The following is a 72,089-nucleotide window of genomic DNA, read 5'->3' on the forward strand; positions in this document are numbered from 1 at the left end:
TTTTGCACAACACATTTTTGGAACAAAATGCCTCAAAAACATTTGCCAAACATCTCACACAGTCCTATCCTCCTGGTGGAGACCTGTGCCCAGAAGGGCACTTTTTCTAGTTCTTTCTCTGTCTTCACTGTAATGGTCTTTATGGATCATATTTCCATATTGCCAAAGCAATAGATTAAGATAATAAACACCTACAGTATATGTATATACTTATTATCCATGTTGGAATAATTAGGTTAATTAAAACTATGAAGAAATTAGTAAAATAAGAGGAGAGTAGCCAATTAAATTGTATTGAGGTAAATGCACGTTACATTCACCCATTCACACACACATTCACACACACATTCACACACCGACGGCGGAGGAGACCATGCAAGGCATCAACCTGCATGGGAGCAGGTTGGGGTTCAGTATCTTGCTCAAGGACATTTCAAAGTAACAGTGGGAATGCGGCGGATAGCTCCGGGAACCTTCCAATTCCCAAGTGGCCAATATCTCCTGCACGCTTCCGCCCGCAAAATATAAAAATATAATACAGTGTATACAAACGTATCGGCAATTTTGCAGCCAAAGTGTCCAAATGTTAACCACTTTGAAAGGTTTTGAGAAATCAGCTATAGCCAAATCTACAATACTCCAAAAGAAATACCATGACATTTTGTTTTACATCAGATCAAGGTCCTCTGCCTGGCTGTGTTCTGCTCTCTCTCTCTCTATCTCTCTCTCTCTCATATATCACTGCCATGGTGTTTTGGTTCTCACCTAGGCTTATAGCGTCATCCTCCTCCAGCCATCCACCCACGGCTTCTCATGCAGCATCTGTACCATGTTGATGATGCTGTCAGGCTGCTGCTGCTGCTGCTGCTGCTGCTGCTGCTGCTGCTGCTGTGGTAACAGCACCATTCATTCATTCCTGGCAGATCACACAGCAAGCACAGCGGCACAAGGCAGGCTTCTGAATGTTTCCACATGGTGTGAGGTTTTGATTGATGTTGACATTTTCATTGACAATAAATGCATATCTGCACATGAACATACAGTATATACTTGTACATGTCAAAAGGATGAAACACACAACTAGAAAAGGGTGCTCCCTGGGGCACACAGGTCTCCGCCAGGCCTGGTTGCCTACCCAGGTTCAAGAGTTATTGGCCGAAATGTAAAAGATGTGGTGCCGTGAGTATATAGTTATACTCATATGTGAATTTAGATGCATGTATTGTAGCAAATTTGTAGCAAATTTGTTAAAGAAAACGTTTCAACTTAAATGATTGGCACTCAGCACAATGAAACATACAGTATAGCCTACACATAGTAAGTTTAGCCAAAAGCTTACATAAAGAAATGTCACAACCTAATAAAAGGTATAAAGAAATGCAGCGCACCGTGGCCCAAAATGCCTGAAAATCTATCTAAATGTTACCACGCCCCTTAAATTAAAATAAATGCACTAAAGTCAGAATTATTACAACATATGGTATGAAACATTTGTTCAAGTACCACAAAGTGTCACAGTATCTGTCATTTTACATCACCGAGCCTGTGGCCTTCGGGGTCAAATGTTGCTCTGTACAGTGAAGCTGCGAGTAAATCCAAACATCGTCTGGGATGTTGCTGTGGCGGTGGGACACACCGTGTATGCCTTTGGAGGTTATGATAGTGACCAGATGAATGTGTACGTCTTCAACACAGTGTCTCTGAGATGGACGACATTGCCACCAGTGACAACTACAAGAGGAGAGCACTGTAGTCACCATGGTCACACAGCTGTGCTCATTGAAGATATTGTCTACGTCTGGGAGGACACGTTTGAGCTTTTCAACAACATGCTTTATGCATTTGACATCGACAACCACAGATGGATAAATACTGAGGTTTCTGGGACTGTTCCAGAGGGGAGGTGGGGCCACTCAGCCTGTGTCTTGGGGAAGGTCATGTATGTCCATGGAGGAAGTGTTAGTGAGTATGTAGACACTAATGACATCTACAAGCTGGACACCAGCACAATGGTCTGGTCTCTAATTAACACCAGAGGCACCCTGCCTCCTGCTTCGTCAGGTCACTCTGCCACCATCATCGGGACAAAGATGTTTGTATATGGTGGAGACGGTGGATATGGTGGAGAACATCAGAACAGAGTGTTTGACACAGAGACTAACTACTGGCTGAGCACACCTTCTACACAGATTCTTCCAGAAAGACGCTGGTGGGATTCAGCCTTTGCCTACAATGGAGAGCTATACATATTTGGTGGTACGAAATGGAGTGAAGACATTGATAATAGTATTTGGAAATTCAGTCCAGAGACCTTCTCCTGGAAAGAGGTTAAGCCCAAGGTGAATGACTCATTTTGGATGAGTGAAGGCTGCTGTTGCATTTTGGGAGATCGTGTCATCATCTTTGGAGGATATAAAGGAGACACATGCAGTGATGACCTGTACATCTTAGACTTGAGTCCTAGTCTCAAGACACTATGCAAGCTAGCGGTTATTCAGTACAGTGTGGACATGTCTGAACTAGCACACAACATCAGGTGGGAACTAGCAGCCATGTCTGGTGGAGAATTGGAGGACTCAGCATAAAATACATATCTATTTTGTTCTATAGGTGAAGTATCTATAAAGCATTGGTCTTCAACAGGAAGTCCTCAGAGATACATACATCTACCAAAATATGTATTTTTTAATTTTGAAAATAGGCATTCATATTTTTGAGGGGCGCTAGCCCCTCCTATATACAGCTTTTCGTCCCGTCACGTCTCACATTTGCCATTGACAATGAAAGAAGAATTTACGTCATATGTGCCTGAAATTTGACGTAAATTTGTGGCAAGACAAACATTAAATGCCATTGACAATGAAAGGAAAATGTGCGTTATGTAGACGAGCAAATCGGCTAACCAATCACATGAAGTTGTCATCTTACTGTACATAATCATGGTGAAAAGATGAGTTTTTTTAAACATTGTATCATGGTTAAAAGACAATAACATAAGTTGACAAATTAATTCATGAAGAAGTATATTATTTTTTTATTGGCTGATGTACAACGGCAAGAGCATATAGAATATTTCACAATATTACGCCAGACTTCCCGGTCCTTCATTGCCATCCCCAGTTCCTGCTTACTGATGCCTGTATCAATCACAAGCTCATAACATTGTTCAGTTGTGATTCAATCAGAACAGTTTTGCTGATATTTGGTGCCATCTGTTGGCACAGATATGTAATGAGTTTGACTTGTGGAAGTCTCTACTCTCTAGACCTCAAATGTATGAAATGAATGAAGTAGATCATCTGATTATTAAAGAAACTCATATCTTGTGTAGAAAAGCGTCATCAATCTAGTCCAGTGGTTCTCAGAGTGGGGTCCGGGTTTCCAGGGGGTCCCCAATTAGATGATTGGTATGAGAGTGCACAAATGCAACAAAACAGGTCCATTTGGTTCTATTTGTACACTCTGTGGCCTAATTATGCATAGTAAACTAGGGATCCTTGAAATGAAAATAAAAAAATCACACCTGTGTGAAGTGAGGGGCGCTCTTATCATCGTACATCATCATGCATCATCTCATTCTGGCCAATCAGAATGCCTGTTGCCTGTTGCCACAAATTTACATCATATGAGACGTGTGGGGACAAGATGACGTACATTTTCCCTTTATTGTCAATGCCTTGTGTTGCGGACATTTTACGACATATTTGGCGGAAATTTGACCAAATTTCTCCTTTCATTGTCGATGGCAAATATGAGACGTGTGGGGACAAGATGACGTCAATTTTCCCTTCATTATCAATGGCATTTAATGTTTGTGCTGCGGACATTTTGTGGGGACAAAAGCTGTATATAGGAGGGACCCCTCAACAATTAAAAACAATTTTGAGAATCACTGACCCTCATCCTGTTCCCATGGATTGGATCCACCCATCTCCCCTGCACTCACTCAGTCTCTTTTTTTAAAGATTTGTTTTTTCTGCCTTTATTGATAGTTCAAGTGAAGATAGACAGGAAAGAGGGAGAGAGAAGGGGAGAGACATGCAGCAAAGGTCGTCATGAACGGGACTTGAACACACGATACTCTGTCAGGCCAGAGCCTATATGTGGCATACGCCTGGACCACTCGGCCAGCGGGCGCCTGGACCACTCGGCCAGCGGGCGCCCCACTGCGCCTGGACCACTCGGCCAGCGGGCGCCTGGACCACTCGGCCAGCGGGCGCCCCACTGCGCCTGGACCACTCGGCCAGCGGGCGCCCCACTCACTCAGTCTTGTGAATGAATAATCTCACCTGCCCTCACTCGGCCTGCTCTATATACCTGTATGTACTGCTGCCTGTCCAGGTCTGGTTTGGAGAAAACAGCAGTAATGGAGGACAGAGGGGGGAAATGAATGGGCGGCTAAAAACATGAAAGGGAGGAAAGAACAAAGGGAGCAGAGAAGCAAACAATTTGCATGGCATGATGCTTTTTATATCTTTATTATGGATAGCACAGGGCTGACAGGAAATGGGGAGAGAGAGATGGGGTGGGATGTCGCAGTTATGGGCAGTGCCAGTCCCCGATGCGCGGTACAGTTTTCTGCCCAGCTTTGGGGACTTTCACTTTCGCCCTATAGTTTTAGTCCACGTCCACGACGGACTGTGTCGAACAATGCGAATTTGGTTGAAGACTTTTTGGCCATTTTATTTTTGAAGTTTCAGTCTGAAACGGAAGCATGTGTGTTTCTGTACCAATCAGAGCGTCACATCTCTTCAGGCTATGGGACGTTAGCTCCGCTACATCCGTGCAGAATGTTTGTATATGTTTGCTACTATGTGGCTAATTTCTAACCTATAATGTTTTCAGATACATATTTTAGTGTGCTGAACTGCTGATTAACACAAAGACAGCCATTGCCATTAATCAACGTCAATTGATTGATTGAAAGGCAATTAATCAATGTTACACTTAACGCCTTTGGCGTAGTTCTACTGCAATTGGTCTTATATAGTGCTTTTGATTGATCAAGTCATAATGCTACTCACATTAGCGTCGGGTTGCTAGCTGGTGCTGTCAATAAGACAGGATCGCGCGATCATTATCATCGTGCACATAAACATCCACTCTATATGTTTCTTTCAATCGCCTGTATCTCCTATTCCTTGTCCCAGATGGCTTTTTTGGTCAAAACAAGGTTTATTCCACGGCCCAGAGCAGACTCTGTGTTGCATTCCATTAGACTCCATTAGACCCGACAGTAAACAAGGAAGAGATCTTGCATCGTCACACACCCTATCATAAGTTCATCACTTCCGGTCTGGAAATTTGGCTCTTCAAAATAAGAGCTGAACAGGGAAAAATGCTGGCGTGAATTATATCACAATTTAAATTTTATCAATAATATAAATTATAATTACATCAATAAATGCTAGTGGTGTTACGTTTAAAATGAGTAATACACTGTCTGGATGTCATCTTGAATGAGATTAAAAACAGAGTAGTCAAAATCAGCTGTGTTTGGACGGCCACATAGCATTGGGAATAAAACAGGTGAATGAAATCAACATTAACTTGTTACGTCATCACACAGCACGTTTTCGTTCAAAGGAAGTAATTCAAATTGGAGTTTTATGGAATTTTGATATAAAAAATCACAAAATAGGCTACAGATTTATTATCCACGGGCGGCAGTGGTTCAGGGGTAGAGTGGCCGGTAGATCAGCCGGATGGCAACAGTGAGGTTCCCTGCAGTTCGATCCTGGGCTCCCTCAGTGTCAAAGTGTCTTTGAGCAAGACGCTGAACTCCTAATTGCTCCCGATGTGCAGGTTGGTGCCTTGCATGGTTTCGTGCCATTTGTGTGTGAATGTAATGCACAATCTATGAAAAGCGCTATATAAATGCACCATTTTACCACTGTCGGGCGTCTGTGCAAACACAATTGTTTTCGAGGGAGGGTTCTATAGCATAATACAGTATACAACTAAAAAATATACATATCATTTTAAATAATAAAATAAAATAAATGGTAGGCTATCCTGACTAAAACTGTAAGAGAGATTAGGTGTGCATGGAAACAAAGTCATTTTTAAACACATGGCTCTTGTTTAATAATGACTTTTACTATATTGTATTGGAAATTCTGTGAAAGAGATTTACATGAATGACAATATACAGTATAGTCTCTCAATCCAGACAACTCTTCCACAATCTTCAAGTGCTACAGGGAGTCTGTAACTATATACACCTCGCAAAAGGTTGCATCGGGGAAACTGTTTGGTCGTCTGTTTGTCATTTCCGTTCAAGAAAACATATTTTAAAATATCTTTAAACTATATTTTCGAATTTCCATTTCTGCTAAGCTGCAGGCTAGATAGGCTTCGACTGCCTTGGTTTACTGTGGGATGTATTATTTACATGACTGCAAAGGCGTAGTATAAGTGGGGGAAGGTTGGACATCTGCTTTGGTTTCCACAGATGTTTTGTGCTTCCGTTCCACAGGCTGATACGGTAGGTGGAAGCATATCATTGCTGACGGGCAGAAATCTCTCATCTCCATATTTTAACTTTTTGTGTTTTTCTGTTTTCGTAAATTAACAGCCTACTTGATAACACTACACAAAAAAGCATACAAATATAGCATATCTACAGGCTCGAAACACAGCGAAACGCAGCGACAATCTGTTACTTTTGCTATTTTTTATCATTTGAATACTGAAAAGTAACAGTTTTGGAGATGTGTTTCCGACACGGCCGACAGAGACGATGTTATGGAAACAGTGTGAGAAAACAGCCTGTCTTGAGAGACTAATAACATAAAGAACAGTCCAGTACAGTGTCATTGCATCATTAATATGAGATGATATCAACAGATTTAGATGTGGAGGGTAATAATAGACCAATGGTTCTCAATTGGTAGGCGATCTCCGCCAGACCGGACGGTCGAAGGTCAGCAGATTATGTTTTCGCCCCGGTCCATCTGTCTTGTCTCTCCGTTTGTCTGTGAACAGCTAATCTCAGGCACCGCATTGCGTGGAACTTCTCACACACTCCCAGTAGGCTAAAGGCTCATACATACTCCAGTTTGGGGAGATAGGTTATCACCGTTTTAGGTGATGGCTTATCACCTAAAACGGTGATAACCTATCTCCCCAAACTGGAGTATGTATGAGCCTTAAGGAAGAACCTCTGCTCCAAAATGATCAAATCTGCATCCTTGTGGCTCTATAACAGGCCGCTTCATGTTTTGGCCTATAACTCTTTAGCCATACGTTGATTCCTTGGATCATGACATAACTCCACACCCCTTTGTGCCTTGCTGGCTACTCCAAAAACTCACACACATCAGTACGCATTATTTCAGTCATGTGATCAAGACGTATTGATATTGTCAGATTTTCCATATATTCCAATTGGCTATGATTTACTTCATTGAAAGTTTTCAGGCCCTATATGGTAGGTAGCCAACCCGACCTGGCAGAGATCTTTTCCAGTTTACTGTCAAATCATATCGATGTCATTTTAACTCAAAAAATGTGGACCCTTAAACATTGAGAAACAATAGTATATATTTACTCCCATATCGTGAACTTTGTTCAACATAACTCAGAGAGTTTTGATCGATGGTATTTGAAAAAACTATTTGTTTAATTTTGTTATTTAATGTTTTTTTATATATATAATATTTGCCTATTGGGTGGGGTTTTAAACACAGGACAATGTTTAGACAAGGACAGGACAATATTGAAATCCATTCATACAACAGTATTCATCAAATTCGTTCATATAACCTGGCACTCTGACGTAACCCCACCCACCTGGTGTTCCCAGCAAATTAAGACAAACATGAACAATGAATGTGAATACTAAGTGACTAATAGTAACCAATAGATCATATTATAAGAGGGTAATCATTAACAAATCATTAATAGATGAGATGAAGACGTTGAAATGCACAACTTCCAGTCAAACAAGTGAAGACAAAATGTGAGCAGTCAATGCTCACAGTCAGAGATCGAAGTTACTCCTCTCATCTCCTGCGGCCATAGCTGAATGGGTAGAGAGGCCGCCTGGGAATCACAAGGTCCAATGGTTCCATTCCTGGCCCGGTCTTTATGTCGAGGTGTCCACGAGCAAGACACTGTATCCCCGAGCGCTCATCAGAACCATCTGGAGCAGTCATCAGCGGGATGAAGCTGAAAATAGAATTTCTCCTGTCGGATGAACCAATCCTCTCCTCTCCTCTCCTCTCCTCTCCTCTCCTCTCCTCTCCTCTCCTCTCCTCTCCTCTCCTCTCCTCTCCTCTCCTCTCCTCTCCAACCCTCTCCAACCCTCTCCTCTCCTCTCCAACCCTCTCCTCCTATCTCCAACTCTCTCTTCTCCTCCCCTCTCCCCTCACTCTCTGACTATCAGCCCTACAGTCAGAAAGACTAAAACCAGTTGAAAAACGGTTGATCTCAAACTTGAAGCTGCATCAGACTTCATCATCACACTTATCCTCGTCATCTCCTTCTCTCTATTGGTCTCCATCTCTCTCTTCTTGTCGCTCTCTCCTGCCCTCTCTCCCTTTTTATTACTCGCTATTTGGTCTAATTCCTTCTCGGTGAGCTCCTGCTCCTCTCCTTCCGGTGCGGGGGGGTAGGGAGAGGTGGGGGGCTGTGTGCCAGGGGCACCAGGGTGAGGTGGAGGGGTGTTGGGAGAGGCCTCGGGGGATGACTCGGGCGTAGCGGGTGGGGGGGCCTCGGGGGATGACTCGGGCGTAGCGGGTGGGGGTGTCGCGGGCAGAGGAGTGACGCCCCCTTCATCGGTCACGGCATCGCCCTCATCGTCGTCGTCCTCGTCCTCGTCCTCTTCCACGCTGTCATCCACTGAAATGACATGAATTATGGAAGCAGTAATTTAGACAGAAAATCTTGATTTTGTTGTAGTCACAGTGTTTTGAATATAATTCCATTTAGTTTTAGTCATATTGTTGAAGCTCCTCAGTCTTGTGAGTATACTTTTTCTATTTTTACTGTAGTAATTTTTGGTCAACTGAAATGTTTTAGTTTACTAAATGGCCCACCATAAGATTTTTGTCAACTACTGTACTGTACTGTACAGTTGATCGACTATTTTAGAGACTAAAATGTATTTTACTCCACCAAAATGTATTTTCCTCGACTAAATTATGCCTGATTTATACTCAGATGTGTGCTGAAATATTGTCGGAGAGTGACACACCTGCAGTCCTGCACACAACTAAGCATAACATGACTTGTCTTAGTTCTACTGGATCTCTTCTATAGTCCCTCCCTAACATTTTAGATAGAGAGAGAGACAGAGACAAAGAAGAGAGAGAAAGTTCGAAAAAAAGGGTGTGCCTCAACAATGTGTCTTTGTGGAGTGCTAAAACCAAAACCCAGTTTGCACGTTTGTTTTATTGGCACACCACCGATAAATGTAACACTTTACGCGAGAGAGAGAGAGAGAGAGATAGAGTTAGTCATACCACAGAGATTGTTTTCACATTTCTGGAGGTTCTCAGGGCAGCTGGAACACCACTCCCCTTCTACATATGGCCTCTCATCATCAAAGTTCCCTCTGGACGGACGGACACACACACACACACGCACGCACGCACGCACGCACGCACGCACGCACGCACGCACGCACGCACGCACGCACGCACGCACGCACGCACGCACGCACGCACGCACGCACGCACGCACGCACGCACGCACACACACACACACACACACACACACACACACACACACACACACACACACATATTTATATTGGCCACATGACGTCTCACGTCATCATTTAGTGCCCTAAACAAAAGTCCATAGACTTGGCTGGCAAACATTTTTGTTAAAAGTGCTCTAAACAAACATTAATAGTCCATAGACTTGGTTGCCATATGACGTCATTTCAAAAGCCATGCATTAGAGCCCCTCAAAAAAGGAACAGACCTATAGAAGAGCCCTGAGGGACCCCAGTCAAATAGGGTTTAAGTTGTTCAATATGTCATGGTCACCTTTGACACGAGCTACAGTGAGAAATGATACATTTCTCCCACAAAGTGGGAGGAGAGAGAGGCCACGAGGGATTAAGATATTAGCTCTATAAATCTTTGAATCTGAAAAGAAGTCCTACCCAGTGCGGTACCCATTACCACAAATTACATCAGATATTACAATCAGTGGGTGCATTAATAAACGGGCGTGACCAACTCGGGAACGAGGCATGTTGGGAACAGAGTAATCTAGTAGGAAAGTGGCGACACTAGCGTTGACTCCCATTGTAGTAATGGAATGCGGAAGTGCTAATTCTATCTCAATGGGATAGTTCCAATGTTTGGAACTATAGCCCATAGCACCCCGCTTTGCGGCGAGATCAAAGCGTGTCGACACTCTCTTACTATATACTCTGGTCGAGAACAACGCACGTTGAGAATGCGTGCCACAACCATTTATGTGATACCCACATGTGACTAGCCTCGGTCCCAGCCTTACTCATCTGCGAAGAGAAAAGCCTGGTCACAACCTAAGGCAGAGACGCTATGGGCAGAAGTATCGGTCTGGAACATCCGTCGGATATATTTCCCCCGGATACGATATTTTTCCGACCGTTTCATTCACGGAGAATGTAAACTGATTTGTAAAGCATCAACGTCATTTCCTTGAGCGTTACTTCCGCCAACTTCCACCCCCAAAAAATGATAGCGCCTACAGCGTAGGTCTTTCCCAGTGTGACATGTCACTCTCTCATCTATATGACTCTGATGCTTCTAGGGCTCCTACTGGCTCTACTGAGTGAAGCCCCGCCCTTGCTGCCCTTCCAGCCAATAGCAATAGTTTCTGGTTGCTTTCCGGGCCAGAAGTTCCAAGATGGTAGATTTGAATTTGCCAAAAAAGTGGCTTTGAAATGGGTCAGTAAAACCCAATGGGTTCCCATAATATTTTTTTTTATTACAGTCTATGATTAATACTCACGCAGGATAGTAGTTGCAAACGAGGAAGTTTGCTCTCTCAAAGTCCAGGCCGTCCATTGTGTTACACAGATGCCAGGCACAGCCTACTCTGTGTGTGTCTGCCCACACCATCTGTAACACACACACACGCACATACACACGCATGCATGCACACACGCACTTGTACAATATGTATATAATTGTTGTCTGAATTTAAGATTGACTTATACTTAGTTGCATACCGGTGCTGCACAATGAAAATAGACAATCTACAAGTTCACAATGCATCAAGCTGCAATGCGTTGTGAACTTGTAGAACTTGCGTAAGTGTGTAAGTGTGTCTAACCTGTGTGTAGTGTCCACACATCTTGTCCTCTGGACAGCTGTTGTTGTTGTAATCATATACTAGATTCTCTGCAGGGTAAGACAGGAGATGACATCATTAATTCAAACCACAGATGACATCACAAGCCATGAGAAATATAAGTTTGATTAATCAAATCGTTAACACCCCAAATCCATATCTGATCTACAGATAGGGTAGCCATGTAAAGGTTACATAATATCTTGTGTTGTGTGCAGGGGACATCCCCATGCTGGCTTATGGTGGACATTTTTGTCAAAATATATATGCCTATAGTGTCATAGTAAACCAGTGTCACATTATAAATAAAGCATGGAAACTTGACATTCAGTAATTGGGTCTTATGATACAAAATCACACATGTGTGAACTGAGTGGTGCAACTCCCCTCTCCCCCTGCCTCTCTCTCTCTCTCTCTCTCTCTCTCTCTCTCTCTCTCTCTCTCTGTAATTAGCACTAGGCAACAGTGCAACACTATCTCTCTCTCTCTCTCTGTTTCTGGCACAACAGCGCCACTTTTGCCCCTACTGGTATTCATAGTCACATAGTCACACACATACATAGGTTAACACGGACATTGCCACATAGGTTAACACGGACAGTGCTGTTCCTTGGAGTGGTTGTACCACTCAAAAAAACAAACATATGGTGTGTAAAAAAGAATTTGCCACGGACAAGACCAAGTCTTTGCCATGGACAATGTGTACGGACATACTGTATTGATGAATCCTAGAGATCAGGTTTATTTATTGTTTTTTATATAACATTGCATTAGGTTATGTTATGTGTGGTAATGGTACATTAGCTTATGCAATGTATAGCTTAATGTTATCTTAGGTTAGTTAGTACTGTAGACTAGAATTAATTACGTCACGTTGCATTAGGTTACGTGGTTATTTGTTTCTCAGCTTGCACAACAGGCCTAAATCAGTTCTTCGTGACACTGGCCACGCCTATATCCTTGACCTTATTGAAAATATCATATCATTGTTCCCACCCCAGTATGGCCAATGTCAAGGTCATTTTATGTTGCCAATAAAGTCAAAGACAATGTGATTTAGGCCAATTTTAGGCCAAAACAATTTATTGGCTAAATCTGGAGCAGGTCAGTTACTCCAGAAATAATTTGCCCTAAGTCAGGTTTACACTTGCCTCAGTCGAAAATAAAAGCCTGTATTGTTACAAACATGTGGAAACGATGAAGAAATTAGTTTGTTTTGGTTCAGATTTTTCCTGTTAAATAATGACATGGGCCATTATTCTAAGAAGCTTAAGACAAGAGGTAGCAGTTGTACACACCGAAGAACCATTTCTCTAGAACCTCCCTGAGGTCCAGAGGACCGGTGTTGGCAAACAGGTTCTCTCCGGTCTCCTCCAGCTCTGGGTTGTGGTTCCAGACACACTTAGCAGCATAGCCCTCTGCTATCACCTTCAAACTGGGGTCCCATCTCTACACAGATGAGACAACCAACATATTAGACACATGGTTGAAATTAAAGTATTCACATTTCTAAGTAAAAGTATCAATACTGCAATGTAGAAATACTCTGTTAAAAGCAAAAATTCTGAATTCAAAATCTACTTGAGTAAAAGTAGAAATGTATTGGCATCAATATAATGATCTGGGGGTGATCAGGTGTGATCAATTGGCTAATTTGTGCCCTGTCCAGAGCCCGGGCAGAGGCTTTTGTGTCAGTGTGATGTCAGAACAGGCCAGCTCCATATGGAGACATAATTTGGGCCCTGTCCAGAGCCCGGGCAGAGGCTTTTGTGTCAGTGTGATGTCAGAACAGGCCAGCTCCATATGGAGACATCATTTGGGCCCTGTCCAGAGCCCGGGCAGAGGCTTTTGTGCTGGTTCTTTGTGCTGAACGGTGTATCCGGCGGACCCGACACCGAGAGCTGCACTCCCTGTGATGGTGTGGAACGCGTGTGTCAAATTTGAAGTCGGTGGGGCGAACGGTTCCCGAGTTACATGGATTACAGACGTACACACACGCACACGCACACGCACACGCGCACACACACACACACACACACACACACACACACACACACACACACACACACACACACACACACACACACACTTCTCACCCTATCTCTAAGGGTGATCACAGCTCATTTCGGCTGCTTGTTTCCACAACCTTATCGTTCGGTCATGACCCACACTTCATGACCATAGGTGAGAGTAGGAACGAAGATTGCTCAGTAGACAGAGAGCTTTACCTTCTGGCTCAACTCTGTTTTCGTCACAACAGTGCGGTACAGCGACTGCACCCCTGCCACTCCAATTCACCGGCTGATCTCCGTCCTCCCCTCACTTGTCAACAAGATACTTATAGGGCAATTTAACTAAATTGTTCAGGGGGCCACATTGTTAGAAACCCAAGGGCCTGAGGGCTGAGCTATTATTTTCATGTGTACACTTGACACAACGTGCTATATACCACATTTACACAACTTGTATTTAAGACGCTATCTTAAAATAGATGTAGACCTATTTGACAGTGTAGAATCATAACGCCTTCCTTATGCATTAACGATATTAGGCTTCTAGTCATCAGACAGGGGCTCTGAGCTCTGCTACACAGGTCTCCCACGCGGGAAGGGACACTAAAGCCAAACATCTTAACCACTAGCATAAAAGGGCTAGGCTATTGGCCTTCAAGCAGAGGCTGACACACTGAAACACAGCCTACTCTAGTACTCTGTACTCTCACGCACTTCAGTGTTGATGCTATAAAAGACATCATGAAATGGCTTTTTTTGCTAGCTGGCCAGCTAGCATATGTTATGCCTCAACCAACCACAATAGCAATATCATGATCATCCCGTCCCCTCGGGCTATGGGATCGATGAGACACGCACTAGCTCACCCAGCACAGCTGTTTTGTCTCTCATGAGAGACAGGGGCAGTGATGCTTGAGGCACAGTTATTGCCTGTTTTTCCACCTAAAACGTTTTCAGATACATATTTTAGTACACTGTTTATGTTTAAAACAAGCAATGCATGGTCCAGCCGTCATTGTGAATTAGATTTACAGACTAGCAGAACTCTATAATTGGAAACACCTGCGTTTGGAGGAACTATGGTGAATGGAATCATGACCCGGCCGTATTTATTCATAAGGGCTTTCTGATGTAATCACTGAGTGTGTTTGTGTTTGGCACTAAATGTGACCTTTATGGACTTTTGACATAAAAAAATACATAAACGTGGATTGGTGACTGATATACTCTAAAAGTGTGAAAAAACATATTTTATTTAATTTGGTTGTTAAGGTCAATGTTCGTTTACCTGTACCTGCACTCAACTTTGAATCATGGTTGCTATAGGATACAGCAAGTTCAGCAACACAAGCTATTGTGTAGCAAAACACCCTGACTCACTGCAGTGTGTGTGTGTGTGTGTGTGTGTGTGTGTGTGTGTGTGTGTGTGTGTGTGTGTGTGTGTGTGTGTGTGCGCGCACTACATGCGTGTGTTTATTAGTTTAGTCACTCGTGATTCTGCACAAACAATATTCTGGTGTCTCGTTCACATTCCTCTCTCTCTCTCTCTCTCTCTCTCTCTCTCTCTCTCTCTCTCTCTCTGTGTCTCTGTCTCTCTCTGTCTCTCTCTCAATGTGTTTCTTTCATTCCCTCTACTCTTGTTCCATCTCTCCTACCCAGTGTACTGTATTTAGTATTACTCTGTATGCTGTATGTACAGTATTACTCTGTATAGTGTAATATGTGTATTTTGTATTATTCTGTGTAAGTCCCCTCAGGCTGAGGTCTCCAAACATCTGGACAGCGTTACACCCTCAGACAATAGAAGGACCCTGAACCTGTCTGTGATCGCGCTCGCGAGTGCGTGCATGTGCTGTGCGTGCGACATATCCCCACTAAAATCCACAGCTCGTCCTGTCCTGTCCTGTCCTGTCCTGTCCTGTCCTGTCCTGTCCTGTCCTGTCCTGTCCTGTCCTGTCCTGTCCTGTCCTGTCCTGTCCTGTCCTGTCCTGTGTTATCTGCCCTGCCTAATTGTCAGGGTCATTTCAATTCTTTCATCAACCAATGACGATTGAACTATCACAACTATCACACAACTATGCATGAAATGTAATGGCTGCTGATTTGGGATATCCTACAGTTCGGCTTTTGACAATCGAGCCAGAAATAGGTACATCTGATTCATGATCAATGTGGAGGCCTTAAAAACACATTGTTTTCTCTTGTCCAGTTCCAGGCTTTGAGTAATGAAAGTTGCCTTCTTCCACACAGCGTATGTGGTGTGTTTTGCAATTTTCAACTGACGTGATTTTTTTGGCTGTGTACGATAGTTTCAAATATGATCACGATAATTTTACATTTCCTATCTGGCAACACGCCTGTGCCGTTTGTTCCCCTGCCTGGACCTAATTGGTCACTAATTGTTCATTAAAACCCCTTTTAAAAGCATTGACTCACCCTGCTTTTGGGTCCAAAACATCTTAAACCCACACATTTTCAAGACAGTAGTTTTCAAAGTGGGTTCCAGAGACCCTCAGGATTCCTTATGTTCCCTATTCTGGGGAGAAATTCCCCGGCAACAGGGTGTTTTGGTGTATAGGGCATAGCAGTGGGAAATTGGCCATTCCTTTTTTCCCATAGAGATTTACAAAATTATTTATATCAATTATTTTAAGCCTAGAATCAAGCCATCCAAGATCCTGGTGAATCATGGCCATAAAACATTTAATCCTGTGGAAAAAAATAGAATTTAATATTTAATTATATGATATACTACATTTAATAAATACCCTTAGTTTAACGATTTATTTTTCTTTTCTTCACAGAATCAAAGGTTTAATGGTCATGATTCAACAGGATCCTGGATGGCTTGATTCTGGGCTTAATATATATATTTTTCTGGAGATTTTGTAGGGATTTTCCAGTATTTCTCAACAGTGGACCGGCTGATCTCTTTGAGTGTGTCCAGGTCTGTTGGAGCAGAGTTATGAGATGTGATGTAACACCACCAGCCTCCATGTAACTCTATACTATATCATCACTGCATGCCGGGCGGAAACCTCCTATCTCCATATTCTAACTTTGTGGTGTTTTTGTCCGTAAATTAACGCCCTACTTGAAGTAGCGCAGCGTTTCGAGCTTGTAGATCTGCTACTTTTGTTATAATTTCTTATTTCTTTTTCAAATCCTGAAAAGTTACATATGTGGTTTCCACCCGAATTGTCACCAAAACCGTTACCTTTTTATAATTTTTTAACATAACATTTAAAAGTAGTGAAAATAGATGCAGCAACTCGTGTGTGTGTGTGTGTGTGTGTGTGTGTGTGTGTGTGTGTGTGTGTGTGTGTGTGTGTGTGTGTGTGTGTGTGTGTGTGTGTGTGTGTGTGTGTGTGTGCGCGTGCGCGCGTGTGCGCGACCCGAATGCGACCCCAATAGCTGACTGCTCAGTGCTCAACAGTGTGCGTCTGCGACCCGAATGCAACCCCATGGCATCTACAGGGGTCAATGGGTTGTAATCTCAACAGACAAAACAAAGAGACATAGAGACACACATCCCTTCATTGGAGAGGTGTGCACCGCTCAAAAATACCATAAAAAGATGACATCGGACATACAAGGTTTCTGCCTAACAGCTATGATATTCTACCCTCCTACCCCCCCAACAATCTGCCTCATTTCCTCTCTGTCATGCACACTTTGACCCCTCAATTCTCTCTCTCTCTCTCTCTCTCTCTCTCTCTCTCTCTCTCTCTCTCTCTCTCCACTTTCTCGCTCTCTCCCTCTGTCTCTCCCCTTCCCTTTCCAGCAGAGAGCAGAAAACAAACAGAACTGTGGAAATGTCCCAATGGGGCTGCTATACTGCTGAGACACACATACACACACACACACACGCGCGCACGCTTGCACGCACGCACGCACTACAAGTGCATTCATTCATCGCTTATCCTTGTCCTCTTCCACGCAGAACCAGATTTTGTTCACAAATCTATCTATCTATCTATCTATCTATCTATCTATCTATCTATCTATCTATCTATCTATCTATCTATCTATCTATTCTAGCTAGCTATCTATCTATATATCTATCTATTCTAGCTAGCTATCTAGCTAGATATCTGTGCAGGTCTTGAAAACAATGTGCTCTGTGTCTTTATCTCTCTCTGTGTTGTTTCTCAACAGTCTCTCCTGTGTTGCTCAACTCTGCGTTGAGTAAATCACCGCTCATAGAGAAAAATAATTTTGACATTCATGTGCTGTTCCCAGATTGTAAAATATCTTCCCATTGAATCCAGAGCGACAGATAATCTAGTAGCAACTGTAATCTAGTTACTGTAATCATACTCTGTAATATCGCAAGTTGAGGACTTGGAGCGCAAAGCAACATGTTCAGACTTTTGCAGAACAGCTTTTCATTTATTGTAAATATTTAATTACAATCAATGAAAAGCTCTACTGTAAAATCAATATTTATCTGTGGAGTCAAACTAAATTTAATGCATCAACTTCTACATTCCAAGTGCTTGTCATGTCCCCAGTTCAAATACATTGTGGGGTTCACGACTTGAAAAGATTGAGAACCACACCAGAACAACCTCCTGGACTCCAACCAGTCTGGTTTCAAAGTGGGTCACTCGACAGAGACTGCCCTGCTGGCAGTGACGGAGTCGCTCCATGCCGCTAGAGCGAACTCTCTCTCCTCCGTCCTGATACTCCTGGACCTGTCTGCAGCGTTCGACACGGTGAACCATCAGATCCTCCTCTCCACCCTCGAGGGGATGGGTGTCTCAGGCTCTGCACTCTCCCTGTTTGCATCCTACCTGACGGGTCGCTCCTACCAGGTGATGCTGAGAGGGTCTGTGTCAGAACCACACAGGCTCACAACTGGGGTTCCCCAAGGCTCGGTTCTGGGTCCTCTTCTTTTCTCTCTCTACACTACATCTCTGGGTGCTGTCATCCACTCCCATGGCTTTTCCTACCACTGCTATGCCGATGACACCCAGCTGATCCTCTCATTCCCCCCCTCTGATACCCAAGTGGAGGCACGCATTGCTGCTTGTCTGGCTGACATCTCGGCGTGGATGTCGACAAACCACCTGAAGCTCAACCTGGACAAGACCGAGCTGATGTTCCTCCCGGGGAAGGGCTGTCCGCACCGAGACATGGCCATCACCATTGATAATGCTGTGGTGACCTCAACTCGGACTGCGAAAAATCTGGGTGTGACCCTGGACGATCAACTGACGTTCTCGGCAAACATCGCATCAGTGACAAGGTCCTGCAGATTCCTCCTCTACAACATCAGGAGGATTCGCCCCTTCCTCACGGAGAAGGCAGCCCAGGTGCTCATCCAGGCTCTCGTCATCTCCCGCCTGGACTACTGCAACTCCCTCCTTGCTGGTGCTCCGGCATCTGCCATCAGACCTCTGGAGCTTGTTCAGAAAGCTGCGGCTCGTCTGGTGTTCAACCGCCCCAAGTTCTCCCACACAACCATCCTTCTCCGTTCTCTACACTGGCTCCCCGTAGCGGCCCGCATCCAGTTCAAAACCCTGGTGTTAGCCTATAGGGCAGTGAAAGGAACAGCTCCTTCCTATCTCCGGGCTATGGTCGATGCCTACACCCCTGCCCGACCACTTCGGTCTGCCACCTCGGGGCGACTGATTGCCTCGTCACTCAAGGGTCCTTCTGGCCGATCCACACGGTCACGACTCTTTTCTGTTCTGGCCCCACAGTGGTGGAATGAACTCCCCACTGATGTTAGGACAGCAGAGTCACTGCCCATATTTCGCCGCAGGTTGAAAACCCACCTCTTCAGGAAACACTACCCTTCCTCTCTGCCTGACCTACTTGTTGTTAACTAGTTGTACGAACGTTTGTTTTCTATTGTTGTATTGTTTATTGGATCTTGTTTAGTCGATACACTTAATTGTTTTAGCTCATGCTCATTTGATTTAGCTATTTTGTCTCATCCGGTTAAGGAAATAGGTAGCTGATATATTGCACTTTTACCTTAGCGCTAGGTATACTCTTGGTTGCTTGTTTTTGCAGAAAATGCACTAAAGACTTCTGGTGATTAGTAGTTTTTGTTCCCTACCTATGTTGAATACACTTATTGTAAGTCGCTTTGGATAAAAGCGTCTGCTAAATGACTGTAATGTAATGTAATGTAATGTAATGTTAAATTTGAGTGTAGCAAGGGTCTCTCATGAGGAGAAAGACCCCATGTTGTTCAGTGAACCCTGGCCTGTCACTCCCACAAAATATTCCACCCACAATAAACAGATTTGATTTATTAAAACGTGAAAACAACAAATGTGCCAATGGCTCAATGCCCATGTGCAAGTTCAGATGGCCTGGCCAACCAATTGAGGAGATACAGTATATGGATTAGTTAAAGGAGAATTCTGGACTAGCCGTTTTCTCACAGAATTCTGATGTTATTATATCAAGGAAAAAACAACTCCTTGTCTATAGCGCGCTGCAGCTCTGAGCAGGGAGGAGGGATTTATTGGCCGTTCACCATGGAAGCCCATTTTGGACAAAACTCTCTCGACACTCTCCAACATTAAAGACATGTGTAAACAAACAAACAAAAGAATAATTGTCAAACGATAAAAATACGCGATTTAGCTATATACCCGCCGTGCACCGTCGGAGAGCTGAGGTGCGCTCGGGATGTTTTTTCTTTGCCTCTACCACTGGGCAGCATCGGTAAGAAAACAGCTAGTCCGGAATTCTCCTTTAAAGGACGACTTTAGCCATTTTCAACCTATGTTCATTTCATGGTCATTATAATTTGGTACCAATAGTTACACACTAATCTCAAAGGAGAGCTGTGAACAGTTCAGAAACCTGCCTTCCAGTGCCTTCATCGATGGGAAATCAAGCGAATAGAAACTGCAGGCGTTCTATTCCTGGAAGGTTAAAGGACAACTTTAGTTTTTTTCAACCAAGGTTCATGTTTTAGCTTGTTATTAGAGAAAGTAAAAGATGAGTGTTAATTATTTTTCATTTGCTGCTTCCTTTCGTTTTAGGGATTTTAGCTGTTTTTGACAGGGGGGCGGGGCATTCGAGCATGGGGCTAAATAGTATTCTTTTAAAAAAAATTATAGCGATTTATTATTTTATTATTTACTATAGTCCTACTAGACCCCAATAAATTACATCTGGCCACAAAAGATCACGAGATCTACTGAATGTGTCAAACTGACATATTGAGCCTATGACACACAGTGTGGCTTCCCCCCAGTAGGCCTCGCCATAATATTTTGTAAAAAAATACATATTTAGCCCCATGCTCGAATGCCCCCGCCCCCCTGTCAAAAACATCTAAAATCCCTAAAACGAAAGAAAGCAGCAAATTAATGTTTTTTTACACTCATCTTTTACTTTCTCTAATAAGAAGCTAAAACATGAACCTTGGTTGAAAAAAACTAAAGTTGTCCTTTAACATCCTATAATGGAAGCCTTTTTTAACGCACCTATTGATGATGTCACTGGTAGGCGCCTAGGCGGGTTTCTGAACTGTCACAGACCTCCTCTGAGACATAGACAGCATAGAAACAAATGGTACCATTCATCACGAGCATTAGTAGAGGACCGATTATATGAAGATGGGTTGAAAATGGGTGAAGACTTTAACAGTGGTTTTCAAACTTGTTTAATTTCACAAACAACCATAAACAAGCTTATGGGTCACACTCAGAAAGACACGGTCAAAGTTTTATAAACCTTTCAGCTATCCAGCTTTCGTCAGTGTGTGGCAAACACTGACGAAGTCTGACTAGCTGAATGTTTCGTAAACTTAAGGCATATGGAGAAATAAAAGAACACATTGACCTTGTCATTCTGAGAAAGACCCTCAGCTTGTCGCCGTTTGTTGTGTTTTATGAGGACAGCGCACCAGAAGAGTCTGAGCACGGTGGTAACAAACAGACCCCCATAGTGAATGTACAAATGGAAACAAATGGTTCCGTATTGTGGACCCAAATGGACACATGTAAGGGTCCTTTTGGAATCTCCAAGGTCCCTGCACCCCACTTTGAGAACCACTGAATTAGAAGGACAGACATGCATGAAAGGACCGTTTTCTGCATTTTATAATTATTTTATAAGTAGTATGATGGGAGTATGATGGGATTTTATAGTATGGCATTCAAGAGCTATAAACCTTCAAAACCACAAAAAGTTGTAATAGCTTTTGAGTTGAATCAACTTTAATTAGCATTTGAGTGGAATATGTGTCTTGCCTTGCAAAGTCTAAAAGGTTCACTGTTTTACTGTTTGCCTTGGATTAAAAGGTAAAAGCATACGCCAATAGGAAACTACTCTGAGACACAGAGGCATCTTCAAAAGCATATTTTGTAGGATATACAGTAAAGAGACATTGAACTTGAAAGACAATAAAACTTTAGAGTAGTGAAAGCTGTTTGCAGTTAGAACATGCAAATGGCTAGAGGCTACACCCACTAGCTGTCACACAGCTGAGCATTCCTCCATATAGTTTCAAGGAACACAAGTTGCTGAATAAAAACAGACGCACACTGCTGGCTAGATAGATACTGTACATGTAAACAGGAGCAAACTGGGTCATATGTATAAAGTAATGCAGACTTTAAGAATAAATCATATTTTGTTCCTAATTTTTCACTTCAAGAAAATAAGACCTTAATTAGGCCGAATCTACAAAGGACTTCCAGCAGTTCTCAAACCTTTTCGTGCCAAATGTATATGCATTTGGCCTGTATGATCACTCAAACCCCTACAACTGATCCAGAATGCTGCGGCATGATATGGACTTCAACCTCTCCCAAAACATTTCATGCTCCCCTCAATTCTGTGCTCGATCCCTTCACTGGCTTTCAGTTTCATTCAAAAGGCTCTATTTATTCAAAGCAAAACAAATGGGGCTCTTCCTTACTTCCATAGGTGTTACCAATGATGCAAATTAAGGTAGTGTTCCATTCTGGAGTCAGCTGGGTGATGATGTGCATGTTGGTTCACTGGAAACACTCTGCTACACAGTGGGTCTCAAAGTATGGTGCAGGTACACTCATGTTCCTGAGGGGTTCCTTATATGTGCTACTCTGAGAGTGTACAAACGGGTCCATTTGGTTCCATTTGTACACTCTCAGAATTATGGGGGTCCTTGAAATTAAAGAGTTTGAGAACCACTGTACTGCACTAAATCAGTAAGAACTGTGAACGAAGTAGGGAGGCTCGATTTCTTTCCAATACGGCTGCTGTGCATAGAGCCTATTCAAAACACTGGCGATGACCTACAAGGCAATCAAAGGCATATGTCTCCCTTAACTTCAGGGCATGAGCCAGCCCTATACACCCATACTCGCACTCTTCTCTGAAACAACACCCTGGGTAATGCTCCAAGCATGACTCTTCAGTCTTCTCCCTACTGGCTTCCAAGCTATATGGAATGAGTCAGGACTGAGTAAGGATACCTCACCCCCCGGCACGCCTCATTCCTCATACTTTTTGCCCTTTTTTATGGAGAAAAGTACATTTTCTTTAAGTTATCCATTAAATGCTATGTATGTGATTTTGCTAGGATTTAGCTTAGACAGATGCTAGGTTTGATGTTTACCTGGTATCCTAGTTACGTTGTATGTAGCACATACTCGTTTTCTTTGCACTCTACTTACTGGACTATTTAACCTGTTGTTTGCTGAGTACAGTTCATGCCATTCACTCTGATTTTGCACTTTGCACCCCTGCATTACATTGTTACTTTATATACTATAAAGTAACAATGTAATTCAGGGGTACTATAAAGTTTATAGTACCTTTTGTCATATTAACAGTATAAAATATGTAAATCTTTCCCCCAAAGATATGTCACAAGGAAACCTGGAGAGTATTTGTTTAATAGACAGACTGAACATAACTTTATACTTTATACTAACTTTATACATTCACCAAAAATAGCCGATCTACAAGCTCACGTCACACAGTGAGATTGTAGATATGCTATTTTTGGTGAAGAGACTTCGTGTACTGAGGGCTGAAAAAGTTTCACTCAGGTTCATTTTACCAAGAGGGTCTAAGTGGTTAAACTGAAGTGATATTGATACATTTCAAGTCAAAGTATTCTGAGGCATCACTGGACTTTCGTCAAGGCACCCACTTTGAGATGCCTGCTCTAGCTAAACGTCTGAATCGTGCTTAACTAACTACGTGTATCCAAGTGGCCCACCACTACCCCTCCTTAACTAACTACGTGTATCCAAGTGGCCCACCACTACCCCTCCTTAACTATAACTATGTGTATCCAAGTGGCCCACCACTACCCCTCCTTAACTAACTACGTGTATCCAAGTGGCCCACCACTACCCCTCCTTAACTAACTACGTGTATCCAAGTGGCCCACCACTACCCCTCCTTAACTATAACTATGTGTATCCAAGTGGCCCACCACTACCCCTCCTTAACTAACTACGTGTATCCAAGTGGCCCACCACTACCCCTCCTTAACTATAACTATGTGTATCCAAGTGGCCCACCACTACCCCTCCTTAACTAACTACGTGTATCCAAGTGGCCCACCACTACCCCTCCTTAACTATAACTACGTGTATCCAAGTGGCCCACCACTACCCCTCCTTAACTATAACTATGTGTATCCAAGCTGGCCCACCACTACCCCTTCTTAACTAACTACTACCTCCTTCGAATGCACAGCCATCAAGGTTACAATTTAATTCAGATAGCATGTTATGTAGACAGATGCCATGGATTCATTTGTTGACCCGGCATCCTATAGTTTGTACAGTTTGTACAGATTACAATTTTTTTTTACATTATACTGTTCAGACTGATGATATAGAATAGATAGGCTATTGATTTACCTATGCTGATCCTACAGTAGATGACTATTTCTATGCATTTGATGTATTACCTTGTGTTAACCATAATTGCTTATTGTAAATCGCTCTGGATTAAGAGTGTCTGCTAAATGCCTAAATTAGTGTGGTTGCCCTAACAGGGCAACCAGACTATTGTAATCGTAACGTGGTTGCCCTAAAGGGCAACCAGACTATTGTAATCGTAACACTTTCTTTCTTTATTTCGCTAGAGTAACCCATACTTTGTAGTACTACTCCTCCTACAGTTTTGATTGTACGCACTTGAGCCATATGTCAAATTGACCGTAAAAATCGGGAATCGTGTGCTTGCTCATTGCTAAGAGAAATATTGTATAGTTTAATTGATTTTAATTTATTAGTGAATACAATTTCCCCATTGACATGAATGGGAAAATGCGAAAAATCACGTTCAAGTATTTTTTCCTCGGAGACCGTAAGGGCTATAGTTACAAAACTTGGAGGGATAATTCGTAATACTTACTAAAATTAATCAACTTATAATTATATCGGTCGGCCTCATGGTGGCGCTATAACAGCCCACTTTACCTTTTGGCTTATAACTCTTGAACCGTAGGTCGTAAATTCAAAATTCCTTTCTCCATGTATTCCTTGGGCCATGACGCATCTCCCCATATAAGCCACGCCCATTTGCGTCAGGGTAGAATTTCCGCCATTTTGATTTTTCTTCAAAACACACCTTTATTTTCTATTTCTACACATTTTGTCCGAATCTCACAGAAATCGGTACACATGATCTCTGGACCTATCGGACCGCGTTTCAATTTTTTTCAGATTTTTTGAATTTTTTTTGTCCGTATCGTTCGGCCTTAATCGTCGTCCGAAGTTAGTGGGATGGGCCTATTTTACAAAAAATGCCTAAAGTCACGAACGGAATGTCCAATCCATCCCAAATTTGAATCAGATGTCGCGGGTGGTTTAATCAACCAAAAGCCAAAAGCGATTCCATTTTCATCCTTAGGGGGCGCCGCAAATGCGAAAAATGTAACCGTTTCTTGCAGAAAAATGTTTTTTGGGGGGATAAATACCATCCGAATTACTTACGCATGATCGCAGGGGTGACGCAACATTGTAATTGGCTGGCAATATCAGTGGGAGGGGCATATGTAAGCCACTGCGGCAACCACACTTTGCAATTTTTAGTGTGGTTGCCCTAAAGGGCAACCAGACTATTGTAATCGTAACACTTTATTATTTTACTGGAGTAACCTTTATTTTGAAACGCTACTCCTCCCACAGTTTTGACTGTACGCACTTGAGCCATATCTCAAATTGACCGGCTTCATCGGAAAGGATGTGCTTGCTCGTTTCTAAGAGAAATATTGTATAGTTTAATTGATATGAATTTATTAGTGAATAAAATTTCCCCATTGAAATGAATGGGAAAATGCGATTTTTCGCATTTTCTCACATTCAAGTATTTTTTCCTCAGAGACTGTAAGCACTATAGTTACAAAACTTGGAGGGTAGGTTCATAATAATTACTAAAATTAATCAACTTATAATGTTATCGGTCGGCCTCATGGTGGCGCTATAACAGCCCACTTTACATTTTGGCTTATAACTCTTGAACCGTAGGTCGTAAAATCAAAATAATTTTTTCCCTGATTTCCTTGGGTCATGACGCATCTCCTCATATAGGCCACGCCCATTTGCGTCATGATAGATTTTCAGCCATTTTGAATTTTCTCCAAAACACACTTTTTGCTCCTCCTCCTACAGATTTTGTCCAAATCTCACAAAAATTGGTACACATGATCTCTGGACCTTTCCGATTAAAACACCATCGGCAGAATTTTGGTAGTGCGTATCGTTCGGCCGTAATCGTCATCCGAAGTTAGTAGGAGGGGCCTATATCACAAAAAATGCCATAAATCCCGAACAGAATGTCCGATCCATCCCAAATTGTAATCACATGTCGCGGGTGGTTCAATCAACCAAGTTCCAAAAGCAATTCTATTTTCATCCACAGGGGGCGCCGCAAATGCCAAAAATGTAACCGTATGGTGCAAAAACATGATTTTTGGGGGATAAATCCCCTCCGAATTACATACGCATGATCGCAGGTTTGACGTGACATTGTAATTGGCTGGCAATATCAGTGGGAGGGGCATATGTAAGCCACTGCGGCAACCACACTTTGCAATTTTTTAAAATTGCGACCTTTCTAGTTTAAAATTGCGACCTTTCTAGTTAGTGTGGTTGCCCTAAAGGGCAACCAGACTATTGTAATTGTAACACTTTCTTTTTCTTTTTACTGGAGTAACCTTTTTTTTGAAACGCTACTCCTCCCACAGTTTCAACTGTACGCACTTGACCCATATCTCAAATTGACCGGAAAAATCGGAAATGGTGTGCTTGCTCGTTTCTAAGATAAATGTTGTATAGTTTAATTGATATTAATTTATTAGTGAATTAAATTTCCCCATTGACATGAATGGGAAAATGCGAAAAATCACGTTCAAGTATTTTTTCCTCGGAGACCGTAAGGGCTATAGTTACAAAACTTGGAGGGATAATTCGTAATACTTACTAAAATTAATTAACTTATAATTATATCGGTCGGCCTCATGGTGGCACTATAACAGCCCACTTTACCTTTTGGCTTATAACTCTTGAACCGTAGGTCGTAAATTCAAAATTCCTGTCTCCCTGTATTCCTTGGGCCATGACGCATCTCCCCATATAGGCCACGCCCATTTGCGTCATGATAGATTTTCCGCCATTTTGAATTTTCTCCAAAACACAATTTTTGCTCCTCCTCCTACAAATGTTGTCCAAATCTCACGAAAATCAGCACACATGATCTCTGGACCTATCCGATTAAAACACCATCGGCAGAATATTGGTAGTGCGTATCGTTCGGCCGTAATCGTCGTCCGAATTTAGTAGGAGGGGCCTATATCACAAAAAATGCCATAAATCACGAACGGAATGTCCAATCCATCCCAAATTTGAATCACATGTCGCGGGTGGTTCAATTAACGAAGTACCAAAAGCAATTCTATTTTCATCCATAGGGGGCGCCGCAAATGCGAGAAATGTAACTGTTTGTCGCAAAAACATGATTTTTGGGGGATAAATCCCCTCCGAATTACTTACGCATGATCGCAGGGGTGCCGTGACATTGTAATTGGCTGGCAATATCAGTGGGAGGGGCATATGTAAGCCACTGCGGCAACCACACTTTGCAATTTTTTTAAATTGCGACCTTTCTAGTTAGTGTGGTTGCCCTAAAGGGCAACCAGACTATTGTAATTGTAAGTGTGGTTGCCCTAAAGGGCAACCAGACTATTGTAATTGTAACACTTTATTAGTGTGGTTGCCCTAAAGGGGCAACCAGACTATTGTAATTGTAACACTTTATTATTATGTTACTGGAGTAACCCTTTTTTTGAAACGCTACTCCTCCCACAGTTTTAACTGTACGCACTTGACCCATATGTCAAATTGACCGGAAAAATCGGAAAGGGTGTGCTTGCTCATTTCTAAGAGAAATGTTGTATAGTTTAATTGATATGAATTTATTAATGATTTAAATTTCCCCATTGACATGAATGGGAAAGTGCGAAAAATCACATTCAAGTATTTTTTCCTCAGAGACTGTAAGGGCTATAGTTACAAAACTTGGAGGGATAATTCGTAATACTTACGAAAATTAATTCACTTATAATGTTATCGGTCGGCCTCATGGTGGCGCTATAACAGCCCACTTTACCTTTTGGCTTATAACTCTTGAACCGTAGGTCGTAAAATCAAAATTATTTTTCCCCTGGATTTCTTGGGTTATGACGCATCTCCCCATATAGGCCACGCCCATTTGCGTCATGATATATTTTCCGCCATTTTGAATTTTCTCCAAAACACACTTTTGGCTCCTCCTCCTACAGATTTTGTCCAAATCTCACAAAAATCGGCACACATGATCTCCAGACCTATCCGATTAAAACACCAACTGCAGAATTTTGATAGTGCGTATCGTTCGGCCGTAATCGTCGTCCGAAGATAGTAGGAGGGGCCTATTTTACAAAAAATGCCATAAATCACGAACGGAATGTCCAATCCATCCCAAATTTGAATCACATGTTGCGGGTGGTTGAATCAACCAAGTACCAAAAGCAATTCTATTTTCATCCATAGGGGGCGCCGCAAATGCGAGAAATGTAACCGTTTGTCGCAAAAACATGATTTTTGGGGGCATAAATCCCTTACAATACTTACACATGATCACATGTGTGACTTGAAATTGTAATTGGCTAGCAATATCAGTGGGAGGGGCATATGTAAGCCACTGCGGCAACCACACTTTGCAATTTTTTAAAATTGCGACCTTTCTAGTTTTTTATACTGGAGTAACCCTTTTTTTGAAACGCTACTCCTCCCACAGTTTTAACTGTACGCACTTGACCCATATGTCAAATTGACCGGAAAAATCGGAAATGGTGTGCTTGCTCATTGCTAAGAGAAATATTGTATAGTTTAATTGATATGAATGTATTAGTGAATTAAATTTCCCCATTGACATGAATGGGAAAATGCGAAAAATCACGTTCAAGTATTTTTTCCTCGGAGACCGTAAGGGCTATAGTTACAAAACTTGGAGGGATAATTCGTAATACTTACTAAAATTAATGAACTTATAATTATATCGGTCGGCCTCATGGTGGCGCTATAACAGCCCACTTTACGTTTTGGCTTATAACTCTTGAACCGTAGGTCGTAAATTCAAAATTCCTTTCTCACTGGATTCCTTGGGCCATGACGCATCTCCCCATATAGGCCACGCCCATTTGCGTCATGATAGATTTTCCGCCATTTTGAATTTTCTCCAAAACACACTTTTTGCTCCTACTCCTACAGATTTTGTCCAAATCTCACAAAAGATTTTACACATAATCTCTGAACCTTTCCGATGAAGACACCACAGGCGGAATTTTGATAGTGCGTATCGTTCGGCCGTAATCGGCTTCCGAAGTTAGTGGGATGGGCTTATTTTACAAAAAATGCCTAAAATCCCGAACGAAATGTCCGATCCATCCCAAATTTGAATCACATGTCGCGGGTGGTTAAATCAACCAAGTACCAAAAGCAATTCCATTTTCATCCATAGGGGGCGCCGCAAATGCGAGAAATGTAACCGTTTGTCGCAAAAACATGATTTTTGGGGGATAAATCCCCTCCAAATGACTTACGCATGATCGCAGAGGTGACGCGACATTGTAATTGGCTGGCAATATCAGTGGGAGGGGCATATGTGAGCCACTGCGGCAACCACACTTTGCAATTTTTTAAAATTGCGACCTTTCTAGTTTATTTTACTGGAGTAACCCTTTTTTTTAAACGCTACTCCTCCCACAGTTTTGACTGTACGCACTTGACCCATATGTCAAATTGACCGGAAAAATCGGAAATGGTGTGCTTGCTCATTGCTAAGAGAAATACTGTATAGTTTAATTGATATTAATTTATTAGTGAATTAAATTTCCCATTGACATGAATGGGAAAATGCGAAAAATCACGTTCAAGTATTTCTTCCTCGGAGACCGTAAGGGCTATAGTTACAAAACTTGGAGGGATAATTCGTAATACTTACTAAAATTAATTAACTTATAATTACATCGGTCGGCCTCATGGTGGCGCTATAACAGCCCACTTTACGTTTTGGCTTATAACTCTTGAACCGTAGGTCGTAAATTCAAAATTCCTTTCTCCCTGTATTCCTTGGGCCATGACGCATCTCCCCATATAGGCCACGCCCATTTGCGTCAGGATAGATTTTCCGCCATTTTGAATTTTCTTCAAAACACACTTTTATTTTCTGATTCTACAGATTTTGTCCGAATCTCACAGAAATCGGTACACATGATCTCTGGACCTATCGGACCGCGTTTACATTTTTTTCAGATTTTTGGATTTTTTTTTTTTGTCCGTATCGTTCGGCCTTAATCGTTGTTCGAAGTTAGCGGGAGGGGCCTATTTTACAAAAAATGCGGAATGTCCAATCCATCCCAAATTTGAATCAGATGTCGCGGGTGGTTTAATCAACCAAAAGCCAAAAGCAATTCCATTTTCATCCATAGGGGGCGCCGCAAATGCGAAAAATTTAACCGTTTCTTGCAGAAAAATGATTTTTGGGGGGATAAATCCCCTCCGAATTACTTACGCATGATCGCAGGGGTGACGCGACATTGCAATTGGCTGGCAATATCAGTGGGAGGGGCATATGTAAGCCACTGCGGCAACCACACTTTGCAATTTTTTAAAATTGCGACCTTTCTAGTTGTAAATTGTGATGCATTTTCAGCAGCCTCAAGAATGTGTGGCCGCTGTTCCTAGTACTACGTACTCCGTCACCAGTTCTGTGGTGATGGAGAGTGTAGGAATGCAGTGTGAGAACTTGTCATTAGCTGTCCGATTTACTCAGTAATTAGCTCACTTTGTCTGCTGTTAATCTTGGAGGGTAGAATTGGCTCCGGCTAATAGACCACAGACCACAGGATTAATTCCACTCACTATATGGGTCAGAGGGACATTATGAGTCTCCGCCGCTGCTGTTATTAATTTCTGGATGTTATTAAACAATATTAGAGTAAATTCTTGCTGCCCGTGCCTGGCTGGAAATGGATTTGTTGCCTGGCAACAGCGGTTTATTGGAAATTCCTCTCCAGGGACATTGTGGTTGTTTTCTGACAGAAGCAAAGCAATGAAAAGCTGATGTCCACTCACCTGTTCGGAGTGTTTGGTACCAACATTTTATTTCAATAATCGCCATAACTCTGAGGCCCCTTTTCCACCAAAACAACATTGGTTCTAGACGTGGTTCTGTTCTAGATTATTGGAACCTTTTTTGGTTCCAGTTCCGAACGAACTTTTAGCGTTCATTCTTTTTTAGTGGAAACAACAGTTTCAACTCTGTTGGAAAAGGTCTCTGAGAGTGTATGGTTCTGTTCGTACACTCTCAGTTACAGACCTGTAAATGTGCACTTGGAACCCCCTCAAGGAGCACTGAGGGTCCCTTTGATAACCACCAGTCTAAACCCTGGTCTGCAATTCAGCATCAATGTACTGAGAGTGACACCATCGCTCGTACGAGTATTTAAACCAGTAAGACGCCTGGGGGCGAGAAGTGCACTGGCCATATGGAGCGTGTCTTGAGTGTACAGGGTTTGATGAAGTCAGATCAACATATGGAATGTCAGAACAGGTCAGATCCATATATGGAGATCTAAGGGTGGCAGTGGGGGAAGTGTCTTAATTTTCGGGCCTGTTGAGAACTCTAGTTTTCACCGGCTGCCAGGCGCGGCTGACAGGTATCAGTCAAAAGGGAGACATCAAAGAGGAGGGATGGATGGGGAAGGATCAACATATGGAATGTCAAACAGGTTCTGACACAGCAGGTCGCATTTACTATGATTTGATTTACTATCATCCCTGTTGATGTCATAGTGATGTCACGAGACCTGGGCACAATATATGGGGGCTTTCCCCATGTATGGGGATTTTACTATCGTCCCTGATGATGATAGTGATGTCACGAGACCTGGGCACAATATATGGGGGCTTTCCCCATGTATGAGGATTTTGAGTGATAAAAACCGCAAGATTTCATAGTTAACTGCGACCTTTGGTCGCAATTAAGCATCACCCACACCTGTGTCGTTACATTGTTACCACCAATGCAGAATACACAAATCTGTTTGGATTACTTGTAAATAACATTGCGGACAATCAGTCCTAAAGATCACCTTTTGCTTTTTACACATATTTCTCCCCAATTTTGTCGTTATTCCAATTGATTTCACCCCACGAGCATCTCACGTAATGATTAATCCGCCACTGGTGGGCAGGTAGCCTACTTTACTACAGTATCACCACCACCCGAGCGGCAACAAGATCATCAGATCACATTCCAAAGCCTGAGAGAGATTCATCACTGGTGATAGTTATGGAACACACCGCCGTCTACTGGCCTGCCAGACATGCATGCACACACACCCACGCACAAATGCACCCATGCACGCACGCACGCACACCTACGCATGCACCCACGCACAACTGCACGCACACACACATGCATGTGGGGTCTGTGAGGAGGGATCAGCATTTGTTTTTATTCATTAAGAAAGCTATTCAGATCTATCCTCCTGTCTCTCAGCCTAGCTGCTTTCTTGAAATGCTGGTATCCATTGCAGCTGGTTCACCCTGTTGTCATATGTGCTGGAGTTGGACCCAAGCAGTGGTGGAAACTGGTTTTACTTAAGTAAAAGTGTCAATACTACAATGTGGAAACACTTAAAAGTCCGGGAATACAAATTGACTTGAGTAAAAGTAGGCTACATGATTGGCACCAAAATATACCCCCTGTGGTGGGGTGCAAGTTGGAAATGCATGCCCCACCCAGATATTATGTGTCCCTTTTATGCCCATATATGGAGTTCTTTGTCAGGCATGCCCAAATATGGCGTCTATCAGAATGATGCCAGCTCCATATACAGTATGCATGGACACTGGGCAGGGGCCCTGTCCACAGCCCGGGCAGAGGCCTTTTTGGGGCGGTTCTGGACAACTGTGGGTCCGACCGACCCGGGCACTGCACCCCCTGCGGTGGGCTGGAACGCGTGTGTCGAATTTGAAGTCGGTGGGGCGAACGGTTCTCGAGTTACGTGGATTACAGACGTATACAGACATATGTACACAGAGACTTGGTGCATTTTTAGTTAGATAGGGGCCAAGCCTGAAGGGACGAAGACCCGTCATTGCTTTCATACGGGTTCCACTATTTTTCGCAGTTTTGGCAGTTCTGTGCTGTCGTTTTCCACAAAATTCAGCAATATGGTAGAGGGTCGTGGGAACCGCTCAAGAACTGAAGCTCACAGTCATTCGTCAAAGGACCTCTGGACCTTTAGATCTCCCACTGAGTCAATTATATGATTTGCTCAATCCACTTTTTTACGTAAAAAAAGCGACGTCAAAGAGTCTGCACCCTGATAATGCATGGTTGGCTGCGGGAGTACAGCGTTTTACAGACAACCCCTTAAGCCAATCAGCATAACAAAAAAGGTGATGTCATTTCCAGTCTCCAAACAGATATTTACAGAGGAGACGCTGTGAAGAGAGGGCTTTTATGGCTAAACCCCGTATATTTAGGTAGGAATCCCAAAGGGGCGTAGACCCCTTTTGTTTTCGTGAAAATGTCGCCATTTTAGCAGTTTTGGCATGCAGTTGCTATCGTTTTTCATGATATTCGGCAATATGGTAGAGGGCCGTGAGGATCCCTCAGGAACTGAAGCTCACACTCATTCGTCAAAAAACCTTTGATGAGTCACAGTATATATAGTCAATTGTTATGATTTGCTCGATCCACTTTTCTGCCTATTTTTGGCCACGTCAAAGAAATCACATTTCCATACTGTACTTGATTTTTATTTATTATGTCAAATAATTTCAGTCATCAATGTTTATATAGCTCATTGTGTATATTGCGTACAGCTTTTTTATTTTTGGACTTGATTCTGTCTTATAGTTGCTTGCCCGTTACCGTGCCCCACATACTTGGAATACGACATTAAATTGACCTCATTAATACATGAGTCAATTCCATGGTTTGAGTTCCCATTTTATTGAGTAGTATTGTTCTTATTGAGTTATTATTCTATTTACTAATTCCTACACAGTTTTATTTTTGTCTTTATCACTGCTACTTTTTAATTGTGTTTTAATTGTGCATTCTTCTTTTATTGGTGGTTTTAATGCATTATTGTCTGCATCTGTGACTGCATTCGAAAATGAGGGTTCACCCTCAATGCATTTTCAGAAAATTTAAATAACCGAACCGGGAACATTCCAGTTCCCAAACAACCAGTGGTGGAAGAAGTTGGCTACTCAAATTTTAAGTAGGCTACTCAACTCAATGTATGCTGGGGCAGCTGTACTGTGGCTCAGGAGGTGGAGCAGGTCGTCCAATGATCCGTGGGTCGGTGGTTCGAATCCCAGCTCCTCCTGTCTACATGTCTACAAGTGTCCTTGGGCAAGACACTGAACCCTACATTGCCTCCAATGAGTTGGTCAGTGTGAGCTTGCCACTATTAATCTTGGAAGTGAGGATGCTGGCATTGACTGTTCGCCACTACTTCACCTCCCTATGAATGAATAAAGCGCTTTGAGCACTTGAAAATGTGCTACAAAAATGCCATTCATTTCATTTTTATTTGAGTAAAAGTATCAATACTGTAGGCGGCCATAGCTGTGTGGTTAGTGAGCCCGCCTTGGCAGCCAGAGGCTCTGGATGTCGCAGGTTTGATTCCAAGCCAGGCCAGCAATGTGTTGATGTGTCCCTGAGCAAGACTCTTTACCCCTAATTGCTCCCCAAGCATCAAAGAATGGCTTAGTGCTCACTGCTCCTAGTGATTAGGCTATAGAAGGGTAAATGCAGAGAAAATGTCACGTATGTGATACATATGTATACATTTTGTAGTTAGCAGAAACCAGCTAACTACAAAATGTTAAAAAATATTTTGTAGCTCCCTCACCCCAGAATAGGGACGCTAGGCTAGGGTTTAAGTCTTTAAACTATTAATTATAGTAATTAAATACATGATTTGTTGTTCTATTAGTAAATATTATTTCATCACATATTTAAATTAATTGACACCTTTTAATAAATGTTCTAAGGGGGTCTATATGATTTTTTTGCGTACTGCACATGGTGTGGGCTAAGTATAGTTCTAAATGTGTTTTTATAGTAAAAGAAGATGATTGATTGAATATATTTTTGTTGTATTGGAGCTGCATCATGACTTTAAATGTTAAACTTTAAATCCTAAAAACAAAACAAAAACAAAAAACGGACAAATCAATCTGTTGAACAAAGACATTCCAGTAAACGTCATGTCCCCATAAAGAGTTAAACACCTCCACCCACTCTCTTGTCCCATTACACAATACACACACAAGTACACAAGTGTGTGTACGCAAGCACGCATGCACGCACTCACGCACAGAGATCGATGGAGAGAGGGACAGAGAGATAGAGACATGGGGTGGAGAGGGTAGTGGCCGGGGAGGTGGGGGGGATGCTGAGTCTGCTGACATGAGCAGACAGGTTTTCTAGTGCTGTAATTGGACAGTCACTTCTAATCTATGTAACTACAACACTACCTCCTTTATGGCTGTCCTCTCTCTCACTCCCATCTTTTCTCCAAACTGAATCATCTTCCTGGCATCTGATGGAGGTCAGATTGGTTTTTAAAGCACTAATCCTCCCCTTTTTTCAGCTGTTTCATGTTTTCCAGTTCTAGTCTTTAATTATGCACATTGATTCCAGAGCCACTTATTGACAAATTACAAAACTCAACAAGCAAGCCCACTTTAAAAAATAATTTAAAAAATACAAAAAATAACTGAAATTGAAAACATAAAGTCAATACAACATAAATATAAACTAATGGAACTGCAAACCTATAATAACTTACTATGTAGGCTACCAAGTCTGTCTTATGTTTAGACCGGCAGCCTGAGCCAGATGTTGGCCTATCCAGAATTTTATCAGAATGGTTTTATCAAGTCTGAACAGGAAGAAAAGCACAAGGAAAATTATTTTTTCTAATCAGATTTTGAGACACATTCCCACGTGGTCTGAATGATGTATCTCAGTCTGGACACCTGGACAGTGCAGCTGTCACAATTCCACATGTTGCGAGTAAGCATTAGGCTAACCCCATGCCTATGTCGTTAAGTCGTTACCACCGCAACCAATGCAGATTGGACAAATGGATTTGGTTTCATTTTACACTCTCAAGAGTTAAATTATGTTAAACATTTGCATTACTTAATTTTAACAAAAATTTGAGAATGTAGGATTTGTCTATAATGTGAATTCTGGAATATACTGTATGCACAGCTTGTAGATTAGTGCCTTACTTGAATAACTTTATCATACTATAGAGCGTCGCAGTCCCGCCCCCTACCAGGGCCCAATGATTCCCCGTTCATTTTCCTCATAGACTTTTCAAAAAGTATTTATTTAAAGACCTTTTAAGCCTCGTACAAAGCCAACTGGAGTTGTGACAAATCATGACAACAAACACAATATTTTGGGCCGAACAAAGAATTAGAAAGAAGAAAAAACGGCAGGTTACAACACTTTTTTTGTTGTTTTTCTTCTTTGTAATTATTTGTTTATATTGTGTTTATTTATTGTCATGATTTGTCACGATTCGAGTTGGCTTTGTCCGCGGCGTAACCGTCTTTAAATAAATACTTTTTGAAATGTCTATGGGAAAAATGCATTGGGAATCATTTCCTGGGCCTGGCGTCGTCATGAAAGGGGGCGGGACTGCAACACTCTATAGCAGGGGTAACCAACCAGGGGTTCGGGAGCTACCAGTAGCTCGCACGAGCCATTCAAGTAGATCCCGGAGTGCAGCGGGTGTCAGACTGACAGGCAGCCAGTATACCAATACACAGAACGTGGATTTAGAATAGCTTGCAGTGATGGCCCCAGACATGTGTATCGGGCCATCAACTGCAGAGTTCGTTTGTTCTCTTGTTTGACCGCTGTGCGTTGTGATGCACAATTTGTGCATAATATTCATGCATATCAGAACAGAACTATGGTATAAAAACCCACAGAGCTAAACAGCCTCTCACTCACTACTATACCTACACAGGCAAGCAGTGACTACTCTACTCTGACTATGGAAAAATACATTTGTCTTAATATTTTGGCATTGATTATATAACTATCAGTATTTATTCTTATTTAAACTATAGTCTTTGTGTGGATGTGTGCACATGCATTGAGCCTGTCAGAAATCGCAAAAAAACAGTGTTTTTTTTAAACATAGCCTATTTTAGTGGTAGATCATGGCTTACAATTGGGAATAAAATGGGCTCTTGGGCTTGAAAAGGTTGGTTACCACTGCTCTATAGTGTCTCACAACAGTATAGCAGAATAGCACTTCTCTCACAACAGTATAGCAGAATAGCAGATCTACATGCTCAAAATCTGCTATTTTTGCAAACGTAGATTAGAAGTAACAGTTGAAACAGTTTTGGACACCCGACAGAGAGGATGTAATAATTCCTTCCAGAAGTAACAAATGAAATGTAGGCATATATACGATAGTTCCTAATGGTAATTAATTAATATGCTACTTAACTACCAGAGGTAACTCCCTGCACTCAGCATCAAGGGTTGGATTAATTGGGGCCATTTGGGGGTACTACTGTATATAGTCTCAGTGACACACATAGTGTCATGACCAGAGGATGTACATCATGGCCGAGGGATGTACATCAAGCCGTTATGCTCCTGCCAGGCAAGGCTACTTACTAGAGTTTTTCTGATACCGATACTAGTTGGAAAAAGCTGCAGTACAATTTTGAGATACTTTTACTTTACTGGAGTATTTCCAAATTTCAGTATAGGATATTACATCTCTGAGGCAAATATTGTTCTTTAACTCCACTACAATTATTTGAGAACTTTAGTTACTAGTTACTTTGTAGTTTTTGATTATTACAAAACATGCATTAACCACTTCAAATCTGTATACATTTCAGCCAAGATTGTTATACATTTTAAACATTTGAAAATTTGTGAAATGGGACATTCTGTACTTTTATTTTTGTACTTTAAGTATATTTTGACACATTTTGATATATTACGTTATTGATACTTTTACGTAACTAAAAAAATGGGGGTCCTTTTCCCACCACTTGTCTTGTACTTACCAGAGGTAACATGGCTGAGGCGCTGGGTGACACCATGCAGTTGTACTTACCAGAGGTAACATGGCTGAGGCGCTGGGTGACACCATGCAGTTGTATACTTACCAGAGGTAACATGGCTGAGGCGCTGGGTGACACCATGCAGTTGTATACTTACCAGAGGTAACATGGCTGAGGCGCTGGGTGACACCATGCAGTTGTACTTACCAGAGGTAACATGGCTGAGGCGCTGGGTGACACCATGCAGTTGTATACTTACCAGAGGTAACATGGCTGAGGCGCTGGGTGACACCATGCAGTTGTACTTACCAGAGGTAACATGGCTGAGGCGCTGGGTGACACCATGCAGTTGTATACTTACCAGAGGTAACATGGCTGAGGCGCTGGGTGACACCATGCAGTTGTACTTACCAGAGATAACATGGCTGAGGCGTTGGGTGACACCATGCAGTTGTACTTACCAGAGGTAACATGGCTGAGGCGCTGGGTGACACCATGCAGTTGTACTTACCAGAGGTAACATGGCTGAGGCGCTGGGTGACACCATGCAGTTGTACTTACCAGAGGTAACATGGCTGAGGCGCTGGGTGACACCATGCAGTTGTACTTACCAGAGGTAACATGGCTGAGGCGCTGGGTGACACCATGCCTCGGTAGTGGTTGTGCAGCTCCACGATGAGCTCCTCCTGCTCCTCGGACAGGAAGCTCCAGGCCCCAGGCAGCAGCAGGGACCCCAGCAGCACCCAGCTCCAAACCAACACCCACCCATCGGCCCCTCTCCTCCTCGCCCCGGAGATCCCCAGTCCCCCTGGGATGGTCCCGGCCTGTTTCTGGGCAGTCCGGTGGTGGTGGGCCGAGGAGACCCCCTGCTGCTGCTGCTGCTGCTCGGTCCAGACCCCCGGGAGGCCAGAGTTAATCCACTGTTGTTGTTGCATGCTGGGAAATGAAGTTATCCTGAAGTATCCCTTTTATTTTGTCAGTGCAAGACCAGGATGATTCCAGAGGAGAGTGTTTGTCTGTGTGATAATTCGGAAAAGGGTGCTTGTGTGTGTGTGTGTGTGTGTGTGTGTGTGTGTGTGTGTGTGTGTGTGTGTGTGTGTGTGTGTGTGTGTGTGTGTGTGTGTGTGTGTGTGTGTGTGTGTGTGTGTGTGTGTGTGTGTGTGTGTGTGTGTGTATACCTTTTTCAGTAGGTCAGTGACCCTGCATACCCTGCACACAGTACATGTGCGTGTGAATGTATGTGTGCGTGCGTGCGTGTGCGTGAGTGTGTGTGTGTGTGTGTGTGTTGAAGTGAAGTGAAGTGTGCAGACAGAGTGTTCTCACTTCTGACTGCTTCTCTCCTTCTCTCTCTCCGTTCAGTTCTGCCGAACTGCCCCTCCTGACTCCTGGCTTTTAGAGAGCGAGCGAGGATCCTCCCTTACACACACACACACACACACACACACACACACACACACACACACACACACACACGTCTCACACACACACACACACACACACACACACACACACACACACACACACACACACACACACACACACACACTCACACACACACACACACACGCACGCATGCACGCACGCACGCACGCACACACACACACACGTGCGCGCGCACAGTTCACATTACAGACACGGCACTGACTGGTACGCAAAAACATCCCACCCTCGCTCGCTGTACTCTCACTCTCTCTCTCCATCTCTCTCTCTCTCTCTCTCTCTCTCTCTCTCTCTCCACATTTTTCCCCTCTTTCTCACTTTCTCACTCATCCATGCATTGTTTGTTTCTCTCCTCTCCTTTTGTTATCATGGGATACGATTTATTCCACAATTCCTTGTTGTATTGAGATAGCAGGCAAACGTTGATCAAAATAACAATTCTTCAACATTCTCTAATTATGTAGTTTGTAGACTTGATTTGTAAAAAATAATTTAACTCTTGAGAGCGTAAAAATAAACCAAATGCACTGGTGTGGTCACACCTATAGAATGTGCACTAGGGTTTCTCTGGGGCTTTCAACAGGCATGTGGAGATGGTCCCGGTGATGCAAGGGGACCAACACCTCCTGACCTGACCTGACTAATGCGTGGCCCACTGATAAGGGCATAACTGAATGGTTAGACAGACTCAAGACATAGACTCAAGTGGTGGGACAAACAGCTTTGTGTGTGTGTGTGTGTGTGTGTGTGTGTGTGTGTGTGTGTGTGTGTGTGTGTGTGTGTGTGTGTGTGTGTGTGTGTGTGTGTGTGTGTGTGTGTGTGTGTGTGTGTGTGTGTGTGTGTTCTTTAGTTGTGGTGAAATGTGTACTCTGCATTCAACCCATCCTAACTCCAGATGATCCCTGTGCTTTAGACCCGCTGTTGACCTGTCTGTCTAGCATCAAATGCTGGATGAGTGAGAACTTTCTCAAGCTAAATGAGGATAAGACAGAAGTTCTCATAATCGGATCTAGCCCATTGATGCCTGATGCAACGTATACGTTGTTCTACCCTTGATGCCGGCGCGCTCTCTGCGTCTCATCAGCTATTGCTATACATGTAGCAACATAACTATTTAAAAAATAATTAATCAGAATTTGAAGGTTTTTAGAAACCTTAGGTCAGGCCCTAGAAGGCGTTCCCAGATTCGGCCTCAAGCATCAATGGGCTAGTGAGCAGAAAGAATCAATAATAAGCAGACTTGGCAACCTGACTGTAGAAAGTAACAGTACAGTAAAGAACTTGGGGGTCATTATTGATTCTGAATTGAATTTGAATTCACACATTAATCATGTTACCAAGATCGCCTTTTTTCATCTTAGAAATCAGAGCCTATTTGTCATTGGACGATGCAAAAACGCTAATCCACGCCTTTGTTTTTTCTCGGCTTGATTACTGCAATGCACTTTTTTCTGGACTGCCTAAGAAAACAACTGACAGATTACAACTTGTCTAAAATGCAGCAGCCAGAGTTTTAACTAGAACTAAGATGAGAGAACATATTACTCCAGTTTTGGCTTCATTGCACTGGCTTCCGGTTGTTTTTAGGATTGATTTTAAAATTATTTTACTTGTTTATAAAGCTCTAAATGGTCTCGCACCTTCCTACCTACATGACTGCCTGCCTAAATATGTCCCAAACCGCCCCCTAAGGTCTTCCACTGCTGGCCTGCTCGCTTTGCCTAAAAAAATGGCAACTAAAAAATACGGGGAAGCAGCTTTTTGCTTCTACGGGCCGACGGCGTGGAACAAACTCCTACTGTACCTTCGACAGGCAGCCTCTGTAGACATTTTTAAAGCACAGCTCAAGCCCACTTCTACACCCTTGCTTATTGATTTGTTTTTTTAATTTCTTTTGTTATTCATGTCCTCACTGTATTGCATTACTGCTCTTGTTTTTTAATGTTTATGCCTTGCTTTTATTTTATTTTTTTCTCTCTTCATTGCTCTGTAAAGCACTTTGAGCTGCATTTCATGTCATGAAAGGTGCTATACAAATAAAGTTTTATTATTATTATTATTAACTATGAGTAGCAGTAGGTGCCGTTAATGGCATGGGATATTTCACCTTAAAAAAAACGTTATTTTATCGTCTACTCAGGCTTATGTGAACACCCCGGACAGTTTTTAAGTTACTTGATTCAGTATTTAGATATTTGATATTCATTTTAGGCTGCCCACTTCCTATAGACGCCTTAACAGACAACGTCACACTGATAAGCAACAGCATGCGTGCGCACAACGGCAGCAGAAGAACACCACCTCTAGCCGCTGCCACACGGTCGAAAGAGCTGCGCACGTTCTCGGCTGCGCGCAGCTTAAAGCTTGAGTTTTTAGACAGCTGGTGGATGGAAATTAAGCTCCACCTCCGCTGAATTCTTGCGCGACGGCCAGATTCCCGGAAACGCTCTCCTCCGCTCAAGTCTTCCGCGGAGGTGGAGCTTCTTTTCCATCCACCAGCTGTCTAAAAACTCAGAATTTAAGCTGCGCGCAGCTTAAGAAGTGCGCAGCTTAAGAATGTTTTGCGCTATGGTGTGGAGACGGTGTCATAAGATGCAATGGAAAAGTTCTAACTGCACTCACGTGTAAAAAATGCCCCATCAAACTTTCAGATGCTGTTTTTATCCCAGTGTGGAGGAAGAATGATTAGGATTTATATTGTGATCTCTCGCCCTTGAAATATATAATCCATTGGTTTCTGTTGTGTTTGAACAATAATAGCAATTAAAATCAGTTGTCCTCAAAACCACACCTCCAGTCGCTGCCATATGAACGGGGGGTGCGCTCATGATCACGGCAGCAGAGCCTGTTTGTCCATGGCTGCACCCTATGGGCTGCACGCGCACCTGCAGTCCATCAAGTATAATCTATGCTTCGTCCCGCGATGGTGTCGCGCACGCAGACCTCTACGCGATGCGATGTGAGCTTGTATATCAGCTGTTCTCTGTGCGCAATACTGTTGCGCTTTGAAGTATAAATGTCTCCTACGGTGCATGATGCATCTCACTTGCCAACACACAAGAGAGATTGAATGGACTGAAACCAGCGCTCCCCAAAACAACAGGTTTGGAGATCTGTTGGGAATTGTCAATTGATTACATGAAACAGTCACCCGTGCGCCCAGTCCCAATGTTTGTAAACAAATAATTGGTCTACAAACACATTATAACTTCGAACTCCATTTTAACCAAGATAGAATCATGAAAACACCCAACCTTTTTTTCTGGTGACTGATTAGCTCTGGTCCATAGCCTTCTACTGCTTCGTAGACTGATATTGTCCTTCTAATACGTGAGGGTGTTTTTTCATTTACTGTTTTCATTTATTTTTAATTCATTTTGATGTTTTAGTCTGCCTCCTGGTTCTTGTCCAAAATAATTATTAAAAATAAATGAAAACAGTAGGCTAAATGAAAAAACATGGCCCCCTCACATATTAGAAGGACAATATCAGTCACCAGAAAAAAGGTTGGGTGTTTTCGATCTATCATGGTTAAAAATAAAGGGAAGCTCTGCAAACTCAGATCTGCGCACAATCAATGTATTTATTTAGCAAGCTTTCGGTCTACTGACCTTCTTCAGGCCGAAGGTCAGTAGACTGATTACTCCTCCATATTCCGTCCAAAACTCCGTCATCAGTCATGTGTTCAAGACGGATCTTTCCGATATTTCATATTCCATCCTAATTGGATTTTACCGTTTTGAACAAAATGCCTCAAATCATGAACGCAGCGTGCAATTTACGTGAAATCTTTCACAGACTTTCCTACTATAGGCTGAGGAATATATCCCACCCTTTTCACATTGGCCTGTTATAGTGCCAACCAACAAGTGGATTTTTGAAAAACACATTTTTGGAACATAATGCCTCAAATCATCCAATTGCCATCCAAGGCGTAAGAAAAAATGGCACCTCACATTGGCCTATTATAGCGTCACCAGGAGGCCACAGCCTCACCTGCCCAGGTGGAGACCTGTGCCCTGAGGGGCACTTTTTCTAGTCATTTCATTCTTTCATTCTTTCATTCTTTCTTTCTTTCTTTTCCACAACTAGGGTTTCCGCCCAGCCATACTTCAGTATGTTGAGTTTTGTTATTGTAGTTTTGGGTGGGACTTTGACCACTGGTCCAGTTTTCTGGTTTTGTTTTGGTTGAGGTTTGCCTTGGTTTGAAGTACTTTGGTTTAGGTTAGATCATATTTTGGGGTTGTGGCAGCTTAGAGGTTTGACAGCCCATTGAGTGTTTTGCTTACAAAATGGTGTGTCGGGTGGAAACCTCATTGTTGGAAATATTTAAGATAAAACCAATTTGTTGCATATAAAATGCAGAAGGGACAATTAATGTTTCACTAATGATATAAAGGACTGCATAATACTGAAACTATACAAATACTTTTAAGAAAGTAATCAAAGAGTACAAATAAATACTCAGCACCACAACTCTAGGCAGAGAGCCTCTAACAATGGTAAAAAAAATCACACCCGTGTGAACTGAGTGGTGTAAGGTTTTATATAGCATGATCAGCTGTGGTCTGACGTAATGTCTGACGTAATGAAATAAGGTAAGGTATTATGTAGCCTGATCAGCTCTGATCTGACGTAATGAAATCACACCCGGATGTGATTTCACAACTGGCTTTTTCTGTGCAGAGAAAATGACCATGGTTGCTACGGTCATCCAGTTCACCCGGGTGTGATTTAATTACGTCAGAAATTATTTTGAACATAGCAACCATGCTCATTTTTTTCTGCACACAAAAGCCAGTTGTAGGAGTGGTTTACACCACTCAAAAATGGTTACCAAACCTTTTAGATGACAAAGTTAACAATTAGCTTTAACAGGATTACTTTTAAGAGAAAGATCAACATCCAAATATTAATCTGAAAAGGAAATACTCTTTTAGAAAAATACTTAAATACCCAATAAGAAAAATGAGACCACCAGGAAGAAGTGAGACCAGTCAGAGCAGAATATGGTTTTGTCGATTCATTTCCAGTTCAGAGAGACAGGACAGATACCCACATACAGCCAAATTACAAAAATCTCTCTCCCTGTGCCACAAAATGCACAGGGTTGTCTCTGCCTGACACATCATGTCCCAGGCATTAATACTGTAGATCACGTCAGTTGTTGATAAACGTTCATTGGCTGAATAGATAGTTCATTTCCGCAATATCCCACAGTGGTGCTGGTTGTCGAGCACTCATTGGACCAGCACATGGATGATGAGACTGGTATCGTGTCATCTTCCTTGGTTCAGTCATTGAGGGCCATAGACCGGGAAAGCACAGAGGCTGGCGTTGCTATGGCAACCTGAAGATAACATTCTTTCCCTGCTAGCTGTAAACTTTCGACAGAGAGAAATACTCCTATCTACTTTCTCACTAGCACCAAGGTCAAATACATGCAGTCTCATATCAAAATAGACCTCTCAGTATGCGAGTTAACTTGACTGGGGACAGACAGTGAATCTGAACTTGGCGTCAGGCAACCCATAATATAAGTATGATAAAATAATAAAGGATAATATAGGTCTGAGATGATTAGGCACGTGGATGGTGACATGACATAAATAGGATAAGGAGAACAACCCGGAGTAAACGGGCAGTAGGCTATGAGTAAAATGATGATAAAAGGGCAAGATGACAAAATATGACCTATAAGGAACACGGTCTGGGCCAAAGTTCTATCTGAGTTGACCAACAGAATATGATGGAGTGGCCAACTTGACATGACGTGTAAACAACATGTCAGAATTTATCTCAGTGGCACACAGGGCATGAAGATACAAAGTTATTGGGAACATTTAAACAATTCCACAAAATAACAGATCTACAATAACTCAAAATTATCCATCACTCATTATGTCCAAAACTGTTACTTTTCAGGATACAAATTCAAAAACATCAAAAGTAGCAGATCTACAAGGTTAAAACGAGCTTGTGGATCTGCTACTTTTGATAATTTTGTGTGATCAAGTAGGGTGTTCATTTACAAAGAAAACCATGTTATGTTATTCTATGAACGTCTTCCCTGGAGTTTTTTTTATTTTTTCTTTCTCATGGATCGTGACGGCAGGACCCCCGGGCTACAGAACCGGAGTTTCCATGGAATACAGATGTGGATTGTTATGTAGTTATTGTTGTCATTATGGTTGTTTACTGTTGTTATTATTGTTGTTGCTGTCCATCTCTCTCTCTCTCTCTCTCTCTCTCTCTCTCTCTCTCTCTCTCTCTCTCTCTCTCTCTCTAGTGGGGAAGAGGCCTCTTCTGCTTAGTAGTTGTTTTTAGTGTTGTTGCTGATCTGTATACTTTTGAAATGTGAACAGACCACAATGTCTGTCTGTCTGTCTGTCTGTCTGTCTGTCTGTCTGTCTGTCTGTCCCTCCCTCTCTGTAGGAGATGGCCCACCCTTATTTGCTTGAGGTTTCTTAATTCTTACAGAGTTTTTCCTCGTCGCCGTTGCCAGATGCTGCTCATGTGGGGGGAAAGCACTCTGCTTTCCTACATGAAAAGCGACACGAGACAACTTGTTGTGATTTGGCTTTGAATTTAGTGTGTGTGTGTGTGTGTGTGTGTGTGTGTGTGTGTGTGTGTGTGTGTGTGTGTGTGTGTGTGTGTGTGTGTGTGTGTGTGTGTGTGTGTGTGTGTGTGTGTATGACGTGTGTGTGCTCATGTGCATGTCCATGTGCGTGTGCACATGCATGTGTGCGTGCGTGCGTGCAGCTAGGATCAGATGTGGGTGGTTGCATGTATTGTGAGGTCACAGTTTGTTGTGTAACACTGTCCTCATGTTGACTGCCCAGAGGAAACCTGCACCCTGACTGCACACACAGCTGAGGAATGTGTTCAACAGTGTGCTGTAATATGAACCCTGTGGGTACAGTTGTTTGGGTACGCTATGCTATGCTATCAGTGTTGTGTTGCCAAGTCTTCTCATTATAAGTGACTTTTGGTCCAAAGTTGCTTGTTAATATTGGTAGTTGCGGATTGCAGGTTTTTGGTGGCTTGTTTCTAAAGTGTAGCAGCTTATTTGGGCTACTCCTAAAGTAAATTTCTCTCTCAAAAATCTGGCAATTACTGTACTTATAAAGTGCAATTTTTTTGTATCTGTACTTTACTTGAGCAGTTGTATTTTTGGGTACGGTACTTTCTCTCCACTACTTTTCAAAGACAATTATTATACTTTTGACTCCACTACATTACGAAGTTGTGCATTATGAATTCACCACTTGTGTGTGAAAATTCAGATAAAACAGCTTGTTTTCACTATTATTGACATTTCTGGGGGGAGGGTAGTAAATATTTTATGTCAGCAATGCGTTGATAAAAACATATTTTATTATGCTTTGTAATTTGTACTTTTTGTGCAAATTATGTGCTTTTGAATGAAAAAAAGTATTTCTTCAGAGGTCAAAACATTATGGCCGTTGCCTTGTATTGATAAAGTTTTTACTCCTGAGTGCCTGGATCTGAGCAGGAGTAACTCAAGTACTGGGGTTGAATACTTTGTCCAACCCCAGTTGTCTGAAAACACAATGAGATTGGACTGAATGTCGTGGAAACACATTATTTTGTAAACAGATACGTCCTGTGCTCCATTGTCATCAAACATGTACCAGGGTCAGATTGTGTTTGCCACTCTATGTATCTGCAATAGACTGTTAGGTTTAGTGTTAGCTTGGTGTTTGCCTGCATGTATCTATAGCCTACTGCTGTTACCTTTAGTGTTAGCTTGGTTTTTGCCTCTATCTGCTGTGTTGTAGTTAGGATTATGGTAGGTTAGGCATAGTTTTACAGAGTTTACATCAAAGTAGATTTAACCATTTATTGAAACAAATGCAATGCAGTTAAAGTTGGTGTTAATGGCTCTTGTTGGAAATATTTAAGATAAGACCAATTTGTTGCATATAAAATGCAGAAGGGACAATTAATGATTCACTAATGATATAAAGGACTGTATAATACTGTATCTGCAACAGAGCTGAACCTATAAAAATACTTTACTAAAGTAATCAGAGTAGAAATAAATAAAAATGGTTACCAAACCTTTCAGATGACAAAGTTAACAATTAGCTTTAACAGGAATACTTTTAAGAGAAAGATCAATATCCAAATGTTACCTTGAGCAGGAAATACTCTTTTAGAAAAATACCTTAAATACCCAATAAGAAAAATGAGACCACCAGAAAGAAGTGAGTCCAGTCAGAGCAGAATATGGTTTTGTCGATTCATTTCAGTTCGGAGAGAGCAAAGAACAGATCCCACATACAGCCAAATTACAAAATGTCTCTCCCTGACACATCACCAGGGACCATATTTTATACTACATGAAATCAAAACAATCTCATGACATGGGAAGTACTCAATTGGAGTTCAGAGGGTAACCAAAAATGAATAATGGCGACACCTATTGCCGGGAGCAAATTGCCGTGGCAAATTATACTATACGTTAGTAGGAGACAATTTGTCTGCTACGGGACTGTACCAAGGCCGAATAACATGTTTTCCAACAGACACGCTGGGGGTTGGGGCAAACAGGAGAAAACAATTATTTTATCAGCACGCTGGCTGTGGGGAGAATTAATACTTATCTACAGGCTGGGCAGAAATGAGATGCAACCCAGTGGGACACAGGGCATGAAAAATACATGGTCATTGGGAACATGGAAACTTCCATCCACCAAAATAACAGATCTACAATAACTCAAAATTATCCATCAGCTCTATTCTTTAAGAGCCATGCACACATGAATTTCAGTTCAACATTCAGTCTGAACTATAGGGGCCGGGGGAGTGTGTAGTGACGCTTATTTGGGAGCCATCTTCCTGCCTACATAGGCTGCTAGGCTACTTGGCTGCCAGTCTGTAGTTCATAAGTTTGCTTGTCAGTGACGCTCGTGTGTACACTGTCACTGCAGTACACCATCTTCCATCTCTCCTATCTTTGACTTGTCACAACTCTTCTACTCTATGGCTCTGGATCGACGGGTTGTTCGGGTGTGTTCTAGCTGATCTGATAGCCGCCTCCCCTCACGTCAAAACAGTTCTCAATGTTTACATCTTACTGGTGAGAAGACATGTGGACATATCCTTATGGAACCAGGGAGAGGGGGGAGTGATCAGTCAAACATGTGTTCTCTCCGCAGTAAATAAATAATCTGTCTGTATGCGATTTGACCATTATTATTTTGATTACACTGTCATGCTTGTTTGAGGAGAGGTAGAGAGCAGAGCATACTGTACATATGTTTGGGAATGTTGCTAAAGGTTATGTTATTTTGTCAGCTGACACCCCAATCAAAGAAACCATACAGCGTGTATTTCATTATTTGATATCTCCACAGTGTGGCTGGAAAATGTAGCCTAGCAGCCTACTACTAGCTTACTAGCCTACTGGTAGGCAGTTAAATGACAACCAGAATAACCCGTTCTGAGTGAAACTCCTCCCTACGCTCTGGCCCTATAAGGTGGAGGCCAGGGTGGTGGAGGCAAGCTTTGCTAAAAGCAGCAGCATGTGGCAGCAGAGATCCAGACAGTGTAGGAGGCACCAGCGTATGGTCCATTGGGCCAGTTTAGAGTTTAGAGTTTCAGTTTAGAGCTTGCCCAGTCTAACTTTGAAGAGTCAAGAGAGGGGGCGAAAAAACAAGAAAAACAACCAAAGATATTTGTAACCCATTTTTCACCCCTGTGTCAATTATCTAATGTGATCCTGGGCTCTACGTACCCTCCGCGCCAACCTCGTCCCCATATATGGGGGACATGGGGAGAGCAACGGACTGGAACTCATGCTTCCTTCATGCCTGAGTGTCCAAGTTGTTCCTTTACACCTGACAGGGTGGAGTTTCCCTGGTTGGACGTAGCGCGTGGAGGGAACACGTTATTCCAACCAGTTCCTTTCCCCTCCATCAGGCGCCCTGGCTGGCCAGGGGAGGCAGTTTTGGAGACCAGGATTACTGCATGTTTTTTGTGAGGGTACCTACCCTAGGGGACATGGGGAGAACAGAAGGGCTCACAGAAGGGCCCTTTCGCCAACCCCGCCTCGGGTATGGGCACTGATGACGCGGAGGAGGAAACACGCCGCCAGCACCCACAGCGTCCCGAGCGGGAATCGAACCCAGGACCTTCTAGCTGTGAGGCGACAGCACTACCAACTGTGCCACCGTGCCCCCATTACTTGCCCTTGTGCATGCAAATTTCTGTTAGTAGCAAACAACAAGCCGCCTTTGTTTAAAATGGTCCCCCATTAGCACGTCAGCAAAACCGTTCCAGTTCTCACCTATCGGCCAGAGATGCTAATTTGCCCAGGGAGCTGTATTTAAACGGACCACCTTAATGGAATGAGGTATGATTGGTTTATTGTTTATTAGTACATGGCTTGGTTGAATGCTTGATTCTGATTGGTCAATCGCTGAATTCAGCGGTGTGTTATTTCTTGATAACAGACTGCTCCGTTCTATAACAGACCGCTGCCTAATCAAACCCTCTGCTATCCAGCTGCGCGGCTGCGCCCTACTTGATTTACTGCTGTTTCCAACATGACAGCCATGAAAACACACACACACACTGTGACACACAATGTCATTTACAGCTAAACATTGCTCCCGAAAATGGATTCTATTTGATCAACTCACTTCCTTGTTTTCCGACAGCTGGGCAGACGCAGCCAGCACGAATACTTTTTTCAATGTATTAATTTATGTTAGGTAGCCATGTAATAAGCGCGATAATATCTGGCTAGGTGGTCATAATTCACGACAGGTGGTTAATCACCCTGAAGGTGAATTATCTCTCGACAATGACCACCTAGCCAGATATTATCCCTTACTTAAGGATCGCCATTAGTCTAAACCGTAATGCCGACTGTAATGATATGCTTAGGTATTCCAGGCCACTAGGTGGCACTGCGGGGCCAGGGCTGGGGACCATTCACCTGCGGGGGGCTAAAATGGAAGGGCAGAGTGGGGGGAGGGGGAAGGAGGAAAGGAGGAGAAAACAAACGTGGAAAAGATGAAAAACGCAACATGCCCAGTGATTCATCCAAGTAGGCCTACTTTATTATACACATCATGAAAATTGTGACTTTGTCAATTTAAGGTATGCTTTGTGAGGATCCAAAGGTCGGGGCTGGTCGTGGGTTTGATCCCCACCTACGCCTTGGAAAAATGAAACGTAATGAATAAAAAAAGAACGTCCTTATGGTTTTAACCATCTAAATGGACCAATACATCGCTTTTCTCGCCATCACCTAACCAATTTGTACTAGGTTATTGCATTACAATATGTAGGCCTACCGTACATAATTTATTTTTCACTTATTCAGAGATGCAGATCAATATTTCACTTTATCTATGGTGAAATATCTCTTGGTTTGCAACAAATTTCCGTAACCCTTGTATACCCTTGTAACTAATGCTGCCTGCTGTCATTATGATAAATCTACACACTTTTTAGTACTTGTTTTTATATCATCTTACACTGTATGAGTTGTAATAAATAAACATCTTGAACTTATTTCCCCTCCAACAGGGATCAAACAAGATTCATCTCAAGTCTCAGAACACTGTTCTAGACTATAATTTACAGCAAATAACTCATTGAACATACTACTCATTGAATGTACTAGTGAAATCGAGGACGTATGTTACACATCGAAGTCATCTGGAACCTTGAACTAAAAGTATAACATCTGTCATTAGCCTATAAATTTGCCTTAACCGTGGTACGTAAAAAATTAATATGTAAGTCTTTACCCATAAGATGCAATACTACCTATAGAGAGAATATCAGTTTCCATGTACAGGAGGTTAGCGATTTTATTTGCAGCAAAAAGACGGGTGACGGGAGTGTTTTGATTCAACGTAATCAACGTAAATTGAGCAGCCTATTTGGGTAAAGTGATCATAATAAGACCACATTCAAGTTCAATAAAGGAGAGAACACTTATGGAATAAGCGAATGTTTATTGGAAAGATTTTGGCAGCAGTTTAGCAAGGAGAGATTTGGCAGCAGTTTAGCAAATTGGCAAACGGCAATGGCAATGGCAAAATTATGGCAGAGCATTATTTTGGCGATTAGACTCCAATTGCATTTATTGAATAAGATTAGCTTTTAATAGGGAGAACCCCCCATTGAAGCGTTGGAGTCTAGACGCTGGTGGTGGCAGCTGAGCAGATGAACCTCCTTCCTTCTCAACACTAGATGGCAAGGTGGAGTTGGGGATGGAGGTGGGTTGCTTGTTGCAAACTGAAAAGAGAATGGCATGTGTCAGAGGCAGAGATATTTAAAGGCGGAGTCAAATCACCTGATTGGCTGCTGCAAAGTGCTAGGATTTGAGAACAGATAATGATGAGCCATGATAGTGCTGAAAGGCCGAATGAAAGCTTTGGTTAAGATCTTCCTTATTGAACCTAGGCTAAAAGCTACATTTATCTGACCATAAGATCACCATACCAACTTTGATGAAACACAAAAAAACACTAAAAGGAGAACACATAGAAAATGTCCTGGGGACTTGTTTCTTTCCATTGTGGTCCATGTATTCAATGAACCCTCCAGACCTCTCATGCCATCGGGGACAGGTCTGTTTTCTCAATCCAGTATCACAACGTGGTAGAGGCAGCGTTGAGTTTTCATGCTCCCACATATCTGGAACAAACTCGCAGAAAACTGCAGGTTCTGCTACAACTCTCAGTTCTCTGGCCTAGAAAGCTGACGGAACGGTACTGCTCATCATCATCATCATTATGTGTACCTAGTTCTTCTTCGCTTGCTGCTTTTCAACCCAACCCTGCTCTCTGGGGAGGAGCCAAGACGAACACACTTCCTGTACCCATGACATCACCACTGAGCACGTGCAGTAGGGACGCAGGTTCCAGGGAGGGGTTCGAGAACAAATGACGGTGTGCTTGAATTTCAGAAACCTCTTAATTCCATATTTAAAATGTTTGTGTATTTTTCTTAAATTACTTGATCACACTACAGCGTCACACAAAAGCACCAAAAGTAACAGATCTTCACATTAAAAATGCGGCGCGAAGCTCAAGCGACACATTTTGATTTTGTAGATCTGCAACTTTTTCTGCTTTTGCATTTGAATCCTGAATAGTAACAGTTTTGGACATATGAGGTTTCCACGCGACAGAGACGATATACGCACGCACGTCGCACACACGCACACACGTCGCATGCACATGCAAAAATATGTGTGTGCACACACACACACATACACACACACACACACACACACACACACACACAGGTACGCATACACAAATGCGCAGACATGTATGCATATACACACACACATGCGGTCCACATACATCAGACATCGAGACAATGAAACATAATTTGGAACAGTCTCCAAATACTATAGCCAGCAGAAGGGGGGGGGGGGGGGGGTCTTGGCCCCAAGTCCCTCGGCTAATCATACTCTGAGAGGCGAATGGGGTCCACACCCTAACACACACACACACACACACACACACGTGTCATCTGTTAGCTATTAGCAGTGACAACAGAATCACAGGGGCTGGGCTCACACTGGCCTCACATAGTGTTCATATGATGTATGGATCTGTGTGCATGTACATGCATGCTTGCGTGTGTGTGTGTGTGTGTGTGTGTGTGTGTGTGTGTGTGTGTGCGTGCGTGCGTGCGTGCGTGCGTGTATGTGTCATCGTGCATCACAGCCAGCTGTGAGACATGGAGGATTTCCCAGAAAACAAAGGGAGGATCAATGGTCAGGATATTGCCAGTGTGTATGCAGTGCGTATGAGATATTGGTATGACTGGAAAAGTACAGACGCCGGTGTGTGTGTGTGTGTGTGTGTGTGTGTGTGTGTGTGTGTGTGTGTGTGTGTGTGTGTGTGTGTGTGTGTGTGTGTGTGTGTGTGTGTGTGTGTGTGTGTGTGTGTGTGTGTGTGTGTGTGTGTGTGTGTGTGTGTGTGTGTGTGTGTGACTCCCTCCCACAGTGAGCAGAGCTGAAGTAGGCCTATATTCTGTCCTTCACTGAAATGGAATGAAATGAAATTTTGCTTTCGAGCAGCAGAAATGTGCAAAAGCCTCCATGTAGGTCTATTATGTAGCAGTGGTGGGGAGTAACTATAAGGGCATTTACTTAAGTAGACTAATAGCCTATTTGTACTTTACTTGAGTAATAATTCCATTAGAACAAAGGGAGTCTACCAACGTGCCTCAACCAGTGTCAATTATCCAATGTAATCCTGGGTGCTACACTTCCTCTGCCAACCTGGGGGGGCAGCGGACTGACCTCATGCTTCCTTCTGCATGAGGAGTCCAAGCTGCTTCTTTTCACCTGACAGGGGGGAGTTTCCCCAGCCGGACGTAGCACGTGGAAGGAACACGTTATTCCGACCAGTTCCATTCCCCTCCATCAGGCGCCCCGGCTGGCCAGGTGGAGGTAGTTTAGAGACCAGGATTACTGCATGTTTTTTGTGAGGGTACCTACCCTAGGGGACACGGGGAGAACATGCAAACTCCACACAGAAAGGCCCTTTCGCCAACCCCGCCTCGGGTATGGTCACTGATGACGGAACTGATGAGGGAACACGCCCCCAGTGCCCACAGCGTCCCCAGCGGGAATCGAACCCAGGACCTTCTAGCTGTGAGGCGACATACCGACTGTGTCACACAACTTATATTAACCACATCAGCCGTATACATTTCAGCGTATACGTTTCAGCAGTAGATCCGCTATTTTATAAAGATTTTTAGACATTTGAAAACTTGAAACAGGGCGTTCTGCACAATGAGCACTTTTACTTTGGGTACTTTAGGTACATTTTGATGCCAATACTTTTGAACTTTTACTCGTATACATTTTGAATTCCGGACTTTTACTTGTAACTGAGTACTTTTATATTGCAGTATTGATACTTTTACTTAAGTAAAACAATTGAGTACCTTTTCCCATCACTGCTATGTACAGTAGGCCCTACTGTACATAGCAGTGGTGGAGTGGTGGAGTATAGCACCCTACTGAGTAGGGTGCTATACTGTAGGTCTACTATGTAGGGTGCTATACTGTGGGTCTACTATTGGTGCTGTAGGTCTACTAACTACAGTATGTAGGGTGCTATACTGTGGGTCTACTATAGGTGCTATACTGTAGGTCTACTATAGGTGCTATACTGTGGGTCTACTATAGGTGCTATACTGTAGGTCTACTATAGGTGCTATACTGTGGGTCTACTATAGGTGCTATACTGTGGGTCTATAGGTGCTATACTGTGGGTCTACTATAGTAGACCCACAGTATAGCACCTATAGTAGACAGTATAGCACCTATATATAGGTGCTATACTGTAGGTCTCCTATAGGTGCTATACTGTAGGTCTACTATAGGTGCTATACTGTAGGTCTACTATAGGTGCTATACTGTAGGTCTACTATCTAGGGTGCTATACTGTAGGTCTACTATAGGCGCTATACTGTAGGTCTAGGTGTTATACTGTGGGTCTACTATAGGTGCTATACTGTGGGTCTACTATAGGTGCTATACTGTAGGTCTACTATAGGTGCTATACTGTGGGTCTACTATAGGTGCTATACTGTAGGTCTACTATAGGTGCTATACTGTAGGTCTACTATAGGTGCTATACTGTAGGTCTACTATAGGTGCTATACTGTAGGTCTACTATAGGTGCTATACTGTGGGTCTACTATAGGTGCTATACTGTAGGTCTACTATAGGTGCTATACTGTGGGTCTACTATAGGTGCTATACTGTGGGTCTACTATAGGTGCTATACTGTGGGTCTACTATAGGTGCTATACTGTAGGTCTACTATGTAGGGTGCTATACTGTAGGTCTACTATGTAGGGTGCTATACTGTAGGTCTACTATCTAGGGTGCTATACTGTAGGTCTACTATGTAGGGTGCTATACTGTAGGTCTACTATCTAGGGTGCTATACTTTAGGTCTACTATGTAGGGTGCTATACTGTAGGTCTACTATCTAGGGTGCTATACTTTAGGTCTACTATCTAGGGTGCTATACTGTAGGTCTACTATGTAGGGTGCTATACTGTAGGTCTACTATGTAGGGTGCTATACTGTGGGTCTACTATGTAGGGTGCTATACTGTGGGTCTACTATGTAGGGTGCTATACTGTAGGTCTACTATAGGTGCTATACTGTAGGTCTACTATGTAGGGTGCTATACTGTAGGTCTACTATAGGTGCTATACTGTAGGTCTACTATAGGTGCTATACTGTAGGTCTACTATAGGTGCTATACTGTAGGTCTACTATAGGTGCTATACTGTGGGTCTACTATAGGTGCTATACTGTAGGTCTACTATAGGTGCTATACTGTGGGTCTACTATAGGTGCTATACTGTGGGTCTACTATAGGTGCTATACTGTGGGTCTACTATAGGTGCTATACTGTAGGTCTACTATAGGTGCTATACTGTAGGTCTACTATGTAGGGTGCTATACTGTAGGTCTACTATGTAGGGTGCTATACTGTAGGTCTACTATCTAGGGTGCTATACTTTAGGTCTACTATGTAGGGTGCTATACTGTAGGTCTACTATGTAGGGTGCTATACTGTGGGTCTACTATGTAGGGTGCTATACTGTAGGTCTACTATAGGTGCTATACTGTAGGTCTACTATGTAGGGTGCTATACTGTAGGTCTACTATCTAGGGTGCTATACTGTAGGTCTACTATGTAGGGTGCTATACTGTAGGTCTACTATGTAGGGTGCTATACTGTGGGTCTACTATGTAGGGTGCTATACTGTAGGTCTACTATGTAGGGTGCTATACTGTAGGTCTACTATAGGTGCTATACTGTAGGTCTACTATGTAGGGTGCTATACTGTAGGTCTACTATGTAGGGTGCTATACTGTAGGTCTACTATGTAGGGTGCTATACTGTAGGTCTACTATAGGTGCTATACTGTAGGTCTACTATGTAGGGTGCTATACTGTAGGTCTACTATGTAGGGTGCTATACTGTGGGTCTACTATGTAGGGTGCTATACTGTAGGTCTACTATAGGTGCTATACTGTAGGTCTACTATGTAGGGTGCTATACTGTAGGTCTACTATGTAGGGTGCTATACTGTAGGTCTACTATGTAGGGTGCTATACTGTAGGTCTACTATGTAGGGTGCTATACTGTAGGTCTACTATAGGTGCTATACTGTAGGTCTACTATGTAGGGTGCTATACTGTAGGTCTACTATGTAGGGTGCTATACTGTGGGTCTACTATAGGGTGCTATACTATGTAGCTAAGGGTGCTATATACTGTATGTACTGTGCTGGATCAGAAAAACTTGCCACTGTAGAAAACAAAGCATCCGCACGACATAGCCTTTTGCTGAGAATTATGACAATGTATTTTGGTTGGTGATGTTTATAACACTAAGCCAGTGGTTCCCCCATCTTTTCTGAATCAGGGAAGGGCCCACTTCAAAATCTCCGAAGCATTTGCGGCCCACCCGTCTGACCACATAACACATTGGCAGCCGTGCTATATGTGGTCATATGGGTGTCATTCTAACTACATTCGGGGGTATTTGCCACTGTAGTTTTGCACACACATGAAGTTTGTCCTCTACATTCAATCCATCCTATTAAGATGTTATAGCAATTTCACACCCGAAATGTGTAAATAGGCTAGGCCTATAATGGCTATAGATATGACACACATTTCGTATTTCATATGCACAGCCTGCCCTAGACGATCATTCCCATACCCAAAGATCATTCCCACCATCCTCATACCCTCCCAAGTTATTGCATGCATGGCCGGATCGCATTGCAGCACTGAACACTACAGGTCTGTAACTCTTGAGAGTGTACAAACAAAGTGGAACCAAGTGGACGTTTCATTTTGTTGGGGCTCCTTGAAATTATCCCATTAAAAGAGAGAGAAAGCATCTGTCTGGGAAGGTCAGCTCTGCTGCGAATGAGCTCCTATGCAACTGGTGGGAAACCAACCCGGTGACCCTTTTAAACACAAGAGGGCACTGTTGCACCATGATATAATTGATTTCAATCAGACAACTCTTAGAATTAATTTAGAAAAGTTATTGAGCATAATGGAGCATAGATATATGAAGCTTAGATTGGCGTCAGGGCTGAGGGCTCTGTCCCTATTCATTCCCTGTATAACATTAACATTTTAGTTAAGTTATAAGCCAAATAGAATTACAGGGAATTAATAAAACCCCATGCAGGGGGATCTAGAAAAAGAGCCTACAAGTGGATGCTGGGGAGGCGGTGGGATTTACACAAAGTTCAATGAGCAGCAGGTTAGCAGCGAGCGAGGCAGGGAGTCAGCAGCAGCGACACACGTCCACACAGCAGGAGAGAAGCCATGCAGGAATGAGCAGGTATGCAGAGAAGTTTAAATCAGCTCTGATCAGGTAAAGAGTACATGAGACTAGTCAACCTGATCAGGTAGGCACGCTCACGAGTTGTCTGCCTGAACTACGCACTACGCAGGCTTCGCATCATTTCATGATGATATATGGTGGCTCTTTGTTAAAGGCTCTGCTTTAGGGAGCAATGTTGGCACAGCACTTGCACTGTGGACACATAGGGGCAAGCCCTCATCAGTCAGGGGCAGCAGGTATTCATAATTGCAGACCAACAGCCACATCCCCATATATTTTCAAATGACAAATCCATTTCCAGTATCATAATTGTATTTCCTTAAATTCACATTTCATTCAGTCATTAAAAATGCAAAAAAATGTAAATAAATAAGGCCCACTGCACAATACTGTTTAGGCTACATTCAGAGTTGTTTTTTAAGTAACCATTAAGTAGCCTAGGTGATCCTTTTGTGATTGTAAGGGGAAGAGAATTAAAGCATGCATTTAGAAAAGAAAGAAGTAAAGAGTTGCAGAAGATTATGTTGGGGGATTTTAAATATCAATGATTATGTAATGATTTGAATGAATATGAATATTTTGAATCCTGTTAAAATCTGTCTCAAATAATCCTGCCCGAGCAAAAACCTCCATTCCATTTTGATGAATTCTTTTTTGATGAATTCCTGTTCTGTCTATAGAAGTGTCTATTTGTACGTCTCTAAATGTTTTGATGATTTGAACATGGTGGACCCTGTTGGAAACAAGTGTAATGCTTAATTGGGTCGTCCACTCACAGTTAACAGCCTTTGTATTGAGTTTGTGCTTGAAATGTACTGTAATTCTGCAAACTGTTAATAAATTCTTCAATCAATCAATCAATCCAATTTCACTCCAGTTCTATGATCTGAGGTTAGACATATTCTGAGTTTATATCTTAAATCACACTATTCTATTTTCTCATGTTATGATGGTGTGGTTGGTGCCTGTGCTATGAAGTAATGTGAAGGTGAGCAGAGTTGCCATGTCCACTAATTGTAAGCAACTTTTTCTGTAAAGTTGTTTGTAAATATTTGTAGTTCTTTTGGGCTTGTTTCTAAATTGTGGATGCTTATTTTGTGCTTGCTTCCTATATGTTGTTTAAACCAGTGGTTCTCAAACACTTCCAAGTCCAGGACCCCCCTGTCTGCGTATCGACTGTATCCCCATCTGAAAACTTTTTGTGCCAGGGACCCCCGTACAGGATTTGTGTTTGTGTGTTCACTGTGTTGTGATGTTTCAAGAATATTTCACTTTTTCCCCCATTTTTTGAAGGGCGCTATCTCCACCTATCCACAACACATTCAGTGCTTAAACTGACATACACATATGTCCGTTTAACTCTTTCACAGATTCTTTGGTTGGTAGCTGCTGCTATGGAAAATTGCCCTTTTTGAGATATATATTGAACATTCTTTGTTGTGAATGTGCGACAACGAAAGACCTTCAGAGAAACCTAATGTATTAGTTAATCATTAGTTAATCATTATTTCATGAACCTTATCTGCAAGTGTTACCGCTGCAGCTGTGTTGCTTACTGGCCTGCTGTGTTTTTAATTTTTGAGGGGCTAGCGTCCCTCAAACATCTGGACGAAGGAACAGTTACGTAACAGACCCGATTTGAAGTCACTTGTTTGGCGAATTCAAATCCACCATCATGGTGGATCAATTTCCAGTCCCAAAAAGCAACCGGAAACGTTTGCTATTGGCCCATGAAGCATACCTACGTTATTAACATGTTTGAGGGGCGCTATCCCCTCAAACGTCTGGCTTTCAGAAATTACGTCACATGTCAGCCAAGTCTATGGACTTTTAATGAAGGTGAATGCTAGGAGTGAGGTGTCTGAACTTCTGAAGAGGTGAGTGCTTGGGGGTGAGGTGAAGTCAGAAGAGGTCTTCTAAATTGGGAGTGAGTCTGCAATGGGAAGGGTCTCCTTCAATAGACATTTTGTAAATGATGGTCACATACCGGGCAACATAAACAATTAAGTAGAGCATGGCAATGTTATGACCATGTCACTACCACGGTGATCATGAATGATAGAGGCGTACAATGTGCATAACCAGCCTCCATCCCCTTGTCCAAATATGGTCACTTCTGGCTGCAAACAGCCGTGATCCATATCAAAGGTGGCAAAGGTCAATTAGCCTAACTTGACTTGAGGCTACAACGGGAACCTGTTTTACAATTTTCTGCTTCCCCATTGGCCGGTTGGGATTGATATTCATCATCATAATGACATCGATAGGAAGTGACATCACGCTCACGGTTGGAAATAAAGCAGTAGGACGGCCCACCAACATCAGTTGATTATAATTGCCGTCCCACCATATGTAACCACTATAACATAACCATATTCATTTACGATTTGAACAAATATTTTAGCTATAGTATAGCTACAGTTTGAAGCAGAGATATCCCACAACCTGATGTCGAAGGAGGAGGAGCGTGGTGAGGACATAGTTTCAGAATTCCTGCGGCAGAACCGCGAACTGGCCCCATGGGTGAAATCTTTCAGGGGTTTCGGTGAATCCAACAAGCAGTGGTGTGCCAGGAGGGAATTCATCCTGCGTAACATGGAGGCTTTCCCTACAGTTGAGAGAGGAGTCCCCAGCCCTGCTCTCGACAGACTGTTGTCTCTTTCCATGGCTTGGGCCAACCACATATTTCTGGGCTGCAAGTACCCAACGGCAGTAATGGAAAAGATCAAGGAGCTCGGCGAAGGAATAGTTGTTAGCGATTTTCCGGATAAAACGAGAGATGAAAGAATTTTAAAACAAAAGAGTGCTACGTGTGGGGCTGATGCTGAGAGATTTGTGAAGAAAAGGAGCAAAGTTGGGTCTTTAGATGTTGCGGTTCGAACACAAGATGAATTTATGGCTAAAGGGAAAAGGAGGGTTACAGCTGGGTCTGACGCGCACCACCGCTTTGTGAAAGGGAACAAAGTTAGGTCTAATGACGGTGAACGGTTGACCCGCTGGCCGGTCAGCGAGGCAAAAACCACAGCTAGTTATTCAGAAATCACCACCAGCACAGGCTCCACCTGAGACATTCTTCAACCGCTTATGTAGCCTTCATTTAACCCATTAAAACCAGGAAAGCATCTGTGTCATTTTAGATTTTAGCTATGGCCTATAGCAACCTATAGTTTTTCAGAAATGTTACGATTTTGAACAGTGGTTCTCAGAAATGGCAAATATACAAGATCACAGCGAGTCACTTCATGCCGTGCTGCGAGCTTGTACATCTTCTATTTTTGAAAAAATGTGAAATATCTTGAAAGTGTTGGATAATGTTGAGATTTTTTAACACAAATCTTCTCTTCTGGGGGTCCCTGTCACAAAACATTTTCAGATGGGGTGGTCCGTGGCCAAATACATATCATTCTGGGAAAAAAGGTTTGAGAACTATACTGATTTAGAAGGCATTTGTAGAATCGGCCTCACGTCTTTAATGGCCTTATAATGACCTGTGGACTGGAAGTTGGTGTCAGCTGTTGGTTCTTCGGGCCTAAACTTGGACTATTATTTTAAGATCCTCCACAGTTAGTGTGGAGTCCAGTCTTGCTGTAGCCAAATGCATTCAAATTTCTAGATGACTGACTTCATCAATGTTAATCTCACAAACCGCTGGAGCGATGAGCGCCAAATTTCTTTTTTCACGTATTGTGTATATTTTTGAGTGGTGCAAACCACTCCAACAACCAGCTTTGTCTGTATCTATGTTTGTGTCTATGTATGTGTGTACCTGTACGTGGGACCCAAAAAAATGAGCATGGTTACTATGACATCACTGACATTACGTCAGACCACAGCTGATCAGGCTATATAAGACCTTGCACCACTCAGTTCACACGGGTGTGATTTTTTTTAAATATGTAACTTTAATTGTATAATTGATTACATTAATGGTGTTTGTATCAATCAAGCTTAACCTTGCCCCCAAATGGAGTTGTACATCATATACCTGTAGATACAGTACGTCATAGATGTCAGGGGTGTTCATAGACTTGTTTGACAGCACTGTCATCAATGTACTTTCGGAAATGTAAAACTCAATACCTGACCTATGGGGGTCATACGTTAGTCCGACATAACAAAAGACAGACATACGTGGCCGATTAAGACTCACCCGTGGCTTCCACGTGCAGTTAGGGTTTGGTTAGGGTTTTGGTCTCTGTCTATTGCGAGCCGGACTGTTAGGACGTCCGACCAAAGATGCACCCCCTTATGGGTACCTTAGGCTCTGTACTTGGTCTGATCTTGTTCCCTCTACACCAAACTGAAAACACCAAACCAAAAATATCTGATCTACAAGCTCACAACACATCGCTTGTAGATCTGCTACTTTCGGCTAATGTTCCCCTCGGAATTTAGGGATGCTAGAGTAGTAAGGTTGAAGTGGTTGTATGTGGTTGTTAATGTAAATAATAATGTAAATACAAATCACACCCGTGTGAAGTGAGGGGCGCTCTAATCAATTATTGACCTTATAACAACCTTGAAACATACCTTAGTTATGTCACCAAGAATGGTGGTCCCTTATTGGCCAAGGGTTTCCACCGACACACCAACAGACATATGCCTACCGACAGCCGATTTGCTCAGACACATATGATGTAAATTCTCCATTCATTGTCAATGGCATTTAATGTTTGTGTTAAGACAGAATTTACACTATAGCTGTTTATAGGAGGGATAGTGGGCCCCTCAAAAATCACACTCATGTGAAGTGAGGGGCACTCTTATCATCATACGTCATCCTACATCATCACAGTCCGTGCTCAGCCAATCAAATCATCACATTCCGTGGTACAAACACAAACACAAACACAAACACAAACACACAGACACACAATGATGGGCAAATAGGGGCTAGCGCCTCTCAAAAATAAAAAGGTTCCTATCACACAAATATTTGGAGACCCCCCTGTTGTAATTCTGAGGAGCACATGTTGAAGAAGTCCCATGCATATGATGACACAGACTGGTCAGTATGTCTGATCCATTGAGAGAAGTCCCATGCATATGATGACACAGACTGATCAGTATGTCTGATCCATTGAGAGAATGTTAGCCTTGTCGTGCAGAAATGTCTAAAATGAAAAGGGCAGGGCCTATTTTTATACTTTTTATACTATACTGACTGACGATTTAAAGTAACTTATAGCTGATCTATGCGTGTCATGGATAGGTGTTTACTATTAAGGACATACTGTAGGCGTTTTTTTCCCTTCCTTTTCACTGGATTCAAATTATAACACGTTTCCTTTGCTTAATGTTTTATCAAAGCAAAATTGCATTGCCTTGTTGAAATGTTCTACACAAGTAAACTTGCCATGCCATGCCTTGCCTTACCTTGCCTAGTAATTTCATTATTCTTTTTCCATTTATTTATTATTTTGAACATTTCAAATAAATGAGAAAAGGAGTAGAAGAAGTTTAGTAAAAACTAGAGTTGTGTATTGGCTGCACTCACAATTCAATTACATTCACCAGGTAACGATTTGATTCGAATATGGCAAATCCTTCATCAGTCAGCAAGTACCTGGGCTCATGGGTCAACTCAACTGAGCAAGATCTGAAAGTGAGGAAGGCACTTGCATGGAGGGCCCTGAACGGCATGACTAGTGTATGGAACTCCAACCTCCCCTGTCAAATCCAACTCAATCTGTTCTCTGTTTTTATGTTGTAAATGTTTCTTTTTAGTTCTGTTCTCTTTTGTAATGTTTTTTGTTTGTTTTTTGTTTATATGTTATGTATATTCACATTAGTATTTTGGAATACATTGTGATAAGGATATAGGCACTTATAAGCTTCCGCCTATGCCTTTTCGATCACCTTAAAAGTAGCCTACTGTTTAATTTGTAATGTCTCTCTGAAAAAGGAGAAAGATCGAAATAAACTATTCATTCATTCATTCATATTCATTCATTCAACTTCTTCTGTACAACGGTAGAGTCTGTTCTTTTATATGGCATGCTGGACCCTGAAGCCAACCCTGCAGAAGTCTCTAGACGGGCTCTAACATCAACAGGAACGTGTACATGTTACCAACAAGACCATGTATGCCATTGGAATAAGACTAACATGACACTGCCAAAGACCTAGCCAGCCATGTAGTGCTGTGGGAACCAACAGACGGGGACCGATCAAGAGGACGTCCCTGTCGTCCCACATTAACATAATGTGGATGTACTCAAGAAAGACACAGGAGCGCAAATCACCAACGAGCTGGCCAGATGTATGGAGAACCGGGATGACTGGAAGCGAAGATGGAGAGCTCGTCTGAGGATGACCTAGAGAGTAATTTTCCCCCACCCTTTTCCGCAGCAACGTGGCATGGGTGATGTCCACTAAAATACAGCAGATAAATGGTGCATTTATATAGCACCTTTATCCAAGGCGCTTTACATACATTGTGCATTCCATTCACCCATTCACACACTGAATTCATACACTGGGCGGCGGTGGCTCAGGGGTCGAGTGGCTGGATGGTAACCGCAAGGTTGTCAGTTCGAACCCGGGCCCCCCAGAGTTAGTGTCGAAGTGTCCTTGAGCTGAACCCCTAATTGCTCCTGATGTGCTGGTTGGTGCCTTGCATGGTTTCCGCTGCCACCGGTGTATGAATGTGTGTGTGAATGGGTGAATGTAATGCACAATCTATGTAAATCGGATAAAGGCGCTATATAAATGCACCATTTACCATTTACTGATGACAGAGGAAACCATGCAAGGCACCAACCTGCACATCGGGAGCAATTAGGGGTTCAGTGTCTTGCTCAAAGACACTTTGACACTAACTCTGGGGGAGCCCGGGTTTGCGGTTCCCATTCCGGCCATCCGGCCACTTTACCCCTGTGCCACCGTCACCCTATAGTCTCAGACAGATGAATTTCTCCAACTATACTAATTAAGGATCTGTTCCATATAGTGTAACACAGTGGTTCTAAAATGTTTTAATTTCAAGGAACCATGGTTCCATTTGGTTCCATTTTGTACACTCTCAGAATTGCACACCCGTAAGGGGCCCTGGATATCCTCAACAGCTCAGTGGCCTTGCAGTTGATGTCTGTCCTGAGACTGGAAGGTTGGGGGTTCGATCTCCAAAGGGTTTGATTAGGGTCCCTGTGACATATTAGTCATGTCCAGGGAGTGTACTGGTACATCAAGCTGCCTCACACTACAGCAACAGGAGATAGGCTCCTGCCATATGGGTCACATGGCTTGGCAAGACTCAGAATATAGAGCTATTTAAATTGTCTTCAGTGGAAGAGTGGTGGGGGGAGATGACAAACTCACTTCTAAATCTAAAGTTGACCGTCTCCATGCTACCCTGCTCTGTAGACTGTAGAGAACCACCGTGTTGCCTTATACAAGCGAGCTGATGAAGCTATTGTGGAAAAACCAAACCCCTGTGATGAAGGGCAGGGATGGTTGAAAACCAAAGGGGTTTTGAAACCAGTGTGGTCCTGTGGTCCAGTCCTACCAACCTCACTGGTTGATCTCCTTGTCACTGGAGAGCATGGACAAGAAGACAAAGAAGACTCTGACGAGTTGTATGAACACGCGACCGATGACTGATTCATGTGACTATGCATTTTGTTCTGCATGGTGCAGGCTAGTGGTCACTGTTTGTACACTGTTGCTTACATATTTCTGATATTTGCCTGTGAGTGTGTATAGGGCAGAATACTGTAATGGATCTTGTGACTGTGTATTTTGTACTGCATAGTGCAGGTGCCCTATAGGCTCATACTGAGGATGTTTTTTTGTGTGTGTGTGATGTTCTATATGCTATAAAGCAGTGGTTTTCAACCAGTGGTCCGGGGACCACCAGTGGTCCTTGATGGGGTTCCAGGTGGTCCCCAGCTAAATGATACAGAGTTGACCAAATTGACCCTTATTGTCTCCACCAGGCCGAAGGCATGGGGAGAGAGTATGTTTTGCACTCCGTCCGTGTGTGTGTGTGTGTGTGTGTCCGTCCGTCCTTCCGTCCGTCTGTGTACAGCTAATCTCCGGCACCGTTAACCCGGCCGATGCCAAACTTTGCACACACACTCCCTGGAATGCCAATGATGAACCTCTGCCCCAAATTTTCCAGAACGGCCTGTTATAGCGCCACCATGAGGAAGCTTTTCACATTTTTGAGTGGTGTAAACCACTCCTACAACTGGCTTTTGTGTGCATAAAAAAATGACCATGGTTGCTATGTTCAAAATAATTTCTGACGTAATTAAATCACACCCGGGTGAACTGGATGACCGTAGCAACCGTGGTCATTTTCTCTGCGCAAAAACAGCCAGTTGTGAAATCACATCCGGGTGTGATACATACATTTATCAAAAATGATAGCTTTTTTTACTTAACATATTTTGTGTGATTTCATTACGTCAGACATTACGTCAGACCACAGCTGATCATGCTATATAAAACCTTACACCACTCAGTTCACACGGGTGTGATTTTTTTACCTAAAACTGCACCGATCTGCGTGAAACGTTGCATGCACACTCCCTAGAGGCCAAGGACAAACCTTTGACCTGCATTTTCCGCATCTGCCTTTTATAGCGCCACCAGGAGGCCGACTTTTGTAAAACACATTTTTTGATATTACTCTTCTGTCCAAAAATCTCACAAATCGTTACACAGTATCTCTATGGTCATGTGCTCAAGTCGGATCTGTCTGATATTTCATATTCCATCCTAATTGGCTATAATTGGCTTCTACAGTTTGCAAGATTGCCCCTTTTTGAACAATAGCCTCAAATCATGAACGCAGCATGCAATTTACGTGAAATCTTTCACACATTTTCTTACTAGGCTGAGGAATATATCCCACCCTTTTCACATTGGCCTGTTATAGCGCCACCAACAGGATGATTTTTGCAAAACACATTTTTGGAACAAAATGCCTCAAATCATCCAATTGCCATCAAAGGCGTATGAAGAAATGGCAATCGGTACACATGATCTCTGTAGTCATGTGATCAAGACGAGTCTGTTGGATTTCTCAGATTGTACACTGATTGGCTAAGATTGCCATCCTAAGTTTTCAGGAGTGGCCCGTTTTGTACAAAATGCTGCACATGTCCTGCTCATCCAGAATTCTATCCTCAGAGATGCTATGAGTGATCTGGCTCTGCATTTCCTCAACAAAATGTAGAACATTGTTGCAAAAAAAACCCAAAACATCCTCCTAAACATTTTGCCAAACATCACACACACTCCTGGTGGAGACCTGTGCCCGGAAGGGCACTTTTTCTAGTTTGATCTTTAACTATTGAGTGTAAAATGAAACCAAATGGACCAAGAGTTCAATTATTGTTAAACATCTGCATTAATTAATTTACAAGAAATCTACACAATTAGAGAATGTAGAATAATTGTTATTTTGATCAATAACAGTTTGATCGACTTATCTCTCCTATGGCAGTACCACTACCAACATCAATACAGCATGGAATATCCATGGAACATGGAACAAAATCTAATCTGACGACAACAAAACATTCTAAGTTTTGGGTCTGAGAGGCTAAATCTAATCAAATGGTGGTCAGTGGCTCAAATGCCAAATAAATAATGGACACTGATATGAGAAGGCTTGAAAACCACTGCTATTGGCACTTGGCAGAGGGAGTGTACAGCCCAGGATTACATTAGATAATTGACACTGGGTGGAAAAATGGGTTTAAAAATTGTGGGATAACATTTTCAAGGACAAAAGAAGAAAACCACTGCTATACAGCTTGCTTAAAACGCAGCATCTGTCTAGCTAGCTTATTTGTAAAATATGCAATATTGTTTTATGGTACTTGGTAAAAATGTGATTATATTGTAATGGGGGCACTGATTTGCACACCAGCATGCCACGGGCACATGTGGTCACTTTAAGAATAGTTTCACTGAGATCCTTGACCCTCAAAACGTATACACCCTATTTGTTCATTTAAGTGCAATATTGGCTGAGATATAGTGGAAATCGTTTATTTATATAATTGCGGCACTAATGTGCATACAAATGTCAGGCCGATGTAAGATATGTCATATCTGGGGACTTGGCCCAAGGACTAGCAAGCAGTCAAATATACTGAATATATATCATTATATTTAGCCTATAATCGATTATGTCATGTTGCTGCATCAATGCAGAATTGTGCATGGCTGAATCTCGATGCATTGCTGAATCGATTATAACACCATTAGTTTTCCCATAGAATTGGCTCGTATGCTCTTTATTGTCTCACAGGGTGAGGGCCATAAGTCTAAATAGGCTAAATAAGGCTAAATATTAAACTAGACAATGTAATTTGTCTTATTGTGCATAGTGTTAGCGTAGGCCTACGTCTGAAATCCACGTAACTCGAGAACACCCACCGTCAACTTCAAATTTAACATGTGGTGCGTGCAGTGCTCTGGTACCAAGCTGATAAAAGGCTATCCGACATTGCCACTGGCACTGTCACTGACATCCCTATATCTAGCATAATGTAGCCTACTATAGAACATCCAGGCCAGACATGTGGAGTGGAGTGTGTCTCCACCTTCCACCTACCTTTGCTGGGGGACTATTCTCGATTTCCAAATTGTACTTTGAGCACATTGGGACTTATGATGACCATGGGCCTATACAGCTAGCACCGTTCGGGGGAGGTGGGACTAAGAGTGTGCAGATGTCGTTTCCAGGATATGTGAACGTACACTTTAGTTGTGCCATCGCTACCCTCTTCTGGTCAGAGACATGCATTTGTTGAATTTCCAAATTCCAATTGACAATATTAAGACCGCCATCTTGCCAGCTATAGGTGCTAACTAAGTGCCACTTCCCATAGAGCACTGAAGTCTATATCGCTAGAGGGCGCAAATTCACAGGTTCATGTACTTTTTATTTGCATTGTAATCCCCATAGGGGGATTTTATATCGCCTCATAAAAAAACTAATCGTCCAGGCCGCTTCACTCATATGGATATGAAGAATCAACTGACTGCGAGAAAACACTATTGTTACTGCTACTGAATTAGTTACATTTTTGCTAGAAACAGACTGTATCATATATGAGTGACTGACTGTCCCAAACGATACAGAGACACCTCCCTGACAATAACAAAAAATGAAGAAAAAAAAGAAAAACATCCGTAGCCCTTAACTTCCATACATTCTTTCAATGGACTAAAATCTTGTTTTATTTGATGGTTTTTATGCCCTGGCATTTGGTCTCAGAAATTGGACAACACCAAAGGCCAAGTGGCCTAGCTTGCTCCTAAAATGCTGAAATTCCAGCCATGGCTTATACAATATACAGTAGGCCTAGGGCAATGCAATGGTTGGATGGTGATCATCCTTTGTTCTGTGAAAAATGCCCCACAAAGTTGGTACTTTGAAAAATGAAAGCCTGGATACCCGGGCTAGCACTTTGGTAAGTCATGCTCTCAGCATCTGACCCACTGAATGAAATTCTTCTTCTTCTTCTTCTTCTTCTTCTCCCCAGTATTTATCACTCCTTAGGCCTATAGATTCCAACACCCTAGCCAAGTCTTCCCTTAATTGTCTTTAGCAGGCCGAAGGCATGGGAAGAGAGTATGTTTTGCACTCTGTCCGTCCGTCCGTCCGTCCGTGTGTGTGTGTGTGTCCGTCCGTCCGTCTGTGAACAGCTAATCTCCGGCACCGTTAACCCGGTCGATGTCAAATTTTGCACACACACTCCCTGGATGCCAACGATGAACCTCTGCACCAGAACTTCCAGAACGGCCTGTTATAGCGCCACCAGGAGGCCGCTTTGTGCAAAACAAGTTTTTGGACAGTACACCTACAGATTTTGTCCAAACATCACGCAAATTGGTACACAGTCTCTCTAGAGCCATTCAACGAAACATGTCTTTCAGATTTCTCAGACTCCATCCTGATTGGCTAAGATTGGCTTCCAAAGTTCGCAGGAGTGCTCAGTTTCAAACAAAATGCTGCAAATCATAAACATACTGTGTGATTTCCGTGAAATTGTGCACGCACATTCCCACTAGGCCGAGGAAGAAATGCCACGTAAACATTTTCAACTCAGCCTCATGGTGGCGCTATAACTCGCCGAAAAGTGTTTTTACCTCTAACTGCACGGATCTGTGGATAACTTTGTATGCCAACTCCCTAGAGGCCAAGAAAAAGCCTTTGCCTGGAATTTTTCACATCTGCTCTTTATAGCGCCACCAGGAGGCCGACATATGTAAAACACATTTTCTAATATTACTCCTTCAGATTTTATCCAAATTTCACGCAAATCGGTACACATGCTCTCCATAGTCATTTGATCAAGACGCGTTTGTTTGATTTCTCATAATCCACCTTCATTGCCTACGATTGGCTTCTAAACCTTTCAGGAGTAGCCCGCTTTGTACCCGTTTTGTACAAATTGCCACAACTACTCAACGCAGCGTCCGATTGCGGTGAAACTGTGCATGCATATTCCCTAGGCTGAGGAAGAAATGGCACTTGACAGTTTTCAAATCAGCCTCATGGTGGCGCTACAACATGCCAAGCCGCGTCTCACACACACACACACACACACACACACACACACACACACACACACACACACACACACACACACACACTGTGAACCAAATATTAATTTGGTTGTTGTTGGACTAAATCAGTATCAACTGCATACACATATGAATGTAACTTAAAGTATGCAACCATGAATATTATTAATATCATATAATATTGTACATTACATAGTATATCAATTGTGGAGTGGATACATGGTCCCTCTCCTCTTTTTCTCAGAATAAATGGGTATATTTCCGGGTGGCTCAAACTCTGAGAGTGATTCAATTGTAAAAACATTTACCCTGAAGCCAATGTGTCTGCCTTTACGACTGTCATGATGTTTATTGATTAAAATGTGTGAATAGGCCTGCATCATATTGTAGGACACAACTTTGCAATCATTATTTACAGTTCACACACACTACCGGTATTACACTTAAATGACCACAATGGAGAGCCTTTTTCAGTTTTTTATCATTTTGACAGATATGTTCAAACATTATGTTCATAATGTATGTATTTTGTTTGTATCGTATTGTATATGTATTGTTGCCGTATACTTTGAGTACACATCTCAGTAAAAGTCTTTGGCATAACATCCACAAGCAGTTGTATTTGAGCTACAGTAGTAGACTACATTGTACATTCTTTTCTTTTCTTCCCCTTTCACCCTTGCATGCAAACAATATATTCTAAAACATAAAAAATATGTCTTTTTAGCCAACACAACATTGTGGGTATTTTCCTAATAGGAGAAATAGGCCTATACATGTGTAATGTATTGTGCATGTTACAAACTTGCTGCATCTAGTGCTTGTCAAATATTATTACAGCAACCCCGGAAAGGTTCAGCTCTTTTACTACCAGATTGGGATGAGGATTGTACAAATTACATTATGGTTTGTTTTCTGTCCGGTTGGAACTCACTAAAACCACTTTTACAATACATTGAAGACAGTGTGTGTCTTATATTGTTTTGTTTTTTACAAGGCCTTGTAAAGCCTCCGTTACACACAGCTTCAGGATGGCCAATACAGATATGAATTCAATTCAATATATTATCACACATATCATACTCGACTACTTCCCAAAGGAAATGCATGTATTTAATTCAGTCTGACCAGAAGCAGGGATAAAGACAACTCTGTTGAAAGACGTTTGGTTCAGGTCAGCTTAAGAGACGCATTATTATAGAAGGCTAAAGGCGTTCAGTCGTTCACTCAAGAAGACAGAACACAGAATGTAAGTACAGCTCCACATTACATACAGTAGGCTAGTCAATCTAAGGTTTGACCCAAAATAAATTGCAATAGTAATAGTTCAAGGTTTTTAATTATCCTTGGGCTCATCTAAATAACATAAAAAAAATGTTTTGAAAAAGTGTGAATCATCATGGTAAATTCAGGGGTTGATAGGGTACATAAGGCAAACATTTCAAATTTGAATTATGCTTTAAGTAACAGGTGACGTGGTTATTCATCATTCTGAATCCATTCCAAGCATTAGTTTTGCACTAAAAACACTCCTTCGCCTAAAAACGACCATAGCCGGCCATAGCCATCGTCACAAAATGTGCCAAAGGTTATTTGGACAGGTGGCTATGGCCAAAGTTAGCCCAAGGAGTGTTTGCTTGGAATGCTTGGAATGGATTGAGGGTCAAGAAAACCCTCTAGTTTGACACGTCACATGCTACTTAAAGCATAATTACAATTAACTTTCAGCCACTGAATTTACCATGATACCATGACGTTATTTGGATGAC

At 42.5% G+C, this 72,089-nt stretch overlaps 1 protein-coding gene across 3 annotated transcripts; it reads right to left on the reverse strand.

Moving 5' to 3' along the window:
* Nucleotides 1-7,520: 7,520 nt before the first annotated feature.
* Nucleotides 7,521-39,263, reverse strand: LOC306915613 (uncharacterized protein). 3 transcript variants are annotated; one of them, XM_079493052.1, is made up of 7 exons: nucleotides 38,527-39,263; nucleotides 12,597-12,747; nucleotides 11,281-11,348; nucleotides 10,957-11,066; nucleotides 9,468-9,559; nucleotides 8,717-8,844; nucleotides 7,521-8,680 (listed from the first exon to the last, which is right to left on the reverse strand). In XM_079493052.1, exons 1-7 carry the CDS (start codon nucleotides 38,848-38,850, stop codon nucleotides 8,372-8,374), a joined length of 1,182 nt encoding a protein of 393 aa, XP_079349178.1. In that variant the 5' UTR covers nucleotides 38,851-39,263; the 3' UTR covers nucleotides 7,521-8,371. The 3 variants fall into 3 exon arrangements, with proteins under 3 accessions (XP_079349178.1, XP_079349177.1, XP_079349176.1); XM_079493051.1 differs by having other exon boundaries at nucleotides 7,521-8,844; nucleotides 9,471-9,559; XM_079493050.1 differs by having other exon boundaries at nucleotides 7,521-8,844.
* Nucleotides 39,264-72,089: the final 32,826 nt, after the last annotated feature.

This window comes from Electrona antarctica, assembly GCF_951216825.1.
Source record: "Electrona antarctica genome assembly, chromosome: 2".
Taxonomy (NCBI): domain Eukaryota; kingdom Metazoa; phylum Chordata; class Actinopteri; order Myctophiformes; family Myctophidae; genus Electrona; species Electrona antarctica.

Bases quoted from the DNA above. Each gene is read 5' to 3' on its own strand.
- LOC306915613 (XM_079493050.1), bottom strand. From the start codon at position 38,850: ATGCAACAACAACAGTGGATTAACTCTGGCCTCCCGGGGGTCTGGACC. The intron at 11,067-11,280 runs GTTAGACACACT...TGTGTGTTACAG, and splicing joins TGTGTGGACACTACACACAG to ATGGTGTGGGCAGACACACA. The intron at 9,560-10,956 runs GTGAGTATTAAT...CCGTCCGTCCAG, and splicing joins GTTTGCAACTACTATCCTGC to AGGGAACTTTGATGATGAGA.